The sequence below is a fragment of the Mobula hypostoma genome, chromosome 14 (assembly GCF_963921235.1).
Source record: "Mobula hypostoma chromosome 14, sMobHyp1.1, whole genome shotgun sequence".
Lineage (NCBI taxonomy): Eukaryota > Metazoa > Chordata > Chondrichthyes > Myliobatiformes > Myliobatidae > Mobula > Mobula hypostoma.
The window spans coordinates 70948564-71020652 of NC_086110.1; positions in this window are offsets into that span (position 1 = coordinate 70948564).

The window sequence follows — 72089 nt, forward strand, 5'->3', positions numbered from 1 at the left end:
ATTAAAAGTCCAACACTGACAAGATTTTAATTTTAACTCTGCAGTTTATGCATTTATCATAAAAGATCATCTTTCATTTGCAGGACATTGCAAACCAAACCTCTACCTTTCTTGCCAGTCTTCTTCTTCTTAAGCATGTTATCCCTACTGAGGCATAGGCATTTGGCAGCAGCTCACCAGAGTCCTCTGACTTGGGCCAGCCTTTCAAGTCCAGGCGTAGCCCATTTTTACCGCGTTTACGTGAAGATCCTTCCTTTCCCACTGATGAGGTCTTTGCAGCTTCTGTTGGCATTTCTGTAGCACCGGGTTTTCATAGGATGGCTAGCCCCATGTTTCACCTTCCTGCTTTTGCAGCTGGGCTTGGGACCGTCCACGGCAGATGCTAATGCTTGACTTTAAGGAATTGTGATGAATTTTGCTGCCAGTGATTGATTCTTTCCATTAATCAAGCTGGTGACAATTCTAAACCAAACAAGGGTCTGACACCTCCTTACTTTCCTCCAATCATCTTAAAATTATGCCCCCTTGCATTAGCCCTTTCCGCCCTGGTACTTCTGCTCCTGTGTCTTATGTTTGAAAACCAGACCATGTTGGCCAGTGAATACAAACGGTGATAGGCAGATCAGGTGGGCCAGTGAGTACTAGCTCCTTGTAGACAGTGGTGGAACTCAAACCCTGTTGGTTCATCATTGGCACTGTAAAATGATTGTGCTACTGTAATGATTGTTATGCTACTGCGCCATCCCGATATTGTGCTTCAGTGGGTGAGAGAGTACAGCAGATGGAATGGCATGGATCAATATGAGGTTATCCTCATTTGCTCATTGAACAGAAAGAATATGTCTTAAGTGGTAAATTGGTTTATTACTGTCACATGCGTTGAGTTCAAAGGAACATCAGTGTGATTGTAGACCAGTCAGTGTAACCTACCATACAGTGGAAGCAAGCAATTAGCAGGGCAAATTTATTCAGAATCAGGTTTAATATCATTAACATATGTCGTGATACTTGTTGTTTTGTAGCAGCAGTACAGAACAAGAATGAATAAAAATGCTATAAATTACATAAGAAATACATATATATAATTAAATTAAATAAGTAATGAAAAGGGAGGGAGAAATAAAAAGTAGTGTACATGGATTTATTGTCAGTTCAGCAATTTAGTGGTGGAGGGAAGAGGCTGTTCATAAAAAAACTGAGTATATGTCTTCATGCTTCAGTACATCCTCCTTGATGGTAGGAACGAGAAGATGGCATGTCCTAGGTGATGAGAGTCCTTAATGATGCCGTCTTTTTGAGACATTGCATTTTGAAGATGTCCTCAAAACTGGGAGGGAACTTTCATGGGATCTTTTTCCAATCCTGTGCAGTAGCCCTTCCATATCGGATGGTGATGCAACCAGTTAGAATGCCCTCCACATTACATATGTGGAAATTTGCTATTTTTTGTGACATAAACTCCTCAAACTCCTAATGAAATATAACCGCTGTCATGCCTTTCTTGTAATTCCATCAGTATTTTGGCCACAGGATAGATCTTCAGAGATGTTGATATCAGGAATTTGAAATTGCTCATCCTTTCCACCGCTGATACCTCGACAAGGACTGGTGTGTGTTCCCTCAATTCTGTCTGCCTGGTCCACAGTCGATTCCTTGGTCTTACTGATGATGTGTGCAAGGTTGTTGTTGTGACTCCGCTCTAGCAGCTGATTTATCTCAATCTTGTACGCCCCACATTACCATCTGAAATTCTGTCTACAATAGTTGTATTGTTGACATTTGAGTAGTGCCTAGCCATGAATGTAGAGAGAGTAGAGCAGTGGGCTAAGCACTCATCCTTGAAGAAAGCCAGTGCTGATTGTAAGTGAGGAGAAGACATTATTCCTGATCTGCACTGACTGTGGTCTCCTGATGAGTAAGCTGAGAATCCAAACACAGGGGAAGGTACAGAGGCCCAGGTTTTGCAACTTTTTAATTAGTACTGAGGGTATGATGGTGTTGAATGGTGAGCTGCATTCAATAAACAGAAACCTGACATAGGTATTGTATGTTCACTTTTATTATGTGAGTTTTTAAATAAATATTAGCTTTAGGGAGGGGAGGAGACGATGGTGGCGCGATGCAATGATATCGTATTTGTTAAGTAGGTACCGTGCACAATCCTGATTTGATGGAGACAGAAGTGAGAAGCACGGAGGAACATCTGGAGAAACTTCTGAAATGCTTGCTTCGCTTCCGCTACTACTGTGCAATAGAGAATCTCCGGAGGGGGAAGGCCCCAAATCCTCGGCTTTGCCTATTGCCTGTTGCCAGAGCCGGGGTCAAAGCGCTCGGCAGAGGTGGTGCTCGGTGCTCGGTGTCGGAGGGCTGATCGGAGGCTCGAAGTTTTCGGACGGACTCAAGAGTCGGCTGTGGTCGGGTGCTTCCAGGGTGCTGCATCGGCAAATTTGTGGCGCTGGAGGTTCATGGCAGGGAGAGAGTTTCTCTTCCTTCTACCATCTGCATGAGATGATGGGACTTTCGAGAGACTTTGAGACTATTTTTTACCGTGCCCATGGTCTGTTCTTTATCAAATTACGGTATTGCTTTGCACTGTTGTAACTATATGTTATAATTATGTGGCTTGTCAGTTTTTTTTAGTTTTGGTTTGTCTTGTGTTTCTGTGATATCATTCTGAAGGAACATTGTATCCTTTCTTAATGCTTGCATTACTAAATGACAATAAAAGAGGACTGCGTGTCCTTATAATCTAATAATCTAATCTATTTGTCACATCTACATTGAAGCATCCAGTGAAATGTGTCAGTTAGGATTGGGCTGGGCAGTCTACAAGTGTCTCCACACTTCCTGTGCCAATGTAGCATGTTCACAACTCACTAACCCTTGGGAGGAAACCATTGCACCTTGAGGGATCCCTCATAACCTGAGGTGGATGTTTAAACTCCTTACATGCAGTGTTAGGATTTCAACCCCGTTAGGTAAATCGTGGACCTGTAAAGTGATTTGCTAACTACTATGTTACTGCTGCAACAGTTAGGACATTTTGAACAGCACCTTGTCCAGGTTTCAGCCTCCACCATCTTTTCAAAGTTCAAAGTTGAAATGTATTATCAAAGTACGTATATGTCACCATAAACTACGTTGAGATTAATCTTCTTACAGGCATTCACACTACAGTAGATACAAAGGAACACAATAGAATCAATGAAAAGCTACACACAAAGATGAACAAGCAGCCAATGTGCAAAATAAGATGTGCTGTCCAAATACAAACGAACAAACAAATAAATAAATAAATAAATTACTAAATAAATCAATAATATTGAGAACGTGCGCCCATAGGTTTCAGGTAATGAGTTCCAGACTTTCACCATTGCTTGAATCAAATAGTCTTTTTTTCTGAACTTTCCTTACTGATGAACTTAAATCTATGTCTTCCTTCACAACACCCACTCTATTCCATCAATAATTTGTCTGGTAAGGGAAAGAAATCCATGCTGTTTCACCTGCTCAAGCCTCACACAAATGGACTCAGCTCATATAACAACACTAAACCTCAATGTTCCCAAGAAAATGCACGCTGATGACTATGGTCTTTTTTTCTACAAACTTCCTCACCCTCTTCTTCACCCTTTATCTATCAGATTCCCTGCTGAACAGTGTAGATATTTCAGATCGATATTTCCCACAAGCTGTCTATACTTAAATCATCAACTTACCTCATCAGTACATAGTGCAGATTTTTAATGTTTGTTTGTTTACTTAATTACTAGTTGTTAGCCATGCAATCGTAAGTCTTCATTAAACTTTGACCTTACACAATTCATTCTGCAATTTAATTTCAATAAGAATGCGTATTTTTAGGTAACTATTTTTATTGCATTACACAAGGTGTTGTTTTGACGTGGGCTCAATCAACGGTAGCATAATTAGGATGTTCACATCAGTCAGTGTTTTCTTTAAATTATAATTGGCTTCAGCCTAGGGCATTAATTAAGGAAATCAGGTTGTGGGTGTCACATCTTGCTTTACTCCGTTCTTGCAAAGGGCGTGCACTCAGAATAAATTAATTCAATCTTTGGTTCTGACAAATCGTCTGACAGGATAATAGCAATGGAGTTCTGTTGCTTCCTTCAGGCATGAAGAAGAGATTGAGGTGAGGAGAGGGGGCTACTGCTGAGCAGCTTTTCATCCAGAGCATGTGGAGGGGAAGATGGGTAGCGTACCGGTTAGCATAATCGCTTGACAGAGCCAATGACCACCATTCAGGAGGGTCGATTCCCGCTACTGTCTGTAAGGAGTTTGTATACTCTCCCTGTTACCATCAGGGAAGAGGTACCGAAGCCTGATGGCACACACTCAATGATTCAGGAACAGCTTCTTCCCCTCTGACGTCCGATTTCTGTATGGACATTGAACCCATGAACACTACCTCACTACTTTTATTTCTATTTTTGTACTACTTCTATAATGTAACGCCTTTAATTTATCTATTCCTTATATATCCATATATACATGATAATAAAGAAAATAAAACTGTGAATTACATTAAGTGTGTGTGTGTGTGTACATACATACATACAAACATACACACGCATATACATAGCCCAGGGGTGATTGATAAGTTTGTGGCCTAAGGTATTAACTTCAAACTTTCTGCATAATCACTCAAAGAGTTGAAATGCACATGCATGCAACGAAAGCTGTATAACTCATCTCCTTCTACCTTAGGCCACAAACCCTCACCCCTCGTGTGTGTGTGTGTGTGTGTGTGTGTGTGTGTGTGTGTGTGTGTGTGAGTGTGTGTATAGATGCACACTTAATGCAATTCACAGCTTTTTTCTCTTTATTATCATGTATTGCATTGTATTGCTGCCGCAAAATTAACAGATTTCACAATGTATGTCAGTGTATTAAACCTGATTCTGGCGGGATGGCTTTTGTCCGGCTGCTCCAGCTTCCTCCCACATTCAAAGGACCTGGGGGGTGGGGGGAAGTCAGAGGTAGGTGATTTACACAGACAGTGGTGAGTTCACTGCCAAGGGTATTGGCAGAGGCGAATACATGAGGGACATTTAAGCAACACTTAGACAGACACTAGGATGATATGGAGGGCTATGTAGTAGAGAAAGGTTAGACTAATCTTAGAGTAGGTTAAAAGGACAACATTGTGGGCTGAAGAGCTTGCACTGTTCTGTAACGTACTATGTTCTATATATGGTTAGTAAGTGGTGGGCATGCTATGTTGGAACTGGAAGTGTGGCAGTGCCTGCGGGCTGCCCACAGCACAATACCTGAACTGTTGGCCATTGACACAAAGCGCTGGACCACACTGTATGCTTCGACGTGCATGTCACAAATAAAGCCAATCTAATCGGAGAGGAGCAGCTGGCAGAGCCACTGTTTTACAACCCCAAAGACCTGAGTTCTAACCTGACCTCGGACGGAGTCCATGTGGAAGTTTGTGCTTTCTCCCCTGTGACCGTGTGGGGGTCTTCCTGGTCTCCATTTTCTTCCCACATCCCACACATAGGCAGGGGAATGGGGTTGAGAGTGATAATAAATCGGCCATGATGGAATGACTGAACAGACTCAACAGGGTGGAATGGCCTGATTCTGCTCCTATGTCTTATAGCGTTATGGTCTTAGATGTTAATAAGCTGCTGTAAATTGCTCTTAGTTTCAATTGAAAGAGTAGACTGAAGAAGGATTTAATAGGAATGTGGGGAGTATAAACTGGGATCAGTGCAGGATTGGTTCTTTTAGATCGCCAGGGCCTGGGGGAGTGCAATGCTAGTGGGGATAAGCTCCCATGACCTGTTAAATGCTCTGAATGATGTGCATCTCAAATAGCCTCTGACAACCAAGTCCAGCTCGTGGCCTTCACATGTGGCTCAGTTTCTAACCCTGGTGGAACTATTTCTACTGACAAGAGAAGGGCCAAAGGCAGGTTACTGATACCTTAAAACTGATAGGGCTCATCAGCTGTCGTTGGCAGCTCATCTAGGAGAAGGAAAACTCTGATCTCAAACCTCCACTGCCTTGTGGCTATACCCATTCTTGGGGAAGGCTTTGGGAGTAAACCCCAATGAAAAATCAGGAGCTGGAGTCCCTAAGTCAGTCTTACATTGAGTTCAACACTGACTGGAAACTCCTGCAATGCTGCTGGTAGCAAACTGTATCAGTCTCTTCTGTTCCTTTGGATTCATCAGATGCATGGAGTGGGGAATTTCTGTAGCCGGAGAGTGGTGAATCCGTGGAATTCATTGCCAAAGGTGGCTGTGGAGGCCAGGTCTTTGGCTGTATTTAAGATGCAGGTAGAGAGGTTTTTGATTAGCCAGGGCATGAAAGGTTACAGGAAATAGGCAGGAGAATGGTGTTGAGAGCGAAAACCGATCAGCCATGATTGATGAAATAGCAGAACAGACTGCATGGGCTGAATGGCCTAATTCTGCTTCTATTTCTTCTCAACTTATGGGTAGCTTGCTGCATGGGGAACAGCTTGTTCGCCATAAAGTCTTGCGAATCACAAACAGCTGGTATGCAACATTCCTAGTTGACCTCAACCACCTGAGGGCCTCATAATGCAGGAACTTAAGCCAGAAGCTCCATTTCCTTCCTGTACGATTCCATGAAATAGAGGGAAAAGACTGGCTGGGGAATAATAGGTATCAGAGACAGAGATGCAGGGCTTCTTAGAGATTGCTTTAAAATTGTCACATGTACTAAAGTCCAGTGACGAATTTGTCTTGCACACTATTCATACAGATCAATTCATTACAACAGTGTAGTGAGGCTTCCTCCCATTCTCCAAATATGTGCAGCTAAATTCGTCAGCTGTGGGCACGCTATGTTGGTGCTAGAAGCATGGCAACACGTAGACTGCCATCAACAGAGTGCTCAGGCTGCGTTGAAATGCAAATGAAATATTTCACTGTATGTTTTGAGGTACATGTGATAAATAACACTAATATTTTATCTTTAATCTTTTAGGAGATAAGGTGGTTGACTGGACAAGGTTGTGCAAATGGGGATATCGTTTTTACACAAATGCACAGGCAAAAGAAGGGTTTTTTTAGTTAAATGTTCAAAATTCATTTATTATCAAAATATATATGCAGCTCTGAGTTTTGGCTTCTCCAGATAGCCACAAAACAAACCATGGAAATTGTTCAAAGAAAAATCAGGCAAAAAAAAAAGCTTACGAATTACTCTAAATTTAAGTCGCAAGAACAACATCGCCCACACAGAAAGCAAATCGGGTGAACTGCGAGAACATCAAGCCCCGCAAACCCCCGCAGGAAAAAGTTCATAAATTGCGCCAAATTTAAATCACCAAGCAGCAGCAAGAGCGTCAACTACCACCCCCTCCCCCGCCCACGAAGAAAACAATACGGCTGAACTGCAAGAACATCAAACCCCAACCAACACCCTGCACAAAAAAAACTTACAAAGTGCGCCAAAATTAAATCTCTCAGAAGGTAACAAGGAAGGGCAGATGAATATAGAAGACATAAAAATGAAAGAGTCCAGTCCATAAATCACAGAACTCCGGTAACATCCTCCATGAGATTCTCCATGAGGAGACTACTCAAATGCAGAAGCAGAGTAGCAAAGGAGATAAGCCATCACGCCCAGGCATCTTATCCAGTGACATCGCGCAATAGGCTATCACCCACATCTTATCAGGTAGAGATCCATCACAGGACAGAGGGAAATTGACATTGGCTCTGAATGCTCACAAAGATGTTTCAATTTTCCTAGATGCATAAATATATAATTACTGAACAGTTTTAATGGTGAAATGGAATTGATTATAAGTTCGTGCCCCATCTCTAAGCTTTGCCACAAGACTTGCGCTCATCTCCTGGAATATTTTCAGAGCCAGCAGTGCTCTACATCACTCCATTAATCTCCAAACTGTAAATCGCAGGCTTTAGCTTTTCCAGAGACACATTTAACATAAAGGGAAGACATGCAAGAAGTGAAATAAACAGTTTTGTGGACTATCTGATAGACATCGCCCAAGGAATTGTTTTTCACTGGCGCCACCTTGGCCAGATGTAAGAACTTCACACTGAAAATTGAACATGAAGGCAAGATCCAAAGGTTCAAAGTACATTTATTATCAAAGTATATCTGCAGTGTACAACCCAGATATTTATTTTCCCACATAGGCAGCCACAAAACAAAAACCATTCAAAGTAAACATCAAACACCCAACATGAATTAAAAAAAAGAGAACAAATCATGCAAATTGCAAAAAATGAGTGAAAAAACACAGACTATAAAACAATAAAACTATAGAATCATTGAAACCTTCTAGGAATGTTCAGTCTAGATCAGCTCAGTTCAATTTAGCGCTGTCTTATTGCTTGTCTACAGGCCACAAAGCCAATCCACCACAATCAAAAATCACACAAAATAGCAATAAAAAAAAGAAGCAAACAGAAATAAAAAAAAAACTCAAGTAACATGAACTGAAAAGTCCAATCCACAAACCATATCAATTAAACCTTGCCCAAGATCCAATACTCTGGCACCATCGAGCTATCGGGAAATAGGGACCAGTCAAACACAGGCAGCTAGTGAGAGGGAAGAAGTCCGCATTATGGACTCATCACGTACTACAGCTCAGAAACAGGCCCTTCAGCTGATTTAGTCCATATCAACATATTATTCTGCCTAGCCTCCTCGACCTGTACCTCGACCATAGCCCTCCAAACCCTTTCCTTTCATGTACTTATTCAGACTTCCCTTAAATGATGAAATCTAACCACACCCAGCACTTCTGCTGGCAGTTCATTCCACCTCAAGTTTCTCTTAAACGTTTCACCTTTCACCCTTAACCCATGACCTCTAGTTGGGTTTCAGTCTCACCGAACCTTAGTGGAAAAGCCTGCTTGCATTTATCCTATCTGTACCCTTATAATTTTGTATCCCTCTATCAAATCTCCTCTCATTCTCCAATACTCCAGGAAAGTTTTGGTTATTGGTAGAGACAAGGTAATAGTCAAAAAGAACAAATATGGAGCATACTATCTGATGAGCCAAGACAAAAAAGTCAACTTTAAAGCTTTTGAAATCAATCCAAAGTATGAGCATTAATTATTTTGAGGAGGAGATTGATATATATTTTTTTTCTGTACTGTTTGAAAATTTATACTTGAATTGAATGAAGGTGAAGCATGTTGGGTCCTGTACACCAGAGATTGCTATTAGAGAACCAGAATCCATTTCTCGTGTCATGTCTTATGCTTTGTTCCCTTCTAGCTGTGGGTTATTAAACAGAATGGTATTAAGTACACACTTATTTCAGCAGATCATCCTGTGTCAGATGATGTGACTGAAAGAACAGTGAGACCTGACAAGGAAGTATTGAAGAAACAAGTATAACATGGGTGCTTGAGTTAACAATGAGACATTGATTAGCAATTACTTTTTTGCCAAGCTGTTGAACGAAGCTATGTTCTACCATAGGTTCAGTGCCTGCTGAGTTACTACTGCAGAGAAGACTCAGAACGGAGTTGATGTTAATTTAGGCAGATCTTGGCAGTTGAGAGAGAGGAAGAGAAATTCTTGAGACAGAACTGTAATTATGACTCAGATTATGGAGAAAAGCAATAGAGCCTCTGAATACTTCTGACAGTTGGTAATGGGATGTTGGAACTGGGATTGCACCAGTCAGTATTCAGACATCTTATAGGAAGAAAGATTGAATGGGAAGTGTACTTTTAAGTTACTCAAGTCTCTTCCATTTCTTGTAAAAGTTAAACAAGAGAAAAGTTCAAAGAAAATTTTATTATTGAAGTACTTATATGTCGCCATATACAACCCTGAGTTTCATTTTCCTGTGAACATACTCAGCAAATCTATAACAGGATCGATGAAAGATCAGCTACAGTACCGAAGACAACAAACTGTGCAAATGCAAATGTAAATACATGGGGATAACAAAAGCATGAGGTAACAAGATAATGAGTCCTTACAGTAAAATCATTGTTTGTGTGAACATCTCAACAGGTGGGAAGTGGGTGTAGTTATCCCCTTTGTTCAAGAGTCTGAAGGTTGACGGGTAATAACTGTTCTTGAATTTGTTGGTGCGAGTCCTGAGGCTCTGTACCTTCTACCTGATGGCAGCAGTGAGACAAGAGTATGGACTTGGTAGTGGGGATCGCTGATGATGAATGCTTCTTTCCCGTAGCAGCTGTTCATGTAGATGTGCTCAATTATTGGAAGGTGTACTGGCCTGAATCCATTACTTTTTGTAGGATTTGCCATTCAGAGGCATTGGTGTTATCATATTGATAACAAATGTATTCCAAAATTTATAACACCTTGGAAGAAACATAGAATATAGAGCATTACATCATAGTACAGGCCCTTCTGCCCACAATGTTGTGCCAAGCTTTTAAGCTACTCTGAGATCAATCTAACCTCCCTCCTATATAGCCCTCCATTCTTCTATCATCCATATGCCCATGTAAGGAGTTTCTTAAATGTTCCTTACATACAACAGAAGATTTTCCTCAGAGGCATGAAGTTATGCAAGCAGAAACAGTGCCTTCAGCACAACTTGTCCATGCCAACCAAGATATTTTCCTATGCTACTCCCATTAACCTGCACTGGGCCCATATCACTCCAAACTTTACAGTCTTAAGCTTTCTCATTCCATATACCTGCCCAAGTGCCTGGTAAGATCTGCATATCAGTTTCTCTTACCTGATCCCACTTATGGGATTGTTTCTTCTCACATTAATGAGGCAACGAGAGTCCATGGAGAGAAGATTAGTTACATGATAATTGATTGAAAGCTTCGAACATATTTAAGATCATCATTTTGTGTCTTGCGCTTTCTGTGTTGGTAAAAAATGCACCCATTTACAAAGCCAGGTTGTACTCCTTCCTCTCCCACTATATTCAGATTTTGGCTTCTGCCTCTTTCCTTTTCAGTCCTAATGAAGAGTTTTGGTCTGATGCATCGGCTCTTTATTCCCCTTGATAGATGCTGCTTGACCTGCTGAGTTCCTCCAGCACTTTGTGTGTGTGACACCATTTACAAAGCAACTTTAATGAAAAAAGACACTTCAGAAACATTTCTCGAGGGCTTTATTAAACAAAATATGGCAGCCAACTATGTATAAGTCAAAGATGCATTTTCAAAAGTGAGTGTTTCAAAGAAAAGAAGGTTCAATTTCCTGTAATGTCAGAGATCAGGGCCAAATGCATAGCAATGTTGAAATGACTAATTTTCAGGAGCAGACTAACAAAATCTGTGGAATGTGAAAATCCAAGTTCAAGTTTAAGCCTAGTTGTCATTCGACCATACACATGAATAGAGCCAAAAAAAAAATCCATTTCTTTTTGTGAAGAATCAGGTTTAATATCACTGGTTGTGAAATTTGTTGTTTTGCAATAAGCAGTACAATGCAATACATAATTATACAAAAATATAAATTACAATAAGAAATATATATTAAATTAAATTAAATTAGTGCAAAAAGATGACAAAAAAAACTTTAAAATTGTGAGGTAATGTACATGATTCAGAGTTGTTTCCAAAACATTGTGTGTGTGTCGTCTTCTGTTTCCTGTACCACCTCCTTGATGGTATCAATGAGAAGACTGCATATCCTTGAAGATGGTGGGCCTTAATGATGAACATCATCTTTCTGAGATATCACCCATGCTCAGAAAGCTAGCGCCCATGATAGAGCTGGCTGAGATTTTAACTTTTCTTCCAATCCTGTGCAGTGGTCTCTCGATACCAGACAGTAATGCAATCAGTTAGAAAGCTCTCCATGGTACATCTGTGCAAATTTGCAAGTCTTTGGTGATGTACCAAGTCTCCTCATTTCTTAATGAAATATAGCCACTATCATGCCTTCTTTGTAATTGCCTCAATATGTTGGACTCAGCATAGAACTTCAGAGATGCTTACACCCAGGAACTTGAAACTGCTCACCCTTTCAATGAGGACTGGTGTATCATCCCATGACTTCCACTTTCTGAAGTCCTCTATCAATTCCTTGGTCTTACTGATATTGAGTGCAATGTTGTTGTTACACCACTCAACCAACTGATCTATCTCACTCCTGTACACTTTCTCGCCACCATTGGATATTCTACGAACAATAGTTGTATCATTGACAAATCTGAGGAAGGTACAGAACAGATGTATCCCAAAAAATGAAGAAATACTCAAATGGCAAAATAGTGCAACTGTGGCTGACAAGGGAAGTTAAGGTTAATGGTAAAAACAAAAGAGAGGGCATACAACAAAGCAAAAATTAGCGGGAAGGTAGAGAATTGGGAAACTTTTAAAAACCTATCGAGAGCAACTAAAAGAATCATTAGAAGGGAAAAGATGAAACATGAAAGCAAGATAGCAAACAATATCAAAGTGGATTTTTAAGTATGTAAAAAATAAAAGAGAGATGAGAGTGGATATAGGACTGCTAGAAAATAAGGTCAGAGAAATAATAACAGGGAACAAGGAGATGGCAAGTGAACTAAATGAGTACTTTGCTTCAATCTTCACTGTGGAAGGCACTAGCAATGTGCCAGATTTTGTAGTGATTGAAGGAAGAGAAGTGAATGCAGTTTCTATTACAAGGGAGAAGATGCTCAAAATGCTGAAAGACCTAAGGGTACATAGGTCACCCAGACGAAAAGATCTGCACTCTAGGGTCCTGAAAGAGGTAGCATTAGAGATTGTGGAGGCATTAGCAATGATCTTTCAAAAATTATTAGACTCTGGCATACTGCCTGGAAAATTGCAGATGTCACTCTACTCTTTAAGAAAGGAGAAAGGCAGCAGAAAAGAAATTGTAGACCAGTTAGCCTGATCTTAGTGGTTTGGAAGATATTGGAGTCAATTATTAAGGATGAGGTTATGGAGTACTTGGTGACACAGGACAAGGTAGCAGAAAGTCAGCATGGTTTCCTGAATTTGTGTATTTTGTTACCACATGCAGCTGTGGAGGCCAGCTTGTTGGGTGTATTTAAGACAAAGATTGATAGTTTCTTGATTGGACATGGCATCAAAGATTACAGTGGAAGGCCGGGGAATGGGGTTGAGGAGGGGAGAAAAGGATCAGCCATGATTCGATCGGCCCAATGACCTAATTGTGTTCTGATGTCTTATGGTCTTATGGTTTTATTTGTTGATACAATGTGATCTGTGTCTAGCCATTCAGTCGTAGGTGTCGAGAGAGTAGAGCAGTGGCTTTGCATGCATCCTTGAGGTGCATCAGTTTTGGTTGCTAGCAAGGAGTTTGGTGTGAAAGCAGGTATATGGGGTTGGGTGGGATCCAGAATCAACTATCCCGGAAAAGATGGAGTGGCAGAAATGACTCAATGGGCTGAATGGCCTAATTCTTCTCCTATGTCTTATGGTCTTACAGTTAAAAAATATATATTTCCGATCCACATTGACTGTGGTCTCCAGGTGAAGAAATCAAGGATCCAGTTGCAGAAGGAAGTACAGAGGTCCAGGTTTTGGAGCTTGTTGATTAGAACTTAGGGTGTGACTGTGTTGAATGCTGAGTTGTAATCAATAAATAGCAGCCTGATGTGGATACTGCTATCATCCAGGTGTTCCAAGGCCATGTGAGGAGCCAATAGTATCGCATCCACTCTAGACTTATTGTGGCAATATGCAAGTTACAGCTGGTGCAGTTCTTTGCTCTGGCAGGAGTTGATTCTAGCCATAACAAACATCTCAAAACACTTCATCACATTAGATGAGAATGTCACTGGGCGATAGTTGTTGAGGAAGTTCATCCTGATCTTCTTGGGCACTGGTATGATTGTCGCCCTTTTGAAGCAGGTGGAAATCTTTGACTGCAGCAGTGAGAGATGGAAGATGTCCTTGAACACTCACACCCGTTGGTTGGCACGGGTTTTCAGTGCCCTACGGGGCACACCATCAGGGCCTGATGCCTTGCGAGTATTCATCCTCTTGAAAGATGTTCTGACATCAGCTGTAGAGACAGAGGTCACAGGGTTACCCGGCACTGCAGGTATTTGCACAGTGTGGCTTTATTCTCCTTTTCAAAGTGTCTATTAAAGGCATTGGACTCATCTTGGAATGAAGCATCACGACATTCATGATGTAAGGTTTCATCTTGTAAGAACTAAAGGCCAGCAGACCTGGTCAGAGCTGATGCGCATTCAATTTTGTCTCTAATTTCAAGTAAAATTGTTTCTCACCCTTAAAGTTGACTTCCATATGTTATACCTGCATTCTTGTATAGTTCTGGATCACCAGTCTTGGATGCCGTAGATCTAACCCTCAGCTGACTACAAATCTCCTGGTTTGTCCATAGTTTTTGGTTTGGGTATGTCTTGTATGTTCTCTAAGATACATATCCTGTTGAAGTTGGTGACAGCTATGGCACATTCATTCATATTCAAAGATGAATCTATGAATATTGTTCAGTCCACTGACTCAAAACAGAACTGTGAGCAGCTTCTCCGCCTCTTGACCATTCCTTCTTTGTCCTCAACACTGAGACTGGGGTAGCGGTCTTTAGTCTCTGCCTATACACTGGTACTAGTAGTACAAGCAGGTGATTGAACTTTCCAAAGTATGGGTGTGGAATGGTGCAGTAAGCATTCTTGATGGTGATATATCAGTGGTCAAGTGTGTTGCATACTCTAGTTCCACAGGTGAAATGTTGGTACTACTTGTTCAGAGATTTCTTCAGAAGTCTCTGAGCAACCACCAGAAATTATAAGAAATTGATCACAAATTATGAGGGGCATAGATACTGTAAACAGATTGATTTTTCCAGGGCAAAGAGGTCAAATATTAGAGGACCTGCACTTAAGTTGAGGAGGAGAAAGTCTAAAGATATTTTGCAGATGCTGGAAATCCAGACTGACACATACAAGATTCTGGAGGAACTCGGCAAAGCAGGAAGCTTCTAAACAAGGGAATAAAGCATCAACGTTTCATGGCTGTGAGCATGTAGTCATGAACGTTTCATGGTTGTGAGAGCATGGTCATTGATATTTCATGGTTGCCAGAGCAAGTAGTGGATGTAATCTCGATTTCAACACTTAAGCAAGTTTGCATAGGTAGAGTACATGGATAGGAGGGATAAGGAGAGCTATGGTCACAGAGCAGGTTGATGGGTGTAGACAGTTTAAATACTTCATCAATACAGGCAAAACCAGCAAGTCTTGATGAAGAGTCTTGGTCCAAAACAGTGATTGTTTATTCTTCTCCATAGATACTGCCTGACCTGCTAAGTTCCTCCAACATTTTGTAAAAGTTTAAAGGAGATGTGCAGGGCAAGTTTTTTTTTTAAACAGAGAGAAGTAAAAGCCTGTAATGTGCTGCCAGAGACATTGGCGGAAGCGCATATAGTGATGTTGAAAAGGATTTTAGATATATACATGAAAATGCAGGGAATGGAGGGCTATGAATCATGAGCAGGGAGAAGAGATTTAGTTTAATTTGACATGATGATTGGTACATACATCGTTGGCCGAAGGGGCTGCTCCTGTGCAGTGCTGTTCTACACTTTAAGTCCTATGCTCCGTTTTCTATTAGCTGTATTTCATTTCTAGCATTTTGTCTGTTACATTTTATTCTCTGATAAGGATCAGGTTAGGATGTGTGCAGACATCTCAGTGGAGCTCAGATAGCACATGAGGGAGATGATCATGGAAGAAAATGAGCACGAGGTTGATTATTTTGGGATGTGCTTATTTATTGCAGTTAATAAAAACATGTGATGTGACAATTTACCGTAACCCATTTCAGAGTGAGTGCACCCCTTTAGAATGTATGTATGTGACTGTAGCTAATGATACATATCCAAGAAACTTTGATGAGTATTCACTTGGGAGCAGGAATGTGACTAAATCTAAGCTACGTTGTCATATTTTGATCCTCTCTATAAATATTTTGATGCATGCTACAAGAAATGAGTGAACAGTTTTCTATAAGAAAATTGTGCCATTTATTTGCAGATTTGGAATTTCGGATCTGGAGATATCTTGCGGGTATAATCTGAGGAGAAATAAAGTAAAAGCAAAATAACTTTTATGTAAACACAAGAGGTTCTGCAAGTCAGGCAGCATCTATGGAAATGAGTTGATGTTTCTGGCTGAGACCCTTCATCAGGACTGGAAAAAAAAGATGAGGAATCAGAATAAGAAAGTAGGGGGAAGGGGAGAGAGAAACACAAGGTGAGGGAGAAGTGGGGGGACATAAAGAGCTGGGAAGTTGATTGGTGAAAGAGATACAGGGCTGGAGAAGAGGACATCTGATAGGAGAGGACAGAACGCCATGGAAGAATGAAGAGGGGGAGGAGCACCAGATAGAATAATAGGCAGGTAAGGAGATAAGGTGAGAGAGGTAAATGGGAATAGGGAATGGTGAAGGAAGGGGGGCGCAATACTGGAAGTTCAAGAAATCGCTGTTCATGCCATCAGGTTGGAGGCAACACAAACCGAATATAAGGTGTTGCTCCTCCAACCTGAGTATGGCTTCATCACGACAGTAGAGGAGGCCATGGATGGACATGTTGGAATGGGAATGGGAAGTGGAATTAAAATAGGTGGCCACTGAGAGATTTTGATTTTCCTGGCGACAGAGTGTAGGTACTCAGCGAAACGATCTCCCAATCTGACAATAAACTTGTCTTTTGAAGTTGACTTTGAATTAATGGAGGGAACATTGATAAGGAGTAGGACTGCTCTGAGACAGCATGAATTAGATAGGCCTATATTTTAAGGAAATATGACATGTGATATATAGTAAGTATAAAATTATAAAAGGTAATACAATAGCACATCACTGGATCTAGCCTCCCCTGTATGGATCTTATACACCTCTCTATATGGCTTAGATAGTATGAATGTACTCAGTCTTTTTCTCAGGTTTGAAGAATCTAGAACTAGGGATCTTAGGTTCAGAGTAAGAGGAGGGAGATTTCATAGGAAGCTGAGGGGTAACTCTTTCACCAAGAGTGTGGTCTGTATGTGGAATAAGCTGTCAGAGGAAGTGGTTAAGGCAGTTACATTAACAACATTTAAAAGGGATTTGGTAAAGTACATAGTTTGAAAGGGCATAAGATAGAAGAGCAGAATTAGCCCATTTAGCCTATCAAGTCTGCTCTACCATTTCATTATGACTGATCCACTTCCCTTTCAACTTAATCTCCTGCCTTCTCCCCGTAATCCTTTATGCCATGACTAATCAAGGCATTATCAATCTCTGCTTTAAATATATCCAATGACTTGGCCTCCACTGCCATGTGGTAATAAATTCCAATGATTCACCACTCTCTGATGAAAGAAATTCATCCTCACCTCCATTCTAATTAGACATCCCTCTCTTCTGAAGCTGTGTCCTCTGGCCCTAGACTTCCCCACCATGGAAACATGCTCACCACATTTGCTCTATCAAGGCTTTCCAGCATGTGATAGGTTTCAACGAGATACTTATTATTCTTCTGAATTTCATTGAATACAGACCCAGAACCATCTTTGAATCCTCTCCAATGTCAGCACATATTATATGAGGAGCCGAAAACTTCACAATACTCCAAGCAAGGCATGGGCCGAAGGAAGACAACTAATACTAGCTTGGATGGGAATCTTGGTGAGGTTGAACCAGTTGGGTCAAGGGGTCTGTTCCCCTGTTGTGTAAGCCTGTGAACATTCGAATTAAAAAGATCGTGGCACCTCAGCTTTCTTTGACATTCATTAACATCATAATGGATCTGATAGTAACTTGAATTCTACATTCCTGCGTATCCTGGTTACTTTTCAAATATGTGACTACCTCCGCCTTAAAAATATTTGTGCGCTTTGAATAGAGTTCCAAGATTACTTTGAGAGAGGAAAGAAATCATTTAATCCTTAACTTTTTCAGAAATGATTCATGATTCTGGATTCTCTCACAAATGCAAACATCCTCTCCTCATCTATCCTATCAAAACCTCACTGGTCCTTTATATTTCAATTATGTTGAAAATTCTGGTGAATACAGGCTTAATCTACGCAAATTTTCCTCATATAATCTAATCCATTCCAAGCAACATTATATAATTTTTCTCCAAGAAGTTCCAACCCATTTACCTGTGACTAATGTGTGACTGTGATCTGAGTGAAAGAAGAGACACTGAAGCAGATGATACAAAGCACTTTATTCATCATGACTACTAGACATTCCCCTGGAGGCCCTCTCAGTAGGGTCTCCCAGACTCAAAGTACATCACATTTTTATACCTTTAAGAACAAAGGTAACATGAAGGGACCACAGCAAAGGATTGGTAAAAGTTGTAAACTCAGCCAGCTCCATCATGGGCACTGCATTCGAGGTCATCTTCAAAAGGTGATGCCGCTAAAAGGTGGCATCCATTATTAAGGACCCTCACCACCCAGAACATGCTCTCTACCCATTTCTACCATCAGGGAGTAGGTACAGGGCCTTGAACACACACATTCAATGTTTTAGGAACAGCCTCCTCCCATGAACCATCAGATTTCTGAATGGCCCATAAAGTCATGAACAGCACCTCACTGTTTTTGCTCTCTTTTTGTTCTCTTATATATACGTAGCCCCCTGGTAAGCCTCAGCCTCGCTCAGCTCGCTTTTGTCTAGGGGGAGCAGCCTTCGGTCCTGCCAAACTGGGTAATCAAGTTTGTGTAGTTGCTGTGTGATGGACCCCATCACACCAAATAACAGACAGTACCCCATATGCGATTAAATGATTACATTTTATAGATCTTACTGGAACTACGTAATTAATAGAGATAACATATAAAAGGAAAGTAAAAGGCGCCGAACTTATCAAAGTTCAACCACTTTGTGCAGAACAGTTGGAGCTCAATTAATCAATTAATGGAGTCTTCTTTCCACATTCGATCCCCTTGGACCACCTCGATCCGCCGCCCGGGACCAACCATGGTGGTCGACCAGACGCTCCACACGAGTCTGTCTTCATCTCCTCTCCTCGCCAAAGGCCCTGGGCCTCGGATTCCCGCTCGGGGTCCGTTCTGCCGCCCAGCTTACAGCAACGCGTCTCCTCTCCCTGTCCCCGTCGCGCCTTCTGCGCCAAAGCCTTACAGACACACAAGAAAGAATAACATCTATCCCAATTGTTTTTTTCTCTCTCTTATCAATAATATAACCCAAACAAGCAGAGAGAGAGAGAGAGAGAAAACGCCTTACATCGCAGTTATTATTACAGAAAAGCCATTTTAATTATAACAAGCTGTTTTGTTAGCCTTCGCAGTAACATAAAAGAAGAAACCCCTTACATATATATTTCTTATTGTAATTTAGATGCACTGTACTGCTGCCATGTAACTACAAATTTCATGAATTATGCCGGTGGTATTAAACCTGATTCTGATAGACCCTTCCTTAATTAGGGAAGATCAATATATCTACTAATGCTTTGCTTTATGGTCTGTGTGTGATATATATTTTGTTGTTGTGCTGTGGTCCGGAGGAATATTGTTTTATTTGCTTGTTAACATATACAGTCAGAGGAACATAAGCTTGAACTTACTTTCTCATCTTGCACAGAGAACACAGAACACTACAGCACAGAGCAAAATCTTTGGCTGGGTGTTGTGCTGACCTTTTAACCTACTCTAAGATCATTCTAACCCTTTGCTCCTATATCACCCTGCAATGTTCATTCATGCACGTGCCTACTAAGAGTCTCGAGCGCCTGATTAATGTTGGCTTTTGGTGCTATATAAACTGCAGGTAGGATCAAGGAGGAGATCTCTCTTAGTGAGTAGAATTAATCATTCGATATTTCAGTTCAGGGGGAATATGAGTATGACAAAACAACCACATCCAAACACCACAAAGAGTTTATCATGAAAGGCCTTGATACAAGAATCACCCCTTGTAATAATGATCAGTGAGGCACAGAGAATCTGCATTTACCAACAAGTAACTTCTATTATTTCAACTAAAAATCACGTGGGTTCACACACTTAACAGTGTGTGTAAGATCCATTACAGCAGCGAGCAGAAGGCTGGTAGTCGCACTCACCTTGCACATTCACTTTGATGTTTCAGTCTTCCTTGATGCTTTATTCGGCCAGAAGTGGAGTTGATTTTGTTCTCTAAACTTTTTTGCCTTGATGCTGCGGGCCTCCTGGAATTTTCTTGGAGACAGCAAAGCGCGAGATCACTCGACTGTTTTCCAAACTGTAAATCACAGGCTTGAACAGTTCTAGAAACATAGTTAAGATAAAATGAAGACATAGAAGAAATGAATTAAACAGTTTTGTGGACTATTTGGAAGATATTGACCCAGTTGTTCAGTTGTGCTATCTTGACTGAAATGTAAATAAATCACCTGGACCAGATGGTGTACACCCCAGGGATCTGAAAGGGGTGGTTGAAGAAATTGTGGAGGAATTAGTAGTAATCTTTCAAGAATCACTATAATGGGAAGACTGGAAAATTGCAAATGTCACTCCACTCTTCAAGAAGGGAGAGAAGCAGAAGAAAGTAAGTCATAGGCCAGTTAGTTTGACATTGCTGGTTGGGAAGATGTTGGAGTAAATTGTTAAGGATGTGGTTTTGCGGTACTTGGAAGCACATAATAAAATAGGCCTTGGTCAGCATGATTTCCTCAGATTTGCCTGACAAATCTGTTGGAATTCTTTGAAGAAATAAGAAACAGCATAGACAAAGGAAAATCGGTGGATATTGTGAACTTGAATTTGCAGAAGGCCTTTGACAAGGTGCCACACATGAGGCTGCTTATCGAGCTAAGAGTCCATGGTACTAAAGGAAAGATCCTAACATGGAAAAAGCACTGGCTGATTGACAGAAGGCAAAGAGTAGGAATAAAGGAGCCTTTTCTGGTTCGCTTCCAAGAATTAGTGGTGTTCCAGAGAAGTCTGTGTTGGGACCACTTCTTTTTATATTATGCGTTTGTCAATGACTTGGATGACAGAATTGATGGCTGTGTTGCAAAGTTTGTGGATGATATGAAGATAGGTGGAGGGGCAGGTAGTTTTGAGAAAGTACTGAGGCTACATAAGGACTTAGACAAATCAGGAGAATGGGCAAAGAAGTGGCAGGTGGAATACAGTGTTGGGAAGTGTATGGTCATACAATTGTAGAAGTAAAAGGATAGACTATTTTCTAAATTGAGAGAAAATTTAAAAATCTGAGGTGCAAAGGATACGTTAAAGGTTACTTTGCACATTGAGTCTGTAGTGAGGAAAGCAAATGCAATGTTAGCATTTTTTTCAAAAGGACTAGAATATAAAAGCAAGGATGTAATGTTGAGGCTTTATAAAGAACTTGTGAGGCTTCACTTGGAATATTGTGAGCAGTTTTGGGCCCTTTATCTTTGAAAGGATGTGTTGATAATAGAGATGGTTCAAAAGAGGTTCACGAAAATGATTCCAGGATTGAAAATCTTGTCATATGAAGACCGTTTCATGATTCTGGGCCTGTACTCACTGGATTTTAGAAGAATGAGGGGTGACCTCATTGAAACATATCAATTGATGAAGTGAATGTGGAGAGGATATTTCTAATGTTGTGGGAGTCAAAGACCAGAGGACACAGTCTCAGAATAAAGGGTCATCCTTTTAGAGATGAGGAGGAGTTTCTTAAAGCCAGTGAGTGGTGAATCTGTGGAATTCTTTGCCATAGGCAGCTGTGGAGTTTTTATGTATATTTAAGGCAGAGTTTGATAGATTAGTCAGGACATGAATGGAAAGTCGGAGAAGGCAGGAGATTGGGGCTGAGAGAGAACTGGGTCAGCCATGATGAAATTGTGGAGCAGACTTGATGGACCAAATGGTCTAATTCTGCTCCTCTATCATATGGTCTTATGGTCTTACTTACTTTCACATTCTTTGAGAAGATGAAATCTGAATAGATCTTACTTTTAGCTCACTTTCATTTCTGTAAAAATGCATGCATAGTTCTTTGAGCTATAAAATGAGTTTGTTTATACTCTTGAACACGTCCAATATTTGAAGATTCTGTTGTTCTGAGGTTAATAGTCCATAATTTTTACAGAGATCTCAATCTTATTGAGACTATCCATTGTAGAGAGAAAAATCTTTGGAGACTGTTCCATGAAATAAAGTAGATATATGTAGTAATAAAAGCTCTCTTGTATTAATCATTGCATATTGCATCTTTCCCCGTCCATTATCAATTCAATATATGCATGTGACAGATCTCGGGGCAGCATGATAGCATAGCTGTTAATGAAATGCTCTTAAAGAGCCAGCCATAAGATCAAGGTTCAATTCTCAGTGTTGTCTTTAAGGAATTTGTATGTTCTTCCTCTAACTGCTTAGGTTTCCTCCAGGTTCTCAAGCTTCCTCCCACATTCTAAGACATATAGTTATTGTGAGCATGCTATGTTGATATCAGAACAATCCTCGCTGATTTGATTTGACACAGATTGCACATTTCGCTGTGTGTTTTGATTTTCAACATAAATATTACAAATAAAGTTAATTTTTTTTCTCGTACGTGAAAGTTTTGGATCTCTTAACTGTGCATATACAGTCAGTGGCCACTTTATTAGGTACACTTGTATACCTGTAACACACACAAAATGCTGGAGGAACTCAGCAGGTCAGACAGCATCTATGGAAATTAATAAGCTGTTGACATATCAAGCCAAGATTCTTCTTCAGGACTGAAAAGGAAGAGGGAAGATGCCAAAATAAAAAAAGATGGTGGAAGGGGGAGGATAGCTAGATGGTAATAAGTGAATTTGAACTGTCTTAATGAACTGTCAATTTCATGATCTACTGAATGACTTGGTAGACTTAACCCTCACAACATGCAGGCACGGTACCGCTAGGCTGATGAAAGTATATTGCCATGGCTGGAAGAAAGGGAGGAAGGGAGGACTCCAAGTCAAGCTGAAATGCCAAGAAATGAAACTCACTCTACCCAGCGCATTGTTAGCAATATACGGTCACTGGAGATCAAGACTGAGTACAAAAGGGCAAGTTTGCTGTTTCGGTGCAAAATGAGGAATTGTTGTGCTCTATGCTTCCTGGAGACATGGCTCACTCTAGACATGCAAGATGCATCAATAAGAACTGAAGGCTTCTTGATACATAGGATGGACCATACTGCTGATTCAGACAAGGCAAAAATGTGGTGTGTGTGTTTCATTATAAACTCTTTATGGTGCTCGTGTGTGGTGGCTTTGTCATACTCTTGTTCTCTTGAACTAGAGTTTCTAGCAAGTGCTGACCATTCTATTTGCCAAGAGAATTTTCCTCCATAATCCTGACTGTAGTTCACATACCACCAAAAGTTAATGTTAATCATGCACTCAAGGTATTGAATGCTGCGATCACCAAACAAGAAAGCCTACCCTGACAGATTTCAAGTAATATTCAGGGACTTCCATCAAACATGCTTGAAGCGATCTCTGCCCAGTAATCATCAGCATATAACCTGCAGCACGAGCGGTCCCAACATACTCAACCACTGATATACTACAATAAGAAATACCTAATGTTCCAAATCTTGACTGTATTTTGAATATCCAATCACTTGCATACAGGCAGAGGTTCCAGAAGTAAGGACAACAAAGAGATGACCATGGGAGGCAGAGAAGTGGCTATGGGATTGCTTCAAATTCGTGGACTAGGCCATGACAAGGACTCATTAAAAGGTTCAATGATTCAAAGGTTCATTTAATATCAGAAAATGTATAGAATATACAACCTCAGTGCTGTGTGTCAGACATGGTTATAAGCAGCACTGGGGCCCCACAGGGGACTGTATTGGTTCCCTTTCTGTTACCGTATATCTCGGACTTCAGATATCACACTCAGTAATGTCATCTACAGAAATTCTCTGATGATTCAGCAATAGTTGGGTGTATAAAGGGAGGATGACAGGATGAATACAGGCCCCCAGTGGAGGATTTTGTCAAATGGTGCAAGCTGAATCATCCGCTTCTCAACATCAGTAAGACAAAGGAGAAGGTGATGGACTTTAGGAAGACTAAACCTGCACTGCTCTCTGTTATTACTGAGGGTGAGGATGTAGATGTGGTGAGGACCTACAAGTACCTGGGGGTGCAACTGGATGACAGACTTAATTGGAACACCAACACAGAGGCTGTGTACAAGAAAGGCCAGAGTCGCTTCTACTTCCTGAGGAGACTGAAGTCCTTTGGAGTATACAGGCCTCTCTTTCACATGTTCTGCCAGTCTGTTGTTGATAATACAATCTTCCATACACTGGTGTACTGAGACAATGGCATCAACATGGGTGATGCCAACAAGTTCAATAAACTGATCAGAAAGACTGGCTCTGTTATAGGAGTCAAACTGGACATACTGGAGGGCTGTGGTAGAACAAAGGACCCTCTAGAAAATCCTGGCAATTCTGGACAATGTTTCTCACCCTTTGCCTGCCACCTTAGTTGAACAGGGGAGCACTTTTAGTGATAGATGAAGACAACTGCGCTGCTCCAAAGAGTGCTATATGAGGTCATCTTTACCCTCGGCCATTAGGCTCTATAATGAGTCAACCTATAGCCGGGGAAGTGAATATTGTTTGAAGTAACATTTTTTATTCTTTCGTACTTCTCTTCTAATATTTGTATATCGGTGCACTTGTAATACTACAGTGATACTGTAATTTTCTTTGGGATCAATAAAGTATCACCTATCTACCTAACCTCAAATTTGTACTCTTTACAGACATCCATAAAACAGGAAACCCCGTTGAGGACCTGAATAAATGCACCAAGGTTGTCACAGATTTTATGAAAGCATTTGTAAATAGGTGTGTTCCCACAAAATCATTCAGAGACTTTCCCAACCACAAGATCTGGATGAACCATGAGATCTGCAATCTGCTGCGGGCAAGAACAGTGGTATTCAGTTCTGGCAACCAAATAAGATCCAAGAAGTCCAGGTATGATCTCCAGAAAGCTAATTCAGGTTTGAATTGGTAATTCTGGACCAAACTTGAGTCACTGAAGGAGGTTTGACAGTTGTGGCAGGGAATAAAGGCTATTACCTCTTGCAAAGTGACACCAAGCAACATAGGTATCAAAAGGGCTTCTCTCCCAGATGAGCTCAATGCCTTCTATGCTCGCATTGACAATCAAAACATGGAGGAATCTTTACTAACTCCCTCAGCCCCCAGTGACCCTGTCATTTCAGTCTCTGAGGCTGACGTGAGAGTTTCCTTCATGAGGGTGAACCAACAGAAAGCATGCAGCCCAGATGGGGTACCTAGCCGAGTACTAAAGATCTGCTCTGATCAACGGCTGGTCTGTTCACCGACATATCTTTAACCTCTTGCGTCGGCAGACTGAGGTCCCCACCTGCTTCATGCAGTCTTCAGTTATACCAGTGCCTAAGAGTACGGTAAACTGCCTCAGTGGCTATCTTCCAGTCGCACTTCCATTCACAGTGATGAAGTGTTTTGAGAGGCTGGTGATGAAACGTATCAACTCCAGCCTGAAAAGTGATGTGGATCTGCTCCAATATGCATACTGGCACAACAAGTCTGCAGCTGATACCAGCTTATTAGCTCTTCACTCAACCCTGGAAGAACTGGGCAGCAAATATGCATAGTTCAGGATGCTCTTTGGCATTCAATACCATGTTCCTCTCAAAACTAATCAGTAAGCTTCAAGACCTTGGCCTCAATCTCTCCTTGGGCATCTGAGTCCTCTATTTCAGGGGTCCCCAACCTTTGCACCGCGGACCGGTTTAATATTCTCACGGACTGGCTGACCGGGGGGGGGGGGGGGGTAGGGTTGCCAACTTTCTCACTGTGTTTACCCTGAGAAAGACTATCATGACCATGAAGCCTTGCGCGGGCACCTGTGTGCGCACGCACGCATACATTAGGTGCGTATGCATGGCGTGTACGTGCCGATTTGTTTTCTACAAGTCGATTTTGACGATTCTGCTCAGTGAAACTACACTGTACATACATTATTTCTACTTTGTATAGGCTGTGTATTTATCATATCATTCCCGCTTTTACTATATGTTAATGTTACTTTAGGTTTTATGTGTTAGTTGGTATGACTTGGTAGGTTATTTTTTGGGTCTGGGAACGCTCAAAAATTTTTCCCATATAAATTAATGGTAATTTCTTCTTCGATTTACGCCATTTCAGCATGAAAGGTTTCATAGCAACGTTCTACCTTAGCGGGGGAAATACGGGACAAGGGCGGTCCCGTATGGGACAAACCAATTTAGCCCAATATACGGGATGTCCCGGCTAATACGGGATAGTTGGCAACTGGAGAGGGGCTGTTAATCACGACCGGAATATAGGTGATGTCAACTATAAGTCACTTATAAGTGGCTAATGCACTCAATTTCATTTCTAAAAGGGTTTATCTAACGAATTTAATATTAAACACACAACACTATTTTCCTCGCATGAATATAGTGATAAGTCAATTATAAGTCAGTTATAACTCAATAACATCATAACATTTTAAGTAATGTTTTGATTTTAAACGCACAGTTCATATTTTCTTCGTATGAACATGTGAAATCATTGCAACACACCAATATCGCTGAATCAGTGGGAGCCCTGGGCTCGTTTCCCTGCAACAAGATGGTCCCTTTGAGAGGTGATGGGAGAAAGCAATACTCGAAGGGGGTTCCTTATGTCCAGTCTATTCCGCAATTTAGTTTTCGTTGCATTCATTGCAGAAAGCCCTGCTTTGCAGAGATATGTTGGAAATGGAAGCAACGTTTTCAGTGCTTTCGTGGCTATCTCAGGATATTTAGCCTTGACTTTGATCCAGAATGCCGGCAGAGGTGTTATGTCAAACATACTTTTCAGCCTGTCGTCATTTGCAAGCTTAAGGAGTTGATCTTCCTCCCGCGCTGACATGGATGACACGTGCGTAATGACCTCGTGTGCATACAAGTTCAACAGTGGGCGTGACAGGGAATGAGAAAAGGTGCAGCTAAATCATATCATTTCATATCGCCAAATCATATTGTTTCCTCGTGGCCCAGTAGCACATCCTTTGCGGCCCGGTACCGGTCCACGGCCCAGTGGTTGGGGACCACTGCTCTACTTCCTCCCTTGCAGGCCACAATCAGTTTGGATTGGCAACAACATCCCCTCCCCAATCTCCATCAGCATAGGCGCACCATAAGGCCATGTACTTAGCCCTCTCCTTTCTGATCATGACTGTGAGGCTCAGCGTGGCTCCAATGCCATATTCAAGTTTGCTGAATCACTGTCCTAGGACAAATCAAAGGCGGTGATGAATCAGCATATAGGAGGGAGATTGGGAGATTGGTGCTACAACAAGCCTCAATGGATGAGTAGTGGAGAGTATATTGACTGGTTACATCAAGGCCTGGTATGAAAACACCAATGCCCTTGAATGGAAAATCCTACAAAAAGTTGTGGATACTGCCCAGCCCATTATGGGTAAAGCCCTCCCTGCCATTGAGCACATCTACACGGAGTGCTGTCATTGGAAAGCAGCATTCATCATCAGAGACCTCCACCACCCATGTCATGCTATCTTCTTGCTGCTGCCATTAGAAAGGAGTTGTAGGAACCTCAGGACCAACACCACCATGTTAACTTGGCTCTGCACTGAACTGAGGGTATAGCCTGTTCTGACTGCAGGGACGCCTGGCTTTATGTCTGTAGACTCACTTTAGGTCACAATACTATTTGTTTACTTTTATTTTTAGCACATTTTGTTTTCTCTCTCTCTCTCTCTCTGTTAATGGTCTTCTTTTGACAGTCTTTTTTTAATGGGTTCTTTTGGATATCTTAGTTTTGTGGCTACCTTTAAAGAGATGAATCTCAAGGCTGTATAATGTATATATACTTTTGATGTTCTGTGTTCTATGTACTGTGCTGCCCAATTATTCTAGTACCAAGACACCTGAAGATGCTCTGTCAGCCACATTGTATTTGCCCTAATCTTCATTAATTCTGACAGTCCTTAGACAAAGCACACACCCAGGAGCCTTTTGAGCTGTGGTGCTCCTCTTCTTGACTAGAATTTGATCTGTATTCTCACCATGGCTGCATTTATTGAACTTATTCAGAGCCATCTGCTCCCACACTCAGTAATGCCACAGGTGTCTTATTTGCTGTTCTGGTTTCTGTCTCTGGCTCCTGGCAGAAAAGTCAATTTCCTTGGTTCGATGTGAAAAAACAATGCCAAATCAGAATCAGGTCATATCACTGACAAATGTCATGAAATTTGTTTCTTTGTGGCAACAGTACAGTGCACTATATAAAAAAGAACTATAAGTTATAATAAGCTATATTAAGACTAAATTGTGCAAAAAGAGAGCTCTAGTGAGGCAGATTTCATGGCTATTTGGGTGTTTTGCCCATTCAGAAAACTGATGGTGGAGGGAAAGGAGCTGTTCCTCAGGCATTGAATGTGTGTGTTCAGGCTCCTCTACCTCCTCCCTGATGGTAATAATGAGAAGGGGCATGCGCCAGACAGTGCGAATCCTTAATGACGGATGCCATCTTCTTGAGGCGTCACCATTTGAAGATGCCCTTGATGGTGGGGCAAGTGCCCATGAAAGAGCTGGCTGATTTTACAACCTTCTGCAGCTTTTTTCTGATCCTGAGCATTGGTGTTTCCATATCAAACAGTGATACAATCAGTACTCTCCACTCTACATCTATGGAAATTTGTTTGAGTCGTTGATGACATATCAAATCTTCTGGCATGACTTCATAATTGTATCAATATATTTATATACAATAATATCACCATAATAAGATAGTATTATATCTGCTGATCAATAACTACTGGACAAACCTAATTCTTCAGGAGGCACCTGTGGGCAGAGAGGCATAATCGGTGTGTCAGGTCACGACCTTGTATTGGGACAGAGAGTGCAGAGGGAAAGTAGCTGATATAATGTGGTGAGAGGGAAAAATAAGACAAGAGCTGGCAGGTGATAGGTGGAACCAGATGAAGAGGAGCAGGAAGAGTCAGATTGGGAGAGGGTAATGTAGAGGTACAGACAAAGACTGGAAGGTGATACAGTATTATGCAAAAGTCTTAGGCACATACGTATACTGGGTTATGTGGAGTGAATTGTAAATCTGGAGTGAGCAAAGAATGTCGAGAATGGTGAAGTGGCAGAGAAGGAGTGCCAGTGGCAAGGGGTGGCACGGGTGCAGAAACACAGCCCTGAGATCCCAGGCAAGGTCATTTGCTTCCAAACAATTGGTTTATTGATCACTACATAATGTGTCCCTAATGCTTCCCGCGCTCTCCCCTTTTCCCACCCATGATTTCTCTCTGTCTGCCCACTTCCCAATCCCAGTCCACAACAGAGACCCATATCAGAATTAGGTTTATCATCGCTCACACATCATGAAGTTGTTTACTTTGCACAGTCTGTAAGTCAACAAAAGGCCACAGATTCTGGGTGGAGAAAAAGTGATAAGAGGAACCAGTTTTGAGAAAAGTTGGCAAATGGAGCCAACGGGAGGAGATAGGTGTCTCAGCAGTTTAAATGTCTGGATGGTGGGCAGATGGAACCATGCATGGGCGTGGAAAGAAAATGGATAATGGGGGGAGCACTGGTGGTTGGTAGGATTGGAAAGGAGGAAGGGAAGTGAGAGAACCTGTGGAACAAGAGATGAAAACGACAAAGGTGCAGGTTACCGAGATCTGGAAAATATATCATTCATGCCATGACAGGATATTACATACTAGAATGACAGTACCTCATATTCTACCTGGGTTTTGCTACAATCCAATGGTCCACATTTACCCTCAGCCCAGCACTGGAGGTGGTTGAGAGCAGAGAGATCAGTGTAGGAATTGAAATGACAAAGAACCGGGTGATTAAGGTATCCACATTTCAAAGTTCAAAGTAAATTAATTATCAAAGTACATATGTATACAATATGTCACTGTGTATTTCCCAGAGATTCATTTTCTTGCAGACCTTTGCAGTAAAACAAAGAAGTACAACAAAATCAATGAGAAACTACACACATATAAATGCTGACAATCAACCAATGTGCAAAAGACGTGTAAATACAAAAATAAAACAAATAAACATAAATAAATAGATAGTTAGATACATAATTAATTAATCAATCAATAGTTGGATAGATAGATAAATAAATGGGCGAATAAATTAATAGTTACACCTGAGATCATGAGTTGTAGCATCATCGAAAATGAGTCTACAGGTTGTGGAGTCAGTTCAGTGTTGAGGTGAGTGATGTTCAGGAATAAGATAGTTGAGGGTAATAACTATTCCTGAACCTGAAGATGTGACATCTAAGGGTCCTGCACCACCTTCCCAACACAGAGAGAGCATGGAGTTAAGTACAGACAAAGTGCAGGACTTTCGCAAGTTGGTCTCTTGCTTGACTTAATGTCCGCTTTCTCTTCTTGCTTTCCACACAGTCACTTTTCATCCTCGGCACTACTTTGTAACGTGTGTGCATGCTCTTTGTTCTAAGTAAGGGCAGCATGGAGGAACATGGGAGCACCTGAAGGGAAAGGGGGGAGATCATGCATCATGTTTTTGCAACAACTTTGCACAAACGCAGTGCCTGTGCATTTTATATTCAAATGCATTTCAACACGATGCAGAAATAACTGGTATCATAGATCAGGATAAACTCTTTGCAATTTTTACAAGGAGCAGTGATTAAAAACCTAACATGTTAAAGGCTCTCTGGAAAGCTGCCATGTAATTTAGTTGACATCTGTGCAAGGGAAGCCCAAGAGGTGGTACAGGAAAGCTGCAGTGATGGGAAGTGAAGTGTAAAATTGATGGCTAGTGTGGTGAGTGACGTTCAGCCGAAGAGAAATGGACAGTCAGAGACAGATCGACTTTGTGTTATTCAGACATGCTCGAAATGAAAAATAGAAATGCAAACCTCTCCCATAATGTGTTGATAGCACAGCTCGAGTACTTAATGGACTCAAGGTCAATGTATTCTCTTCTTTCTGAGGTTGATAGTCAGTTTGCTGGGAGTACAATTTTAATGATTTACTGATAATTAGTTTAATGTGAGTGAAGAAAAAAGCGCTCTGATTCTGCACTTTCTTAACCTCTCTGTCTCTTGACCTTCAGACCCTCAGTACAGTTAACCAATCTTCGGATGATTTGCACCTCCAGGTGTCAGTTTTCATCAGGTAACATTCCACTGAAGCACTCTGGGGTGTAAAGCAATGCCAAACCCGCTTTCATGAGGCCAGCTGGGGTTGTCTGCTCAAATGTCAGATTTCTGAACAGCCTTTGGAAATTGCACTCAGATGCCTGCTTGTCTCTCTCTTATAAACCCAGCTTATTTTTTGGTTTCCAACCCCCACTTTGTAATGGATTCCAGTTCTCTTTTTCTCTGACATTTCCAGATTTTGCTTTCTCCAAACTTTTAGTCATGTACTCCCTGATACTTCAAATAATTACTATTGGAGAAAACATCTATCCATCTAGCCCATGCAAACCAATAATATCATCAACACCTCTATCAAATCTCCTCTCACCCATCTGAGGAGAACAGCTCACCTGATCCTCCAGCATCATTTTGTTAATGGCAACAACTTCATCTACCTTGATTTCCAAATTTGGTACCAAAGAGAATTTTAAATTAAAAGCAGATTAACAAGTCCCAACACTTCTTTAAGGCATGGTAACACATACAAAAAGCTGGAGGAGCTCAGCAGGTAAGGCAGTACCTATGGAAAGGAATAAAAGGTACTGTTGAAGAGTCTTGGCCCGAAACATTGTGTCTGTATTCCTTTTTACTGATGCTGCCTGACCTGATGAGTTCCTGCAAAATTCTGTATGTTTTACTCTTGATTTCCAGCATCTGTAGTATTTCTTGTGTTTAAGATATGGTGCTGAGTGGGACTGGATCTTTAACCAGTATGTCCCTGTTGGATGATGAGTAAGAGCGCCTTGGACAATAATTGTGACACAATCAAGATGATCTGAACATTGCATCATATGGGAGGTTATTGACATGGGAGGCATCTCGCTGGGGTTGCAATTGCAAACAGCAACAAGATTCAGATTCAGGTTTATTTATTTATCACATGTCCAGTACATTGTTTGCGTGAAGAAATAACACAACCTAATGACGTGCTGAGGGCAGCCCACAAGAGTGGATGTGTCGGTATTGACCCCAGGATTTCCTATCATGGCGCTTTGACTTCTCACCCTCAACCTCCAGACTCGCATGGATGTCCAACCCTGGAACTAGCCAACCGGAGGGTGGGGTACGGGAGAGTCGATGGACCTCCTGTTACCTGCCTGCATGGACCTTCAACCCCAATTCAAGCAACAGAAACTGAAGTCCTGACCCAGACCACTCATGGCAGCCCATACACCCACAACACCCAATCAGGGGTATTTAGAAACAATGCTAAATGATTAATATATGAATAGAGGTGTATAAAATCACCGGGGAATAGGGTAAATGCATACACTATCTATCATCTCTGTTTTTCCCTCAGGGAAAGGGAATCAAAAAATCAGAGAGAAAAGGTTGAAGGTGAGAGAGGAAAGATTTAAAAGGGACAGGAGGGCAACTTCTTCTTGCAGAGGGAGGTGTCTATTTGGAACGAACTGCCAGAGGAAGTAGTTGAGGTATATATAACAGGAGTGCAATCACTCCAGTCAAGTACAAAGTACTCCTAAGGAGTTGTCTATTGATGGGTCCTCAGGTGGCTGTAGAGGCTGATTCGTGATCCACATATTCTGGGCAAGAGTAAGTAGTGGCTGTGGTTAGTGGTTGGGTCTTTTGTTTGTTTAATCTCTCCTTTCACAGTATCACTTGTTCTCTGTGTCATAGCAAAGGTTACTCTCATGTAGTGCATCTCCCTCTTGTACAGATTTCCTCCAGGTGTGCCTTTTGAGTGCAATGTCTTCTCAGTTTTGAGATGCAACATTGAATTTCTTCAGGCTGATTTAGATGTTATCTTTGAAACATTTCATTTGTCCAACAGGAGCTTGCTCACCTTCCTTCAACTGGGAGTAAAGGATCCGTTTGGGGAGATACGAGATAGGCATCTGAATGACATGACCTCTCCATCGAAGTTGGCGTTGCTTTATTGTGGTAGGTACAATTACAACACTTTAAAATAATTTTTATAGGTGCACGGATAGGAAACTTTTAGAAGGATATAGGACAAATGTGAATAAATAGAATTAGCTTAAATGGGTTTAACCCCCTGGTTAAGGTTTTTACTGATACGCTGTAGGTGCTTAATTTTAGGAGTTCTTTAAGAGCAATTTGCTCTGTGTTCAGCATGTTTGGGTTTGAGTTAAAGATAAGGGGTGGTGATGTTCATGCTTAGAAATGTAGTGTGACGGAATTGGGAGAAGGTTCCAGTGAACGCTGGGTGGAGAGGTTTTTGGAACAGACGCTGGTGTGGGTCAAGGTTGCTTTGGCGGTTGCTGGGAGACGGCATGAGGAAAGATGGCTGAGGATGCCATCCCTGTTGCACAAGGTGCTTTGTGCAGATGAAGGGCTTCAAGGAGGAACAGCCAATACTTCCATGGGGGATCCCATTTCTTCGAGATGGATTTCGAGCGACATTTGGAAGGTGGTGCGTGCCTTCACGCAGACCATGGGTCTAGCCGTGAGTTAAAGTCAACTTCAAGATGGGCTCCAATTTGTGTACACATTTGGACTGGCTTAAATGTAATGGGCCCCTTTTATTTTTTATTTTCTTTTCCTACTAACTATTCGATAAAGCTGAAATTTGTAAATACACTTTCTTTATAATTATATGCAGTGTATGATCTGTTATTTCTTGCTGATGGGTAATTGCAAGTGAGCAATACTTACACAGTATTCACTCAGATTGCGGGACGGGTGGTCGAAAATCCCGGTTCGCCCAGTCTGGAGCAACCCATGTCATATCCACTTTAGATGTACAGAATTTGAGAAAGGCCGTTTTCTATACACTGAGTCCATTGGCTTGTTACTGAGAGGCCAACCATCCGCGTCTCCACAGACACCTGATATCTTTATGGTCATGGATGAGATGGGCTGAAAGGCCTGCTTCTGTACTGTATAACGCTACTCAGAATCAGGCCTTAAGACCATAAGACTATAAAACCAAAATATTGGAGCAGAATAAGGCCATTTGGCCCATCCAGTCTACTCCACCATTTCATTATGGCTGATCCATTTCCTTTTCTGCTCCAATTTCCTGTTTTCTCCCCAAATCTCTTCATGCTCTGACCTTTCAAGAATCTATCAACCTTTTCCTTTAATATACTCAATAACTTACCCTCCACAGCTGCCTGTGGCAACAAATTCCACAGATTCACCATTCTCCAACTAAAAAAACCCACCTCATCTCTGTTCGCAATGGACATCTCTCTATTCTGAGTCTGTGTCCTCCGGTCTCAGACTCGCCCATCATAAGAAACATCCTCTCCATATTCAGTCCATCAAGGCCTTTCAGCATTCAATAAGTTTCAACGAGGTCATCCCTCATTCTTTTGAATTCCAGTGAGTAGAAACTCAGAGCCATCAAATGCTTGTCATATGATAAGCCCTTCAATTCTGGAATCATTTTTGTGAGCCTCCTTTGAACCCTCTCTAATTTCTGAAAAGAGGGAACCAAAACTGCTCACAATATGCCATGAGGCCTCACCTGTGCTTTATAAAGCCTCAACATTACATTATTGCTTTTATATTCTAGACTTCTCGAAATGAATGCTAGTATCGCATTTTCCTTCTTCACCACAGACTCAACCTACAAACTAACCTTTAGCAAATCCTGCATGAGGACTCCCAAGTCCCTTTGCACTTCAGATTTTTGAATTTTCTCACTATTTTAAAAATAGTTTATGCTTTTATTTCTTCTCCTGAAGTGCATGATCATACACTTCCTAGCACTGTATTCTATTTGCCACTTCTTTGCCCATTTTCCTAATCTATATAACCTTCCTCAACACTACCTGCCCCTTCACCTACCATCTGCAAACTTGGCCACAAGGCCATCAATCCTGTCGTCCAAATCACTGACATATAACAAGAAGCGATCCCAACATGGACCTCTGTAGAACACCGCCTGTCATCAGCATCCAACCCCATTAGAAGATTAATTGGTCATTGTAAATTGTCCCATGATTAGGCTAGGGTTGAATTGGGCTTTCCTGGGGTGACATAGCTCGAAGGGCCTGAGGAATCTATTCCACACTTCATCTCAAAATAAATAAGTAATGAATAGTGGCAAGCTCTCTGCACAATGGAATGCAACGTACTGAAATAGCCATAATGCACTTGAGCCCAGCCTTTTTGATTAATGAGATTTGACTTAATGGAATATTTTCCCAGACTCCAAACCATCAGGGAGAAATGGTTTAAATTCAGATCTTTTTCTCTACCTTGTTGACCACATCCCCAAAGCAATTTAAAACTGGTTACCATAACGTTGGCATTGATCTTAGTATAAGCAACGTGTGTTGTCAAGACCAGAGAAACTGACATTTGTCAAAACCTGAATTCAGTCAAACTGACAGCATATCTCATCAGTGCTACGCCACCATTTCATTTAACAGCCTCTTTGTTCATGAAAAAAAATAGTTGTTAGTCACGTATCTGTAAGATTCTTGTGTGACAGCACTGACATATAAAGAGAAATTGGAATAATTACGATTATATCCATTGGAGTTTAGAAGAATAAGGGAGGAACATAGTTCTTTCTTTCTCTCAACTTGCACTAATGTCATTATGTAATTCTTTTCCTGTATCTTATGAAACCCTGCTGGTTTCCTTGGCAGTGTAAGTCTCGGGAAGACACACTCCAGTCCCATGAGATTGAGACAGCTCTCCCACCCCAGCCCTCCCTGCCTACAAATGCCTCCTAAAGAATTGTGTTTGTCTAGTAGTTATTGATCAGCAGATGTAATACTATCTTATTAAAGAAAAAAAACAAAAAGGCCCATTATAATTTAACAGTTAAATGTTCACAAGTTGGAGCTCATTTATGCCAAATATCATACACATTCACTGATCCTCATTAGACCCTGGCACCTTGTTCCACTGAATCACGGCCCCCCCACCGGGTCGAATCCTGCCATCGGTTCTCTCCAGGGTCTTCTCTCTTCATCTCCCGCCGAACAAAACAAAAATCCCAAGATCAACCTTAGTACCCCTCACTAAACCTCCCCACCTCCCCCTCCCGGTGTTCTCACAAACGTTCACCATCTTAATTGGATGACACAGATTCCTCAGCATCCCTTATCTTCAACAATAACCCATACAGGCTGAAAGCAGAACCAACTGCTCTTATAGAACTGTTAAAAAGAAATACTTACAGCATAGCAGTAAAACTGTGAATCATGGTTTTATATGTAGATATAATTCATGTTAATTTAAGTTTATGTTAACTTAAGACACAAATTTTTACAGATGTACCATGGAGAACATTCTATTTGGTTGGATGACTGCCTGGTGTGAAGGGTCAGTGCACAGGATGGAAGAAAGCTGCAGAAAGTTGTAAACTCAGCCAGCTTCGTCATGGGCACCCGCCTTCCCAGCTTCCAGGATATCAACAAAAAGGCAGCATCCATCATTAAGGACCCCCATCACCCCAGGACATATTCTCTTCTCATTGATACTATCAGGGAGGAGCTTCAGGAGCCTGAAGACATACACTCAATGTTTCAGGAACAGCTTTTTCCCTTCTACCATCAGATTTCTTATAAGTACTTCATATTGCAATTTATACTTTTTCTTATTCTATATTGCAATATACCACTGCCACAAAAAAAACAAATTTCATGACATATGAAGTTGACTTGAAACCTAATTCTGATTCTGAACTTACATTTGTAATGCACTCGGCTGCTGCTGAAAACAGCTAATTTTCCTGGAATATATTCCCTAAGTATGACTATAAACTTGAACTTGAAGTGAAATGTCCTCGCAACTTATAAAATTAATGAATCGCATAGTATAGAAGTAGAATTATTTATACTCAAAGCCTTTAACACTGGTGTTAGATTGATCTTGGGGTAGGTTAAAAGATCAGCGCAACATCGTAAGCCAAGTAGTCTTTAATGTCCTCTGTTATATGTTGGAAAAGAGAGGCAGGGAAGATGTTCCCAAGATAGGAAAGTCTATAACAAGTGATAACCACCAAAGGATAATGCTTAGGCTATTTAGAAGTGTCATGCAGAGAAATCTCTGCACCCTAATGTGGCATACTGTGCAGCTTGGAGAGCCTTTGCCTCACAGCATTAGATACAGCTGCAGTCCCAACTTTGCCTGCTGCCTGCTATTGTTTGCATGTTCTCTCTGGGACCAACTGGGTTTCCTCCAGGCGCTCCAGTTTCCTCCCACTCCCAATAAGCTAATTGGCCTCTGTAAGTTGCTGTAATGTGGTATCTGGGGGCAGATGATGAGAATGAGGGGAGAACAAATTATGGGATATTATGCAGGATTAGTGTAAGTGGGTGACATGAACTCAAAGGGCTGAAGGGCCTGTTTCCATTCCAGATAGTGTTAAACCACAGAGTTCTTTACCACAGCAAGCAGTGCTGGTCAAATCAGAATCGGACGTAATATCACCAGCATATGTCAAGAAATGTGATATTTGTGGCAGCAGTACAATGCAATTCATAATGACATAGAAAACAACTGTGAATTACAGTAAGTACATATATTAAATAGTTAAATAAGTAGTGCAAAAATAGAAATAAAAGAGCAGTGAGGTAGTGCTCATGGATTCAATGACCGTTCAGAAATCGGGTGGCAGAGGGGAAGAATCAGTTCATGAATCATTGAGTGTGTGGTTCAGGTTTCTGTACCAACTTCCTGATGGCAGCAAGGAAAACAAGTGATGAGTTGGATAATGGGGGTCCTTAGCAATGGATGCCACCTTTTTGAGGCTCCACAGTTGCAGAGTCAAAGAATTTCACAGATTCGCCACTCTCTCACTAAAGAAATTCCTCCTCATCTCCATTCTAAAAGGATGCCACCCTCTGCTGCCCTCACTCTCCTCCCCATCCTTGACCGTGATTGTTCTTGGGAAATTTTTCTACAAAAGAGGTTTGCTTTTGCCTTCTTCTGGACAGTGTCTTTAAAAGATGGGTCACTCCAGCCATTCTCAATACTCTTCAGAAATTGTCTGCCTGGTGTCTATGGTCTCAGAACACAGACTTGTGATGTGCACCAGCTGCTATATGACCATCCACCAACTGCTCCCATGATTTCATGTGAACCTGATCAGGGTTGGGTGGGGGACAGGGGAGGTCTCAGCAGATGTTACAGCTTGCCTAAGGTCACCTGCAGGCTAGTGGAAGAAAGGAGCACACTACATCTCCTTTGGCAGGGATGTATCTCCACCCCGACTAATTCTGCTCTTATGTCTTATGTTCTTATGGTCTCATGCTGCCTGTAAAAGACCTGTGTATATTGTCTGCTGTATGCACCCTGCAGTTACACTTGAAATGCCCTTCATGGGCATTAAAGCACATTAAATATCCTAAGGTTGCAAAATATGCCATAGAAATGCAGAAGGTGTCGCCAAATTGTATAGTTCATCCTAAATTTATGATAAATTTAGAACAATTCAGGTGCTTTAAGAATTAAATTAGTGCATAAGCATTAATGGTAAGGTACTTAGTTTTATATCATCTGTTTCCAGATAATAAATGCATAAACATTTTACACATTTTCCAGGAACATCCTCACTATAAGATTTTGATGAACAGCTTAATTTCTGAAATATATTTTATAATCTTGTGCTGAGAGTGATCACAAAAGTAATTTGCTTTTATATTATGCATTTAACACAGCAAAATGTCCCGACAAGCTCCAGAATATTATTAACAAGAACTGAGTCTCTGAAGGTGAAATTAGAATGGAAATTAATCGAAGAGGCGAAAACCAGAAAGTCCTGGAAATACACAGAAAATCCAGCATTATCTCAGTCTCCCCTTTAGGTACTGAATGTTCAATTTAGCAAGATTACCTTATTAAACAACATCACTGGAGAAGATCCTTAGAGTCGAAGAGTCATATTGGACAGTTATAGGCCCATCAGCCCATCATGTCAATGCTCAATCCTCAAGCACATATCAATACTAATCCTATTTATCAGCATTTGATCAGTAGCACTCTATGCTTCGGCAATTCTTATGCTCAGCAGACAGGCTAATGCATTCTGACACAATAAGATGAACCCCTGATCTCACATTCTACATTGTTATCACCTTAATGTACTGTGTAATGATGTGATCTGTATGAACAGCATGCAAGACACGTTTTTCACTGCATCTTGGTACAGTTGATAATAATAAACCAGTTCCAATTCCAATTCCATTCTGATCAGTACTGTGCAAACTCACTTTACCAACAACTTATCATTTTTTTACCTTTGTGTCTTTCTCTGCAGATGCAGAAAAATCTGTTGAATATTTCCTGTTTTACTTCAGACTTCCAGGGTCTGCAGTATTTTGATTGCACCTCAATCAAAGAGGTAGTTTCTAGGAAGGTTCTTGAAGTGAAAAAAATATATTGGATAGGTAACGGAGAGACTGGAGGCAAAGCCACCATAGATAGAACAATGCAGATAGAACAAGGCTCTGTGCCCCGATAACATATTCATAGTCATACTTTATTGATCCGGGGGAAATTGGTTTTCGTTACAGTTGCACCATAAATAATTAAATAATAATAAAACCATAAATAATTAAATAGTAATATGTAAATCATGCCAGGAAATAAGTCCAGGACCAGCCTATTAGCTCAGGGTGTCTGACCCTCCAAGGGAGGAATTGTAAAGTTTGACGGCCACAGGCAGGAATGACTTCCTATGACACTCTGTGTTGCATCTCGGTGGAATGAGTCTCTGGCTGAATGTACTCCTGCGCCCAACCAGTACATTATGTAGTGGATGGGAGACATTGCCCAAGATGGCATGCAACTTAGACAGCATCCTCTTTTCAGACACCACTGTGAGAGAGTCCAGTTCCATCCCCGCAACATCACTGGCCTTACGAATGAGTTTGTTGATTCTGTTGGTGTCTGCTACCCTCAGCCTGCTGCCCCAGCACACAACAGCAAACATGATCTCACTGGCCGCCACAGACTCGTAGAACATCCTCAGCATCGTCCGACAGATGTTAAAGGACCTCAGCCTCCTCAGGAAATAGAGACGGCTAATTGTGCTGGAGACCCGTTACCCAAAACTGGCCTTTCCTTTGTTTAAAACTACCACACTGGCAACAAGTATACATAATTATGAGGGGTATAGATAGTGTTTGGGTAGCACTATATATATATGACTTTAAGAATTAAGGTTCATTTATTATCAAATTATAAATTATACAACCTTGAGATTTGCTTGCTCACAAGTAGCCACCAAGCAAGAACCCAACTAAACTTGAAAGAACCCAACTAAAAAAAAAGAAAATAAAAAAAGACCAAAACTCATTGTGCAAGAGAATGAGAAGAAAATTAAAAATCATGCAAACAATCGAAATGAACAACAACAACATTCCGAACCAAAACTGAGTCATCAGATCTAAACCTTGCAGCAGGCCCAAAGCCTCACTGATCAGTTCATCATATTAGCGGGCATGGAGCACAGCAGAAAGGGCAGTCTTCACAGCCACTGCTCCATGAAGATGTCCTCTGTGGAGAACAAGCGAAATCCCCTCTGCCACCCGGTCTTTTCAGTCCATCTGGGCCGGTCCATAGATTGACTCAACAGCAGAACAAGTGAAAGGCTCCAGCACCCTGGAAAGAGAAACATAGAAACATAGAAAACCTACAGCACAATACTGGCCCTTTGGCCCACAAAGCTGTGCTGAACATGTCCTTACCTGAGAAATTACCTAGCATTACCCATTGCCCTCTATTTTTCTGAGCTCCGTATACCTGTCCAAGAGTCTCTTAAAAGACCCTATCATATCTGCCTCCACCACTGCTGCTAGCAGCCCATTCCACACACTCACGACTCTCTGTGTAAAAAACTTACCCCTGATATCGCCTCTCTACCTACTTCCAAGCACCTTAAAACTGTGCCCTCTTGTGCTAGCCATTACAGCCCTGGGAAAAAGCCTCTGATTATCCACATAATCAATGCCTCTCATCACCTTAATAGACCTCTATCAGGTCACCTCTCATACTCCATCACTCAAAGGAGAAAAGATCGAGTTCACTCAACCTATTCTCATAAGGCATGCTCCCCAATCCAGGCGACATCCTTGTAAATCTCATTTGCACCCTTTCTATGGTTTCCACATTCTTCCTATAATGAGGTGACTAGAAATGAGCACAGTACTCCAAGTGAGGTCTGACCAGGGTCCTATATAGTTGCAACATTGCCTCTCAGCTCCTAAACTCAATCCCACGATTGATGAACGCCAATGCAGCGTATGTTTTCTTAACCACAGAGTCAACCTGCGCAGCAGCCTTGAATGCCCTATGGACTCGGACCCCGAGATCCCTCTGATCCTGCACACTGCCAAGAGTCTTACCATTAATACTATATTCTGTCATCATATTTGACCTACCATAATGACCCACCTCACAAAGGGTTCTGGCCCGAAATGTTGACTGACCGTTTCCATGGATACTGCCCAAACTGTTGAGTTCCTCCAGCGTGTTGTGAGTGTCATCTCACACTGAGAGGTCTATGCACGGCCTCCTCTACCGTCAAGATGAAGCCACACTCAGGTTGGAGGAACAACACCTTATGTTCTGTCTGGGTAGCCTCCAACCTGATGGCATGAATATTGACTTCTCTAACTTCCGCTAATGCCCCTTCTCCCCTTCACACCCCATCCCTTATTTATTAATTTTACATATTTTTTATTTCCCCCCTCCCTTTTTTTTCTTTCTCTCTTTTTTCTTCCTCTGTCCCTCTCACTATAACTTCTTGCCTGCTCTCCACCCTTCGGGCTCCCCTCCCCCCTTCTCTTTCTCCCCAGGCTTCCCATCCCATGATCCTTTCCCTTCTCCAGCTCTTAGATCCACCCCTCCCCTCCTGACTTCTCCTATCATTTTGGATCTTCCCCTCCCACTTTCAAGTCTCTTACTTTCTCTTCTTTCAGTTAGTTCTGACGAAGGGTCCCAGCCCGAAACATTAACTGTACCTCTTCCTAGAGATGCTGCCTGACCTGCTGCGTTCACCATCATTTTTTGAGTGTGTTGCTTGAATTTCCAGCATCTGCAGATTTCCTCGTGTCTGCAACCTCATACTTATCTGGGTTGAACTCCACCTGCCACTTCTCAGCCCATTTTTGCATCCTATCAATGTCCCGCTGTAACCTCTGACAGCCTTCCACATGATCCACAACACCTCCAACCTTTGTATTATCAGCAAATTTACTAACCCATCCCTCCACTTCTTTATCCAGGTCATTTATAAAAATCGCGAAGAGTAGGGTCCCTGAACAGATCCCTGAAGCCCACCAATGGCGACCGACCTTCATGCAGAATATGACCCATCTACAACTACTCTTTGCTTTCTGTGGGCGAGCCAGTTCTGGATCCACAAAGCAATATCCCCTTGGATCCCATGACTCCTTACTTTCTCAATAAGCCTTGCATGGGATACCTTGTCAAATGCCTTGCTGAAACACATATACACTACATCTACTGTTCTGCCATCATCAATGCGTTTAGTCATATCCTCAAAAAATTCAATCAGGCGATCAGAGGAGTGAAGACCATGGAGAGCGAGTGAAATCACCTTTCACCTCCGATCTAGGCCAGGCTTAAATGGTCTAAACTGTGAATTGTACCTTACACTAGGAACTGGGCACTGAGAAGGATTCGGGACCCAGACCACGCTGCCCAACGACTCGTTCTGAGCCCAGGTTCCATCGCCCAGCCCAAAGCTGCTCTCAAGCTCTTCAGATCAGTTTGGATCCCAGACCTCCAAGTGCAACGATTCTCCAACACAACATCTCGGCTCATCTCCAAACTCGCCTCACCATCACTCGTTCCCTTCACTGTTTGCATCAATGAATTAACACAATTTACCTCAGTGAAGCTGTTTTTAGTGACGCTTTTAGTCGGATTTCTTAGCTTTTTGACTACCAGAGCTGTCACGCACATTTGGTAGTGACATCTTATCCAAAAATTACATTAATTTTTATGTCTATGCACTATACTGTTGCACAAAACAATAAGTTTCCCAACACATCAGTGATATTAAACCTGATTCTGAGTCATGGAAATATATAGCTCAGAATCTCTTAGATAGGCACATGATGGCATGAAAAATAGGTTATGGGCTGTGTAGGAGGGAAGATTTAGATTGATCGTGGCGTTGATATAAATAGGATGGCACAATTTTGTTGGTCAAAGGGCCTGTACTGTGCTGTACAGTTTTATGATGTATATTTTAGAAACTGGCTCTTTGGCTCAAAAATCTAATCCTACATTAATCCCACATTATTTATTCTTTCCTCTCCCCATATTCTACCACTCACCCACACACAGTAGGGACAAATTTAAAGTGACCAATTAACTTACTGACCTGCACGTTTTCATGATGTGGGAGAAAAAAGAAATGAGGAAAATCAATGAGGAAATCCTCATTGCCACAAGGAGAACGTGCAAAGTCTTTATCTCATGTTCTTGATATTTATTGCTTATTTATTTATTATTATAATTATTGCTTCTTTCTTTTTGCATTTGCACAGTTTGCTGTTTTTTTTCGCATTGGTTGTCTGTCTTCTATAGATGTGTAGTGGAGAGTATATTGACTGGCGGCATCAGAGCCTGGTATGGTAACACCAATGGAAAATCGGACAAAAGGTAATGTATTCAGCCCAGTCCATCCTAGGTAAAGCCCTTCCAACCACTGAGCACATCTACATTAAATGTTGTTGCAGGAAAGCAGCATCCATCATCAGAGTCCCACACCACCCAGGACATGCTTTCTTTTCACTGCTGCCATTAGGAAGAAGGTACAAGAGCCCCAGGACTCACACCACCAAGGTCAAGAACAGTTACTATCCCTCAACCATCAGGTTCTTGAATAAAAGACGATAAGTACAACCACTTGCCCCATAATTACAATGCAACTATATAACTTTAAAGACTCTTTATTTCATTATCTTATGTTCTCGTTATTTATTGCTATTTATTTATATTTGCATTTCCACAGTTTGTTGACTTCTGCACTCTGGTTAATCTTTCATTGATCCTGTTATAGTTGCTATTCTATAGATTTACTTAGAATGCCCACAGGAAAAAGAATCTTAGGGTTGTATATGGTGACATATATGTACTTTGCTCATAAATTTATTTTGAACTTTAACCTTTGAAACTCCACTTTGGTTGCATCAAAGTCCGGATCCTTGGGTTCCTGGCACTGTGAGACAGAGGATCCATTGCTGTTCTCTGCCTCCTTTCATTTATGCCCAAATGTCTGCACAAAAGAAAATGTAAAGACTGTTTTCTTTCACAATAAATCAAAATAAATCAAAACTGCCCCACTTTAAATAATTTACTTTGATAGGCAACCGGCAAATGAAATTGAAATAGAGACAATTTCATCAAATGCAAAACAAGATATAAACCTGATTAGATCAGACCTCAGACTGGTTTTGCATTCACCTCATTATTCAGAATCCAATTGCTTCACTTACAAATGGAAGCAGAGTGATTTCCCTCTAATGAACAATGCTTGCGGGCAAAAGCGTTTGTCTTGTGTTGGTATATCCATGCGAATGCTGGGAAACATCTTGCAGAATTAGCCACCTCGCTGCCTTTCTGAAGAAATACTGCCACAAATTAAAGAGAGGGTACACCACAGTAGGGAGGCATTTGGCTATCAGGATTTTGAAAGGGCTGACCTGCTCAAGATTCAAGATTGTTTAATTTCACTTCTGGTAAATAAGTATAAAGGAGAACAAAGTAACTGTTAATATATAAGCTAGCTTATATACATAGATTGATTAAATGTCCAGAAAGTGAGGTAAAGTACAGGAGTATCTGCAAATAAGGGAACTGACAGGGAGTGGTGGTGTGTGTTCCAGTGGGGTGGGGTCATGAGTGGAGGTGTTGATCATCATTACCGTTTGAGGAAAGTAACTGCTTTTGAGTCTGGTGTCCCTGACGTGGATGCTCCGTAGTCTCTTCCCTGATGGGAACTGGACAAACAGTCCAGGAACAAGGTGGGTGGGATCTTTCCTGCTATTGCTAGCCTTTTTCCGTACCTTGCTGCATGTATTTTCTTTATGTAGACTGGTGCTGGTAATGCGTTGAGCAGTTTTCACTACCCCTCGTAGAGCCTTCCTGTCCACCAATCCACCACGGTGCAGTTTCTGTAACATGCCTGTGATGTGGCCTGTTAGGTGCTCTTTACTGTGCATTTGGAGAAGGTCATGAGTATGGATGGGCTTAGTCCAACTCTCATCAGACTCCTCAGAAAGTAAAGCTGTTGGTGAGCTTTCTTAATTGTGTAAAATGTGTTCTGGGACCATGGGAGCTTGTGCAAGATGTGTACTCTCAGAAGTTTGAAACTGCTAAATACCTCTCCCTGTTTCTTCCACCTACAACTGCTGAGTACAGATACAAAGCCAAAGAAATGCAGTTAGCATCTAACCAGAAATGCAAAGAATAGTGTTATTTACAAAATAACTGTGAATAAAAAGTAAGTGCTACAGCACACAAATATAAACGTACTGAGACAGTACAATATGGGGCAATACTGCTTAGCGCTGTGATGTGAGGTTCAGCAGGGTCACAGCCTCAGGGAAGAAACTCTTCCTGAGCCTGCTGGTGCAGGAGCGGAGGCTCCTGTAGCGCCTACTGGATGGGAGGAGAGTAAAAAGTCCATGGTTAGGGTGAGATGCATCCTTGATAATGCTTTTCGCCCTGCTCAGGCAGTGTTTATGGTAGATATTCTCAATAGTGGGCAATTGGGTGCTGATAATCCGCTGGGCAGTTTTCCCCACACGCTGGAGTGCTTTGCGGTCTGATATGGGACGATAGCCATTCCACACTGAGATGCAGTTGGTGAGTATGCTCTCAATGGTACAGCGGTAAAAGTCCATCAGTATCCTGGGACAGAGGTGAGATTTCTTGATGTTCCGCAGGAAATAAAGGCGCTGTTGCACCTTTTTGATCAGGATGGAGGAGTTCAGGGACCAGGTGAGATCCTCAGAAATGTGGACACCAAGGAATCTGAAGCTTGATACACGTTCCACTACAGCTCTGCTGATGTAGATGGGGATGTGAGTGTGGCTCCTAGCATGCCTGAAGTCCTCAATGATCTCCTTGGTCTTCTGGGTATTAAGGGCCAGGCTGTTGTCGGCACACCACACGGCCAGGTGCTGGACTTCATTCTTGTAGGCCATCTCGTCATCCCCTCTGATCAGGCCAACCACTGCAGTGTCGTCTGCGAACTTGATCATGTTAGAACCATGTATAGGAATGCAGTCATAGGTTAAAAGGGAGTACAGAAGAGGGCTCAGCACACAGCCTTGAGGCACGCTGGTGTTCAGGGTGAGAGTGGAGGAGGAGAGGTTGTCTAACTTAACTGATTGGGGTCTGTTAGTCAGAAAGTCTAAGGTCCAATTGCAGAGGGATACGCTGATACCAAGCTGGTGAAGTTTGGCGATCAGCTTGGAGGGGATCACAGTATTGAATGCCGAACTAAAGTTTGCTTCTCTTTCTGATAAAGGATCATGAAGGGCACAGACAGGCTGAAAGCACATTGTACTTTTCTCAGAAAAGGTGTGCTAAAAACAAGAAAGCCTATGTGAAAGCTTTGATGTGAAAGGGACATCAGAGCAGCTTCTTCACACACAGGGTGATGTTTGTTTGGAATAATCTGCCAGAAATAGTGGCTCAGGTGAGCAGATCAGCAACATTTAAAAGCCAGTTAGGTAAGTACATGGACCAGAGGCACAGAGGGTTCTGGGCCAAATGTGGGCAAATGGGACTAGCTCGCTGGGCGTCTGAGTTGACATGGCTGAGATGGGCCAAAGGGCGTTTTTCCATGCTGTATGACTGCAAGCATTTATTATATAGTTATAGAGTCAATGAGGTGCAGAGCAGGCCCTCGGCCCATCACTCCATGGTGACTTCTCATTCTATTTACTAATTGGTGAGTCAGGTGCTTGTCTAGTTGCTTTTTAAATCTTGTGAGAGTGTCTGTCTCCATCACCTTTTTAGGCAGTGTGTCCCAAATTCCAACTACTCTCTTGAAAACAAAATCATCCAAGCCTCCTAAATCTCCTCAAGCCACGTACCTCTCACCTTAAATCTATGCCATTTAGTGTTGGAAGTACTTACCATGGAAATGATCAAATTTCCTTTTGAGGTTTTTGCACCCCTTCTCACTATGACACCATTTCCCCTTTTCCATTCCCTCCCCACTTACTTCTGTGATATTCTTCACACTCTCCACCATCTATCTACGGTGGTGTAGTGATTAGCGTGACACTATTACAACTCAGAGTGTTGAAATTTGGAGTTCAGTCCCAATGTCCTCTGTAAGATGTTCACACACCCTCCCTGTGGAATGCGTGGGTTTCCTCCGGGTCCTCTGGTTTCCCCAAACAGTCCAAAGACAGTCCTGCTGGTTAGTAGGCTATTTGGTCATAGTGAATTGTCCTGTGATTACTCTAGGGCTAAATCGGGGGTTGCGGGGCTGCTGGTGGTGCAGCTCAAAGTGCTGTTATAAGTAAAAATATTAACTTTTCTCTTCTCCTGTTTCAAACATTTCATTTTCACCACGGATGTCCAGTTTCTCAATGTCTCCATCACACACCAGAGCAGATATTTTATTTCTTCCTTAAAGTGAGGTCTCACCAGGCTACCTTCACCACTGCCTCTTGACTATGTTTGGACTCATATCCGTCCATTCCTTTGATCCCACTTACATGTGGTGCTAGTCCATGTTATATCTTCCCTTTGGCAGATACATAAAGCACGTACTTATTCAGTCCTGAGTAGCTCTCCCTACTCAGCTCTCTGTGTGAAAAATTTGCCTTCACCTCTTCTTTGAACTTACTCCCTCTCACTTTAAATGCACGTCCTCTGGTACAAGACATTCCAACACTGGGAAACCAATACCAGATATTTACTTTGTCTATGGCTTTTATAATCTTATAACCCTCTGCAGGATCTCCCCTCAGCTTCTCTCTTGTAAAGAAATTTCACTCTCCGAGTTCCTCCTGCTCCAAGATACCTGTTCTGAGGTCTGATAAAGTCCATCACAATATTTAAACACAAAGGATTCTGCAGATGCTGGAAATCCATCCTATTTACAAATTGGTGACTCATATACTTTTCTTAGTGATTCTTAAATGTTAGGACAGTATCCATCTCTTGGATACATCAATGACCAACTGGGCACCACGGAAGTGTCGTGGTTAATGTGGCACTATTACTGCTTGGAGTGTCAGAGTTTAGAGTTCAATTCCAGGGCCATTTGTAAGGAGTCTCTATATGTCCTCCCCATGGAACGTACAGGTTTTCCCCAGCTGCTCCAGTTCCCTCCCACCAGTTAGTAGGTTAATTGGACTTTGCAAATTATCCAGTGAATTACAATTATCAGGCGTGGCTCAAAGGGCCAGAAGGTCCTACGCTGCACTGTATGGCTAACTAAATAATTGGTTCAAGGTGACAGTAACTCAAATCACCACACATTACAACAGTGGTGTGCAGAAGAGCGTTTCTGAATGCACAAGACGTTGAAACTTGAAGTTGTTAGTCTCCAGCAGCAAAAACCACGAACATACACTCAGTGTCCACTTGATTTGGTCATTATGTGCCATGTCATCTGATGTGAGTGACCATGGTCTTTGACCATGATTGTTCTTGGCAAATTTTTCTACCGAAGCAGTTTGCCATTGCCTACTTCTGGGCAGTGTCTTTACAAGACAGGTGACCCCAGCCATTATCAACACTCTTCAGAGATTGTTGGCCTGGCATCAGTGGTTGTATAACCAAGACATGTGATGTGCACCAGCTGCTCATACGACCATCCACCACCTGCTCCCATGTCTTCAGGTGACCCTGCTCGGGGGCGGGGGGGGGGGTCTAAACCGGTGCTACACCTTGCCCAAGGGTGACCTGCAGGTTAGCACAGGGAAGGAAAACCTTATACCTCCTTTAGTTTGGAAGTATCTCATCCCACCACCCAGACTTTATTGGGTAAATAAATATAATAAATAAGATCTCCAGAACCTCTTGAGGCAGCGTGTGTCAGGTTCCATCTACCCTCTTGAAAAACAAATCCTCAAAATCTCTTAAATCTCCTCAAATGTCATACCACTCATCTTAAACGTGCACCCTTTAGTCTTAATAGACTCAGCATGGAAACGTATCAAAATTCCTTCATCCCTTCTCATCTTAATGTTATTTCCCAATTCTTAATCCCTTCCCACCTACTTCTTAGACGTAACATTAATCTGGCACTCATTAATTCTAATCCAACATTTTTCAACACTATTCTCCCACTTTCCCATCAACTTCCTCCAGTTTCTGTCAGTCACCTACATATGGGGGCCTATTTACAATGGCCAATTAACCCACAGACCCACACAGCTTTAGGACGTAGGAGGAAATTGGAGCACCTGGAGAATTTGGTATGGCACCAGCAACTCATGCAAATTACTAAAGATGTACAGCAGAGAGGACTCTTACTGTGGTTTCATCATAGCTTAGTATGGAGGCTCCATTGCAAAGGATTGTAAGAGGCTGCGGAGGGTTTGAGCATGCATGCTCAGCTCCTCATGGGCACAAGCCTTCCTGCCCTCGAGGACATCGTCAAAAGACAGTGCCTCAAGAAAGCAGCATCCATTATTAAAGACCCTCACGATCCGGGACATGCTGTCTTCACATTGCTACCATCAAAGAGAAGGTTCTGGAGTCTGAAGACCTAGACTCAATGTTTTAAGAATGGATTCTTCCACTCTGCCATCAGATTTCTGAACTACATGGTTTATTTAATTCTAGAATTTATAGTCTTATGTCTTGCACTGTACTGCTGCTTCAAACAACGGATTTAACTACATAAATAAACCTGATTCTGATTCAGACATGATCATAGGAAGAAGGTGCAGACTCTATGTAGATGGCACCCAAGTTCAGGATTGAACGAGGATGGTGGTGAGTTGAGGCAGCGACTGTTCTGGTTGTGCTGCAGTTCTCCCCAGTGTCTCTGGCTGTCAGAGAAGTTTGAAAATTGGGAAGTGAGCCACAGAGGGGCACGGCCGGTGGAGCCGCTGTCAAACTGCGCCGGAGGCCCAGGTTCGCTCCTGACCTTGGGTGCAGCCAGTGTGGAATTTTCACATTCCTCCTGTGACCATATGGATTTCCTCTGGGTGCTCCAGTTTCCACCCACCCCAAACAAGTGTGGAATTCACTGGCTAGGTTAATTGGCCTCCACCCACCCCCCCATCGCCGCATTTTAATCTTTGCACGTAGGAGAGGGATAGAATCTGGGTGGAGTTGAGGAGGATGTGGGGAGACGAGCAAAAATGTAGAATTAATGTAGGGTTGGCATAAACTGGTGGTTGAAAGCCGTCATCGACATAATGGACAATAGACCATAAGACCATAAGGCAAAGAGCAGAAGCCGGCCTTTCAGCCCATCGAGTCTGCTCCACCATTTTATCATGAGCTGATCCATTCTCCCATTTAGTCCCACTCCCCCGCCTTCTCACCATAACCTTTGATGCCCTGGCTACTCAGATACCTATCAATCTCTGCCTTAAATATACCCAATGACTTGGCCTTCACTGCTGCCTGTGGCAACAAATTCCATAGATTCACCACCCTCTGACTAAAAAAATTTCTTCGCATTTCTGTTCTGAATGGGCGCCCTTCAATCCTTAAGTCATGCCCTCTCGTACTGGACTCCCCCATCATGGGAAACAACTTTGCCACATCCACTCTCTCGATGCCTTTCAACATTCAAAATGTTTCTATGAGGTCTCCCCTCATTCTTCTAAACTCCAAGGAATACAGTCCAAGAGCGGACAAACGTTCCTCATATGTTAACCCTCTCATTCCCGGAATCATTCTAGTGAATCTTCTCTGTACCCTCTCCAACGTCAGCACATCCTTTCTTAAATAGGCCTGCTCTCATCTTGGATTCCATCTCACTCTTTGTTAGAAGGCTTTGAAAACAACAAATGTTCTTGGGCCATCAAGGTATAACTGGCTATGACCGCAGGAACTGCACACTTGCCCTTGTTCCCACTTCGAGCCTGCTCAACCACTCCGAGTTTCCTCAGTTTTTCCCACTTGGAACCTGCTCGACCACTTCGTGTTGTCCTGGGTGTGTGGGGTCAGAATGTCAGCTGTGGGATTGTAAGTGGGGTGGTGGAAACAGGAGAAGCAACATTTTGGGGCTGGGCTTTGTGCCCAGTACTATCGGCCCACTGCGAAGCATAGTTTTACAAATCAAAAATTACAAGGAAGTGATCTGATGAAGGAACTCAACCTGATGTTTGGACTGTTTATTCCTCTCCATAGATGCTGCCTGATCTGCTGAGTTCCTCCATCATTTTGTGTGTCTTCCTCTAGATTTCCAGCATCTTCAGAATCTCCCGTGTTTATGGGAAAATATGCATTCTTCTTGTTCTGGTATCATAGACTCAGTATCCATTTATTAGGTACAACTGTACACCAGTTTGTTAATGCAAATATCTAATCAGCCAATCATGTGGCATCAACTCAGTCTATAAAAGCATGTAGACATGATGAAGAGGATCAGACCAAACACCAGGATGGGGAATAAGTGTGATCTAAGTGATTTTGACTGTAGAATGATTGTTAGTGCCAGACAGGGTGGTTTGACTGTCTCCGAAACTGCTGATCTCCAGGGATTTTTACATCTAACAGTTTCAAGAGTTTCAAAGGTTCAAGGATTCAAAGTACCTTAATTATCAAAGAATGTATAAACTGTACAACCTTGAGATTTGTTTGCTCACAGGTAGCCACAAAGCAAGAAATCTGAAAGAAACCAATTAAAGAAAAGAAAGAATAAGTATAAAAATAAAAAAGCAACACTTGATGCGCAAGAGGAAGAAAAATCACCGTGCAAACAACTGAAGCGAACAACAACATTCTGAATCAAAACTGAGTCCTCAGATCTGAACCCTGGAGCAAGCTTAAAGCCTCACTTATCAGTTCAGTATATTAGCAGGCATGGAGCACAGCAGCCACAGCAGTCCTCATAGCCTCAGTACCATGGAGAGAGGAGTGGCCATCACGGAGGTTGAGCAAAATCAACTCTAGTCTCTCACCTGGGCCGGCATTCTAGAGAATGGTGCAGAAAAAACAAAACAAAAACTCATCCATTGAGTGGCTCTTCAGCTGGCAAAAGCATCTTGTTTTTGGGAGAGGTCAGAGGAGAATAAAACCATAAGACCATGAGACATAGGAGCAGAATTAGGCTATCCAGTCTATTGAGTCTGCTCTGCCATTCAATCATGGCCGATCCTTTTTTTAAAATCTCCTCCGCAACCCCAGTTCTCGGCCACCTCCCTGTGACATTTGATGCCATGTCCAATCAAGAACCTATCAATCTCTGCCTTAAGTATACCCAACAACCTGGCCTCCACAGCTGCATCTGGCCACAAATTTCCCAAATTCACCACCCTTTGGTGAAAGAAATGTTTCCACATCGCTGTTTTGAAAGGGCACCCCTCTATCCTGAGGCTGTGCCCTCTTGTCCTATCCCCACCATGGGAAACATCCTTTCCACATCTACTCTGTCTAGGCCATTCAACATTCGAAAGATTTCAATGAAATCCCCCCCTTCCTTCTAAATTCCAGTAAGTACAGACCCAGAACCATCAAATGTTCCTCATATGATAACCCCTTAATTCCTGGGATCAACCTTGTGAACCTCCTCTGGACCCTCTCCAATGACAGCACTTCTTTTCTAAGATGAGGGGCCCAAAACTGTTCACAATATTCAAGGTGAGGCCTCATCAGTGCCTTATAAAGCCTCAGCATCACATCCTTGCTGTTGTATTCTAGACCTCTTGAAATGAATGCTAACATGGCATTTGCCTTCCTCACCACCAAATCAACCTGCAAGTTAACCTTCAGGGTGTTCTGCACAAGGACTCCCAAGTCATTCTGCATCTCAGATTCCTAGATTTTCTCCTCGCTTAGAAAATAGTCAGCACATTTATTTCTACTACCAAAGTGCATGACCATACATTTTCCAACATTGTATTTCATTTGCCACGTTCTTGCCCTTTCTCCTAATCTGTCTAAGTCCTTCTGCATCCTACCTGTTTCCTCAACACTATCTGCCTCTCCGCCAATCTTTGTATCATCTGCAAACTTGGCAACAAAGCCATCTATACCATCACCTAAATTATTTATATACAACATAAAACGAAGTGGTCCCAACACCGATTCCTGCAAAGAGTGGCCAAGACTTGTTCAAGCTGACAGTTAGGTGACAGTAAATCAAATAGCCATGTGTTACAACAATGGTATGCAGAAGGGAGCATGTCTGTTGATGGGGTATAGCAGTCGAAGATCATGAACACATACTGAGTGGTAAATTGATTAGGTACAGAAGATATCTAATAAAGTGGCCACTGAGTGTCTATTCCTATGGTGGAACGTGATGTCCCCGACCAAAAAAAAAGATCTTTTATGTGAAGAACACATAAGCAAAAGAATAAATAGAACTTATTCACAAATCAAATATTCTTGGATTCATACCTCAGCAGATATAGGAAGTCAGTCCAACAATATTTAGATTGTGCCTCTGTCCAAGGTTTGTTATAAGCCACTTGCCTGTTTTACTCGTTCATCACCACCCCGTCACCTTTTTATTCTGACTTCAAACCCCCTTCCTTTCCAGTCCTGATATATGGTGTTGGGATAAAATGTTGACTGTTTATTCCTCTGCATAGATGCTGCCCAACCTACTGAATTTCTCTAGCATTTTGTGTGTGCTTTCCTAAATTTGTACTTTTCCCACAACTTTCTTCAAAGAACTAATGTGGGAAATCGGTAATTTTAATACATGTAATATCACAAATATCACACCACAGATTGTTGTTATGGTCAGGATGCATGAATAATTTTATTCTCTCACTGGGATGTCAAAAGTGTGCAATAATTGCAATGCCTTCAACACTGTCTAAATCACCGATGATTAAAGACAATGTTTTTTTAACGTTTGTGCTTGAATTAATTGATTGCAATAAAATCAATTTATCTTTTGATGATCACTGATTTGTGTAATAAGTAGAATATAAAAGCAAACTATGATTAACAAATGAGAGCTGCAAATAATTTAATTGCAGCATTCATTGACTGTTTAATTTATATAATCTTTAAAAAAATGAATCAAACCGATCTATTTAAAACAAATACTTGTTCCATTTGAAATATTGCAGCAAGACCAAATTAATAATCAAGCTTTTAGAACGTTAAGTGACAAGGCTGCTACAAATTGTTACAAGGGATTTACACAGCTCAAGAAGATTTGAGGAAACTGGAGCCCAGTAGAAATCCATGTGATCACAGGGAGAACATGCAAACTCCACATAGACAGCATCTGAGGTCAGGTCTCTGGCGCTGTGAGAGAGCAGCTCCACCAGCTGTGCCACTGTGTTGCTTGATAATGTAGGAAGTTCAAGGGCCAGATTAGTGAACAGAGGTCCTGAGGTCAAGTCTGGTTCAACTGATAGCAGTTATGGAGATCGGGGAGCATGCGCAAACTTTGCCAATGGCTTTTTTGTGCAAATGGCAGCCTGATCCAGTTCAGTAATGATGTATTGTTGGAAATAATTCAAAAAAACATGTAGCTCGGGTGGTTCAGTAGTTCTCAGAAGCTTGGCAATTTATTTGGGTGCATTTCCCATTCTGCCTGGCAATAGACCTTGCCATTGGATAGGCCACCAATCAATCATCCAATGGCATGGTCTATCACCAGACAGAATGGGAAATGTATGCAAATGAACTGCCAAGACCAGAGAACAGCTAACCCAGCCAATGATATATAGTGTTTCACAATTTCATTTCTTCACGGAAAGTCGATTAAAAGTGGACATCAAAGTAAAGATGTCAACAGGTAAAGTTTTGCAAAATAGATGTTAAATTTAGCCGAAGCCTAATTTTATTAGACAAACTGACCAGTCTCAGTGGCATATAAAACTTGTTCATCCCACCCACAAAACTGAATTATCTGCCAGCTTTTTACAATGGTGGGAGTGAGGGGCAGTGCATTTGCTGGTGCAAGTAGGGGAAAAGGGAGTGTGGGTTAATGCTTTTGTTGCTGCTTGTGCGTGGGAGGGGGAGGGTGGGCTTTCCGGTTCTGATGTTTCTGTCATTCTTTGGGTATTTTTTCTGTTTCGTGGATTTCTTCGAAGGGTAGGAATTTCAAGTTGTACTGTACACATTTTCTGATATTTAATTGAACCATTGAACTTCATTCACTTGAGACAACCAAAGGTTGAAGATTATATCACAACTTCATTTTTCTCTTCAACGTGTTAAGTAAATCTTCAATTCAACCCCAGCAGAAATAGATGTTACATTGTCAGTAATCTGGTGAATATCGTGCAGGATCTTACAATCTAAACATACTTTCCACTTGCCCTTCTGTTACAAAGTCAAAATACATATATGTCATCATCTCTACTTAAAGTCTATTTCTCTTTCTGCCAGTTACAAGAAAATAAAGAAATGCAATAGAATTTATGAAAAACTATACATAAACAAAGACTGACAAACAAACAATGTGCAAAAGAAGCATAGAAACATAGAAAACCTACAACATAGTACAGGCCCTTTGGCCCACAAAGCTGTGCCAAACATGTCTTTACCTTAGAAATTACCTAGGGCTACCCATAGCCCTCTATTTTTCTAAACTCCAGGTAACGACAAAAAAAGAAGACAAATTGTGCAAATAAAAAATAAATAATACCGAGTACATGAATTGTAGCGTCCTTGAAACTTACTCTGTAGGTTGTAGAATCAGTCGGAATTGAGGTAAATGAAGTTATCCACACCAGTTCAGAATCCTAATTGTTGTGGGGTAGTAACAGTTCCTGAACCTGGTGGTTTGGGACCTAAGACTCCTGTACCTCCTTCCCTGTGGCACGGAGAGAAGAGGACATGCCCTTGATGTTGTGGATCCTTGTGACAGATGCTGCTTTCTTGGCGCAACACTCCTTGTAAATTTTTCCACTGAGGCTGGGTGAACTAGAGATCATACAATATGAGTGAAAGGTAAAATAAGGGGAACCTAAGAAGAAACTTCTTCACTCAGAGGATGGTGCAAAGGTGGAACGAGGAGTAGTGGAAGTGGGGGATGTTGGTTGAATTGCAACATTTAAGAGAAGTTTGGGTAAGCACATGGATAGGAGGGGTATGTAGGGCTATGATCCAGGTGCGTCAATGGACTAGGCAGTATAATGGGTCGGCACAGACTAGATGGGCCAAAGGGCCATATCTTATACTCTAGTGCTCTAAGCCTCTATGGCTGTATGCTATTTGCTTAACAGTAGGGAAGGCTTGGCTTGTGATGGACTGGGCTGTAACCATTACTTCCTGTTAGTTTTCCGTTTTCCATTTCTGGGCCTTGGTGTTTCCATGCCAGACTGTGATACAACCATTCAGAATACTCTCCACTGTGCATCTAAAGAAGTTTGTCAAAGTTTTAGATGACATGCCGAATCTAGGCAAACTTCTAAGAAAGTTGAGATGTTGTTGTGCATTCATTGTGATGAGACTTGCATGCTGACCTCAGGGCAGATACTCTGATTTGAAGCTAAGGTTACTGACCCTCTCTCTACCTCCAATCCTGTAATGAAGACTGGTTTGTGGACCTTTGAATTCTTCCTCCTTCCTCCTGTAGTCAATAATCAACACTTCGGTTTTGTTGATGCTGTGAGAGGTTGTTGTTGTCGCACATTCAATCAGATTTTCAATCTTCCTCCCATATGCTAATTCATCACCCTCTTTGACTTGGCCAGTGACAGTAGAATTGTCATCAAATTTGAGTATGGAATTGCAGGAGACCCTTTCTAACTAGCCATGAGTCAGATAAATCAGAATCCTTTGAACCAAGATGAAACTAGACCATGAATTTTAAAATGCTGAACTCCATGAAGAAAACTGCCTGCCAATAAATCGTAAGAAAACAGCCTAATTTATATTTAAAGGGCATTCTCATCAGTTAATACAGACAAAAACCAACTGCCTGCTCAATTGTAAAGTATTGTACGTGCCTTGAATTTTCAAAGTTAGTTTAAGGATCGGAAGTAATTAATACTAGATGAGCTCTTGGAAATACATTCATTAATATTTATGTGCGAGTGTTTTTAAAATATTTTAATGTCACTAGGGATTTCCAGGTTCATGATCAAAATTTAGTTTAATGAGCTTCCTAGATTTTAAATCGTGAGCATTTAGCTTTTTACAGATGGCTGCTTGGCTGAAAATTGATTTGTTGTACTATTGTTTCCATGTCATTTATCATTAATTTCCTTCTTTGAAAGAGGAACAAGAATTAAGATTATATTTTTCAGATATTGCCTGCAGCTGTGCCAGAAGATAATTTAAGGTTTGTTTTGTTTTTCACTCTTCAACCCTAGTTTGCCTATTTTATTTATTTAGAGATACAGCATGGTAACAGGTCCTTCCTGCCCAATGAACATGTGCCGCCCAATTACACCCATGTGGCCAAAGTAGCTAACTAACCCATATGTCTTTGGAAACCAGTGCACTTGGAGGAAACCTTTGTAGTCACAAGTAGAACAAACAAACTCCTTGCAGGTAGCAGCAAAAATTGGACGCTCATTGATGATTGTGACTCCCTAGTAGGATTAGGCTAAGTGCTATACTACCGAGCCACATTGTCAAAAACCTCCAGGTGTCACAACCGCAGACTCTATTGCAGGGTCTGCACACTCATAGAGCTGAGCTGAGTGACCAATTCAGCCATCGCGCTCATGAGAATGCACATTCCAGCTAACTACTGTTTCACTATGGTGGTATCTAATTCCCTTCTTTTTATTTCAGTCTTGTCGAGACTTGACCAAAATGACAGCAACATTTTCATTCTTGGCTTACCCTTGTCCTTGTAGAAAAGAGAACTACTGTTTCGACAGACACTATAAAGGAGCAGTATTCATTTACTATTTAGTTATTGCTTCCAGCGACAATGCTGGCATTTAACTTTCAATCTGAGAGTTTAGTTAATGGCCCTGTTGGCCTCACGCTTACTATTTTTCATTTCCTTTAAATTCTGCAACAGTTCTTATTAAAGTCAGTGAACTGTCAACCGACTTCAGTCTCTCTCTACACACTTGGGCCATATATGAACGTTAGGACTGATATGTACAATGAAATTTACGTTTTTGGACTCCATTCCTTTTGTGATACCATTGGGACTTCACCAAGTGGATGAATCAATGGTAAGATCAGAGACCATAAGCCAGAGGAGCAGAATTACACCATTCAGTCCATCTAGTCTGCTCAGCCATTCTATCATGCAGAAACATAGAAACATAGAAAATAGGTGCAGGAGTAGGCCATTCGGCCCTTCGAGCCTGCACCGCCATTCAGTATGATCGTGGCTGATCATCCAACTCAGAACCCTGTACCTGCTTTCTCTCCATACCCCCTGATCCCTTTAGCCACAAGGACCATATCTAACTCCCTCTTAAATATAGCCAATGAACTGGCCTCAACTGTTTCCTGTGGCACAGAATTCCACAGGTTCACCACTCTCTGTGTGATTAAGTTTTTCCTCATCTCGGTCCTAAAAGGCTTCCCCTTTATCCTTAAACTGTGACCCCTCGTTCTGGACTTCTCCAACATCGGGTACAATCTTCCTGCATCTAGCCCGTCCAATCCCTTTAGAATTTTATACTTTTCAATAAGATCCCCCCTCAATCTTCTAAATTCCAGCGAGTATAAGCCTAGTCAATCTAGTCTTTCTTCATATGAAAGTCCTGCCACCCCAGGAATCAATCTGGTGAACCTTCTTTGTACTCCCTCTATGGCAAGAGTGTCTTTCCTAAAATTAGGGGACCAAAACTGCACACAATACTCCAGGTGTGGTCTCACCAAGGCCTTGTACAACTGCAGTAGAACCTCCCTGCTCCTGTACTCGAATCCTCTTGCTATAAATGCCAGTATACCATTCACCTTCTTCACCGCCTGCTGTACCTGCATGCCCACTTTCAATGACTGGTGTACAATGACATCCAGGTCTCGCTGAACCTCCCCTTTTCCTAATCGGCCACCATTCAGATAGTAATCTGTTTTCCTATTCTTGCCACCAAAGTGGATAACTTCACATTTATCCACATTAAATTGCATCTGCCATGAATTTACCCACTCACCTAATCTATCCAAGTCACCCTGCATCCTCTTAACATCCTCCTCACAGCTAACACTGCCGCCCAGCTTCGTGTCATCCGCAAACTTGGAGATGCTACATTTAATTCCCTCATCTAAATCAGTAATATATATTGTAGACAACTGGGGTCCCAGCACTGAGCCTTGCGGTGCCCCACTAGTCACTGCCTGCCATTCTGAAAAGGTCCCGTTTATTCCCACTCTTTGCTTCCTGTCTGCCAACCAATTCTCTATCCACATCAATACCTTACCCCCAGCACCATGTGCTTTAAGTTTGCACACTAATCTCCTGTGTGGGACCTTGTCAAAAGCCTTTTGAAAATCCAAATATACCACATCCACTGGTTCTCCCCTATCCACTCTACTAGTTACATCCACAAAAAATCCTATGAGATTTGTCAGACATGATTTTCCTTTCACAAATCCATGCTGACTTTGTCCGATGATTTCACCACTTTCCAAATGTGCTGTTATCACATCTTTGATAACTGACACTAGCACTTTCCCCACCACCGACATTAGGCTAACCAGTCTATAATTCCCTGGTTTCTCTCTCCCTTCTTTTTTAAAAAGCGGGGTTACGTTAGCCATCCTCCAATCCTCAGGAACTAGTCCAGAATCTAAGGAGTTTTGAAAAATTATCACTAATGCATCCACTATTTCTTGGACTACTTCCTTAAGCACTCTGGGATGCAGACCATCTGGCCCTGGGGATTTATCTGCCTTCAATCCCTTCAATTTACCTAACACCACTTCCCTACTAACATGAATTTCCCTCAGTTCCTACATCTCACTAGACCCTCGGTCCCCTGCTATTTCCGGAAGATTATTTATGTCCTCCTTAGTGAAGACAGAACCAAAGTAATTATTCAATTGGTCTGCCATGTCCTTGTTCCCCATGATCAATTCACCTGTTTCTGTCTGTAAGGGACCTACATTTGTCTTAACCAATCTTTTTCTTTTCACATATCTATAAATGTTTTTACAGTCAGTTTTCATGTTCCCTGCCAGCTTTCTCTCATAATCTTATTTTCCCTTTCCTAATTAAGCCCCTTGTCCTCCTCTGTTGGACTCTGAATTTCTCCTAGTCCTGGGGTGTGCCGCTTTTACTGGCTAATTTGTATGTTTCTTCTTTGGAATTGATACTATCCCTAACTTCCCTTGTCAGCCACAGTTACACTATCTTCCCTGGTTTATTCTTTTGCCAAACTGGGATGAACAATTGTTGTAGTTCATCCATGCGATCTTTAAATGCTTGCCACTACATATCCACCATCAACCCTTTAAGTATCATTTGCCAGTCTATCTTAGCTAATTCACGTCTCATACCTTCAGAGTTACCCTTCTTTAAGTTCAGAACCTTTGTTTCTGAATTAACTATGTCACTCTCCATCTTAATGAAGAATTCCACCATATTATGGTCACTCTTACCCAAAGGGCCTCTCACGACAAGATTGCTAATTAACCCTTCCTCATTGCTCAGTACCCAGTCTAGAATGGCCTACTCTCTAGTTGGTTCCTCTACATGTTGGTGCAGAAAACCAACCTGCATACATTCCAAGAAATCCTCTTCCTCAGCACATTTACCAATTTGGTTCACCTAATCTATATGTAGGTCATGGCTGTTTATTATCCCTCTCAACAGCATTCTCCTGCTTTCTCCCCATAACCTTTTAACATCCTGACAAATAAAGAACCTATCAACTTCTGCCCTAAATTTATCCAATGACTTGGCTTACACAGCTATCTGTGGCAATGAATTCCACAGATTCACCACCCTCTGGCTCAAGAAATTCTTCCTGATGTTCCTGATCCAGAATTAATTTGTGATCTTCTCAGGAAAAACTGTTGATGATCCGTTGAATTAAGTGTACTAATTCTTGTCCATGCTTTACCTTAAAAAAAAACACAATTTGCTGGAGAACTCAATGGGTTGGGCAGCATCTAAGGAGAGAAATGGCTAGTTGATGTTCTGATTCAAGATCTTCCAGCTGGGCTAGCACTCTATCATTACTACCATCAGGAAAGAGGTACAGGAACCTGAAGACCCACACTCAGTGATTCAGCAACAGCTTCTTCCTGTTCACTATCAGATTTCTGAATGTTCCATGTACCCAAGTCCAGGTAGTGGGGTGGAGATACGACTCTACCAAAGGAGGTGTAATGTGCTGTTTCCCTCCGCTAGCCTGCAAGTCACCCTTGTGCAAGGTGTAGCATCTGCTTAGCCCCCCGATCAGAATCATGTGAAGCCATGGGAGCAGGTGGCGGATAGTTGTATGAGCAGCTGGTGCAGATCACAAGTCCTGGTTATGCGACAACTGATGCCAGGTAGACAATCTCTGAAAAGTATTTGTCATGTCTGGGGTCACCCGTTTTGGAAAGACGCTGCCAGAAGAAGGCAATGGGAAACCACTTCTGTAGAAAAATTTACCAAGAACAATTATGGTCATGGAAATTATAGTCATTATCGTCAATGCCATATGACACGGCACATAATGAATGAGTGAACCCAAGTTCACTAACTTATTCCTTTTATTAATCATCTTTTTGCAGTTTTATTTATTTTTGTAGTTTTATAGACTTCAATATCTTTGCTTTGTACTGCCACAAAACAACAAATTTCATGTCATATGTCAATGATAACACAATATTGTTCAAATGTCTGAGGTACATGTATACAGCTAGGGTCCTTAAGACTTTTGCACAGAACTGCATTTGTCAATGTGAAGTGGACAGTCAACTTGTAAATCTGGCGGGAGTGAAGGATATTGGGAATGGTGAGATTTGAGCGCCACTGGAGGCATGTAGGACAGGTGGCAGAGGAGGATTACCAGGGATGGCGGGTTACGGGTGCAGACACACCCAGCCCTGGGACCTAGGCAAGGTTATTTGATTACAAACAATTGGTTTATTGATCATTACAGAATGTCTCTGTTGTGCTTCCTGCACCCCCCCTCCCCCTTTTCCCAGCAATGATTCCCCTCTCCATGCCCCCTTCCCACTCCCAGTCCACAATAGAGACCCATATCAGAATCAGGTTTATCATCACTCACGAATGTCATGAAATTTATTCTTTTTTGTGGCAGCAGTACAGTGCAATACATAAAATTACTACAGTACTGTGCAAAAGTCTTAGGCGCCCTAGCTATATACATGTACCTAAAACTTTTGCACAGTACTGTAAATGTAATTCTGATTACTCAAAACATCAATGCTTGTACAATTAGCATCACTGATCTGCTGAGTTTCTCCAGCATTTTGAGTGTGTTGTTCTGGATTTCTAGCATCTGTAGAATCTCTTGTGAATAAAATGTAATTCTGATTCTGACTCAAGGAGATTGATTTCTGGCCATTGATTTTAACATGTTTTGATTGTCTTATTGCCATAAGACATAGAGGAGACCATTTGACCTATACCAGTATTCACAGTAGTCCCATCAATCCCATACTATTAATTTCCCTGTCACCTATTTTCCCTCACATACCCATCAACTCTCCTCTACAGCAGAAATAATTTACAGTAGCCAATTGAAATGCCAGAAATAAAAGTAGAAAATTTTGGAAACATTCAGCAAGTTAAGCCAGCATCCGATGAGACTTCTTTGGTGTGGATCTGCCAGGAGCGTCAAATGACCATATTCCTTCACAGATGCAGCCTGACAGACTGAGTTCCTCCAACAGTTTGTTCAAGTTCAAGTTCAAGTGTCCTGTCATCCAACCATACACATGTATACAGATAAACGAAACATCGTTCCTCTGGGGCCAAGGTGTAAAACTCAGTGCATATGAGAATCAGAATCTGGTTTAATGTCACTGGCATATGAGGTGAAATTTGTTGTCTTTGCAGCAGCAGTACTATATAATACCGAATGATGGAGAAAATAAATTGTGAATTACAGTAAGTACATATACCAAATGCAGGTTGACCATTGATTTTCCGGATACTGATGGTTCAGCACCTCTTTTAATTCGGATGAAATTTTGAGACCAAGTATCGCCTACTTTTCATGAAATGTCTGTTAGATGAGGTGAATGCTGGCAATTCTGTACAGACATTTATTGAAGAATTTAGCATGAAGATGTTCTTTGGTTCATTGCTTGAGGGGGAGGAGAAGGTAGAAGCTTCAACACTAAACTTGTGGCCTGCCTTGATGTTTGATAATGTGCCTGAATAAAAGTTTGATGATGATTTTACAGGATTTTGTGTACCAAAGGAGAAAGCAGTCATTTATGATTTGCTTGCACTAATGCAAAAATTGTTAGAGGACCTGTTTTCAAAGATATAGCAAGTACTCTTAATGAAGAAAATTTACGTGAGTGGATGATTGTCAACAATGACACACCTGTAGTGCATTACCTTACAGACTTGGAAATTGGAGGCAGTGTTCTGAATGCTGATAAAAACACTGCAAGTGATGGAGATGGCAGCAGTGATGAAATGGATGAAACTGGAAGATTTATCATTGACAAATTAATTGAGTTGTTGGGTGATTTAATCAGAGGGTTAGAGAAACGTACCTTCATGACAGAACAAGAGCTAATGAATTTGTATTTGATACAAGAGAATTTACACAGGGAGAGATCAGAACACATGAAACAACTTCACCTGGATGAAATGTTTAAAAAGTTAACCGAGAAGGAACATTCTTTGTAAACACAGTAATTAATATATTTACGTTTAATTTTTGTTTAATTAATAATCCTTATTAAGCTTCTACAGTCCATGTTTTCCATTACTATTGCATGACCTCTTTTAATCTGGCAAAAATGTTAATCAGGTAAGGCTCAGGAACCGAGTGTGCCAGAAACTTGGCAGTCAACCTATAGTTAAATTAAAGAAGTACTGTAATGCAAAAATAGAAATTTTAAAAAGTAGTGAGTTAGTGCACGTGGGTTCAATGTCCATTCAGAAATTGGATGGCGGAGGGGAAGAAGCTGTTCCTGAATCATTGAGTGTGTGCTTTCAGGCTTCTGTTCTCCCTTCCTGATGGTAGCAGTGAGAAGAGGACATGACCTGGGTAGTAGGGGTCCTTAATGATGGATGGTGCCTTTTTCAGGCATCATTCCTTGAAGGTGTCCTGGATATTGCCCATGATGGAGCTGACTGAGTTTACAACTCTGCAGCTTGCTACCATCCTGTGCAGTTACCACCCCTCCCCATACCAGATGGTGATGAAGCCAATTAGAATGCTATCCACATTACATCTGTAGAAATTTTCAGTTTTTCAGAGGCATAGTAAATCTCAAACTCCTAATGAAGTATCGTCATTGTTGTGCCTTCTTTGTAGCTGCATCGATATGTAGGGTCCATGTTAGATTCTCAGGGATATTGATATCCAGGAATTTGAAATCGCTCACTCTTTCCAGTTCTGATCCCTCTATGAGGATGGGTGTGTATTCCCTTGTCTTACCCTTTCTGAAGTCCACAAGCAGTTCTTTGGTCATAGTGGCATTGTGTGCAAACTTGTAGCTAGAATGCCACACAACTTGCTGGTATATCTCACTCCTGTACGCCTTCTCATCACTGTCTGAAATTCTGCCAACAATAGTTGCATCGTCAGCAAATTTTTAGATGGCATTTGAGTTATGCCTAGCCACACAGCCTTGTGTGTAGAAAGAGTAGAGTAGTGGGCTGAGCACTCATGCCTGAGGTGCGCCAGTGTTGACTGATTGCTAGGAGGAGATGTTATCACCAATGCGCACAGATTATGGTCTAACAGGTAGGAAGTCAAGGATCCATTTGCAGAGGGAGGTACAGAGGCCCAGGTTCTGGAGCTTTTCTATCAGAACTGTAAGAATAATTATGCTAAAGGCTGAGCTGTAGTCAATAAACAACAACCTGACATAGGTATTTGTATTGTCCAGATGATCTAAGGCCGTATGAAGAGCCAATAACATAGAACACAGAACATGAATAGTACAGCACATTACAGGCCCTTTGGCCCACAATGTTGTGCTGACCCTCAAACCCTGCCTCCCATATAACCCCCCACCTTAAATTCCTCCATAAGATTGCATCTGCTGCAGATGTATTGTGGTGATAGGCAAATTGCAGTGGATCCAGGTTCTTGCTGAGACTGGATTTAATTCTGGCCATGACCAACCTCTCAAAGCACTTCATCACCGTAGATGTAAGTACTACTGGACAATAGTCACACACAGCACATACAGTTACAATCACAAAATAATATTAGTACAAGTCCCTGAGAGGCAAGGCCTGAAGACTAACAGTTTGACAGAACGTGGAAAGTGGATGTTTATGTAAGACGGTATAATATTACTGGCACTATTATAATAAAACCAGCTATCGTGAAAATATGTGAAACAGCAGCAATAAATGACAAGACATGACCAGTGCAGGATAAGAGTGTGGCTGTGAGTTGGGGTGTGGGAGGAGCATGGCAGGGCATTTAGACATGGTGTACATGTGTGCCAGATGGCAGACAGGGTGGGAAGAAATCTAACAGTCAGAGGAAGAAGCTGTTACCAGCCTGACAAATCTGGTTCTTACGCTGTGGTGCCTTCTAGCTGATGGCAGGAGATCAAAGAAATTGTGGGAAGCATAGGAGGGGACCAAAGTTCAGAAATTCAAAATAAATTTATTATCAAAGGGCATATATGTCACCATATTCAACCATGAGATTCATTTTCTTGCAGGCATACCCAGTAAATCCAAGAAACATTATAGAACCAGTGTAAGACCGTAACCAGCAAGATTGACAAAATACTAATGTGTAAAATACAACAAACTGTGCAAATACAAAAGAAACAAAATATAAATAATAAATAAATAAACAAACAAACAAACAAACAATAAATGTCGAGAACATGAGATGAAGAAACCTTACGATCAGTGAACAGTTCAGTGATGGGATGAGTGAAGTTGAGTGAATTTATCTCCACTGGTTCAAAAAGCCAGTTTGAAGGGGTAATAACTGTTCCTGAACCAGGTGGTGTGGGTGCTGAGGCTCCTGCACCTTCTTCCTGGTGGCAGCAGTGAGAAGCGAGCACAGCCTGGATGGTGGGGTCCAATAAGAGGAATGCTGCTTTCCTGTGACAGATGCAAATATGCTCAGTGGTATACAGGGCTTCACCTGTGATTTTCCATACAAAGCTTTGGTGCTCCCATGCCAGGCTGTGCTGCAGCTAGTCAATATTCTCTCCACCATACATCTGTTGAAGTTTGTCAAAGTTGTAGATGTTGTGCCGAATCTCGCAAAGGAAGTAGAGACACTGCTCTGCTTATCATAATTGCGCTTCAGTGCTGCACTCAGGACAGATCCTCTGAAATGTTAGTATCAAGAAGTCTAAAGTGGCTGACCCTCTCTTCATTCTCTACCTCTGATCCCTAGATGATGGCTGGCTCATGGACACCCCTCCCCCAGTTTTCCTCTCGAAAAGTCTATAATCAGCTCCTTGATCTGGCTGACATGGTGAGAGGTTGTTATTCTGGCACCACTCAGAGAAATTTTCAATCTCCCTCCTATTTGCTGATTCATCATCACCGTTGATTCAGCCAAAGACAGTAGTGTCATCAGCAACTTTGAATGTGGCACTGGGTTTATGCTCAGCCTCATAGTTACAAGTGTAAAGTGCGTAGAGTAGGGGGCTAAGCACATCCTTGTGATGCACCTGTGCTGATGGTGATTGTGGAGGAAATTTAGTTGCCAATCCGAACTGACAGTGATCTCAGGGAGCTGTCGGAGGTTTTGATAGTTTCTCTGTGTTGTTAGCTATGTTACACGCACAACACGCTGGAGGAACTAAGCAGGTCAGGCAGCATCCATGGAAATGAACAGTCAACGTTTCGGGCTGAGACCCTTTGTCAGGACTGAAGAGGGAAGGGGCAGAGGCCCTATAAAGAAGGTGGGGGGAGGCTGGGAAGGAGAAGGCTGGTAGGTTCCAGGTGAAAAACCAGTAAGGGGAAAGATAAAGGGGTGGGGGGGGGGGAGGCAGGGAGGTGATAGGCAGGAAAGGTGAAGAAGGAATAGAGGAAAACACAATGGGTAGTAGAAGGAGGCGGAACCATGAGGGAGGTGATAGGCAGCTGGAGGAGGGGGCAGAGCTACGTTAGCTATGTTGCTTGATAGTGTTTTGTCTTTGATAACATTGAAGACATTGCATATGCAACAATTCTGATATACAGCATGTCCTGAATGGAGGAGAGGGTGAGGGAGAGGGAGAGGGTGAGGGAGCGGAGGGGAGGAGAAGACAGAGAGGGAGGGAGAGAGGGAGGGAGCGGGAGAGTCCATCCAATGATGCTTTTAGCAGAACTCACTATCCAATGCGAGTTCCTGTAGGACACTTACAGTCACCTGTGTCTCCTTGTTACCCATAATACAGACATCCAACACATTTTGTCATGTGATGTTTATCAAATGCAACATGAAAATAATCTAAATCACATTATAAACAATTATATTAATGAAAACCTCATATTTGGGATCAGAATCAATAAGTAAGAGGATGCATTGTGTATGAAATGTTAATTCATATCAAACAATGAGTAAGTTCAAAGCCTCCAATTATTTTCATGAATAGCATAAATTAAGTGTTTAAAAGCATTGCTTAAATTGCCTACTTTTTAACCATGGCTGCCCTCATTATCTTTCCAAATTTTCTTTGTTAACTGTAGAGCCAAGTACCATTTATATGAGATCATTATGTGATGTTGATTTCATGACTCACTGTTAATAAGCACACATCTGTATTTGTTCTCCCTGACTCCCTCTTCATCTTCAGTTGGTTTAAGATTTATTTTAGTGAAGATTTGTATCATGCTCCTGGTAGAAAATCCACTCATTTATTTATCATACACTCAGTGGCCACTTTATCAGGTACTCCTGAATGTTTGAGGTCTTCTGCTGCTGTAGCCGAAGGTTTTACGTGTTGTGCATTCAGAGATGCTCCCCTGCGCACCACTGTATATTTGAGTTACACTCACCTTTCTATCAGCTTCAACTCATCTCATCATTCTCCTCTGACTTCTCACAGTAATAAGGCATTTTGGCACACAGAACTACTGGATATTTTTCTTCTCTCTCATCGCTCTTTGTAAAGTCTATAGACTGTTGTGCATGAAAATCCCAGGAGATCAGCAGTTTCTGAGGTACTCGAACCACCCTGTCTGGCACCAGCAATCATTCCATGGTCAAAATCACTTAAATCACTTTTTTTCCCCATTTTGATGTTTGGTCTGAGCAACAACTGATCTTTTTGACCATGCCTGCATGCTTTTATGCTGCAACGTGATTGGCCGATTAGAAATTTGCATTAATGAGAGGGTGTGCAGGTGAACTTATTAACATAACCACTGAATATATGTGCACTGAAACATATAGTGAAATGCATTGTTGCGTTAACTACCAACACAATCTAAGGATCTAAGGATGTGTTGGGGGCAGCTCACAAAGGTCGCCTTACTTTGGTGTCAGTAGAGCATGGTCACAATGATTAGTAGAAGAACAGCAACACAACAAGATGTGCCATTGTACAAAGCTCCTTCAGTTAATGTTTTCCAGATTGCTCACAAAAATATCTTTTTTACTTCCGTTACATCTATTTTTCGCTTTAAAAGTGCTCCTGGGACTGTCAGAGTTAGAGCCTACCAGTTACAGTTTGGAGATCGTTTGAGTGATCCAGTGCTTTGCTGTCTCCGAGAAGATTCCAGGAAGTGAGCACGTACTCGGAAGGCCTCGATGCAAAGAAACTTGGAGGTGGATTGCCAGCCGATGTTTGACTCCATTTAGCCGATTAAAGTGCCGAGGCATACTGAGGCATCAAGGTGACTGTGGAAGCGAGCGAGAATTTCAGCACCAACTGTATGCCTTTTGATTGCCACCGGGGAAGGATTCTGTGAGCAGCCCATCATAGTGTGGCTCAACGTGGCAAGCGTGTAGCTCTCTCTGCCTCGGATGGTGTCCCTCTCTTCTCTTTCGATGAGTGTTGGTGATACCATCTGTTGGTATTGTGATTCTGCATTTATGGACCGTGACTTTTTCAGACATGGTTTTTATGTTCTCTGTCTTTTTCATCACCCGTTTCTTTTCCGTTTTGTTGTGCGAGGGGAGTGTGTTTGGTGGTTGAACTTTCTTGTGCGGGGCAGGATAGATTTTTTTGGGGGTCGATGTTCCTGTTCCATTCTGTTTGGGGGAGGGGGTTTTTGGGGATTAGATAATTGGGATGCCGTTCATTTTTGTATAGGAGGGTGGGTCTGATGTTTCTTTCTGAATGACTGTCATATTCTTCCTTGTTTTCGTGGTTATCTGGAGAGTAAAGATATCATGCATATGGATGCATGCTTTGATAATAAATAAACCTTTAAAAAATAAATAAATGAACTTTGAACCTTTCTTCTCTCCCATCCACCCACCCACCCATTCATGCACACAGACAGTTCTCCAACCCTAAGACAGGCCATACCTTCAGCCTCAAGATCAGACCTTGAAGTTCCTAGTGGTTCAGGCTGTGACATAGATCTCCAGAAGGATCATTGACGGGTTTGTGGTGGAAAGGATGTACAGCTTCAAGTTCCTGGGTGTCAACAGCTCAAAGGACCTAAATCATTGATGCACCAACCAGGATAACGCAGCAAGCTTAAGGAGGATTTGGCATATCATCGAAGACTGACATCGAGCTGCAGATGTGCAGACAGAAAGTATCTTGACAGATTGCATCACCACATGGTATGGAAACTCCAGTGCACAGGAACACAAGTAAATAAAGCTTAGAATGCAAAAGATAGAACAGCACACTACAAGCCCTTCAGCCCACAATGTTGGGCCAACTTTTTAACCTACTCTGAGATCATTCTTACCTCTCCTACATAGTCCCGCAATTTTCTATCATCAATGTGTGGATCTAAGATTTTCTGAATGCCCCTAATGTATCTACTTCTACCATCTACCTGAGATGAGACAACACTTCACTTGTAAGTCTGTTGGGGTCATCTATTGCATCCGGTGCTCCCAATGCTCCTCTACATCGGTGAAACCCAACGCAGATTGGGGGACCGCTTCGTCGAGCACCTCCACTCCGTCCGCCACAACAGACAGGATCTCCCGGTAGCCACCCACTTCAACTCCGCTTCCCATTCCCATTCAGGTATGTCCATACATGGCCTCCTCTGCTGACATGATGAGGCTAAACTCAGGTTGGAGGATCAACACCTCATATACCATCTAGGTAGTCTCCAGCCCCTTGGTATGAACATAGAATTCTCCAACTTCCGGTAATTCCCGCCCCCTCCCTTCCTCTATCCCTATTTCACTCTACCCCCTCCCCTAGCCCCCTCATGGTTCCACCTCCTTCTTCTACTACCCATTGTTTTCAAGGGCTATGCTTTTCAATGCTTCCCCTCCCCACCCCTTTGTCTTTCAAATTACTGGTCTTTCAACTGAAGCTACAAGCATTCGTCAAATCCTTCCCCATCTTTCATTCTTCAGTCCTGACGAAGGTTTCCGGCCCGAAATGTCAACTCATCATTTCTAACTGATACTGCCCGACCTGCTGAGTTCATCCAGCATACTGAAAGTGTCACCTAGCAGGGTGTTCCATGTACCCACTGCTCTCTGTAAAACACTTACCTTTGACATAAGATGCTACTACAACCTATGGATTCCCTTTCCAGCACTCTTCATCTCATGATCTCAATATTTATTGTTTAATTATTTACTGTTATTATTTTTTCTTTTTGTATTTGCACAGTTTGTGGTCTTCTGTACACTGATTGAATACCTAGGTTGGTGTGGTCTTTCATTGATGTTGTTATGGTTATTGAAGTTTTTGACACATTCCAAAAACATGAGGGTTAGGGTTAGTTAGCTTGGACATGCTATGTTGCTTCAGGAATCACGGCCAGCACATCCTCGGACTGTATTGATTGCTGACCCAAAATTACACATTTTGCTGTGTGTCTTTGTCACTGTATATGTGACAAATAAAAAGCTAATCTTTCTTTAACCTCTCTATGTGCAAGTTATTCCCTGTGTCATTTTGTGCTGGGAATGTGTGTGCAGCAAATGTATTTACATGACATAATGCAGGTTTCTGTTGTCTACCTTAAAGCAGTTATTTTTATGCACAGACATGAATCCGTGTTGGATTTAATGTTGTAAATTTTTTTGGACAGGAGATTCATGTGAGGTGGCTGCTTCTCAACAATGTAACATCATCACACAGTCTAATTGACAACTTCTGACTAACAACACAAACACAATGCATAAAGACTTGCAAACACGAGGAAATCCGCAGATGCTGGAATTTCACGCAACACACACAAAAAAAAGCTGGTGAACGCAGCAGGACAGGCAACATCTATAGGAGGAGGTACAAGTTGACGTTTCGTGTCGAGACCCTTCGTCAGGACTAACTGAGAGGAGAGTTAGTAAGAGATTTGAAAGTTGGAGGGGGAGGGGGAGATCCGAAATGATAGGAGAAGACAGGAGGGGGACGGATGGAGCCAAGAGCTGGAAAGTTGATTGGCAAAAGGGATACCAGGCTGGAGAAAGGAGAGGATCATGGGATGGGAGGCCTAGGGAGAAAGAAAGGGGGAGGGGGGAAGCCCAGAGGATGGGCGAGGAGTATAGTGAGAGGGTTAGAGGGAGAAATAAGGAGAGAGAGAAAAGAAATAAAATAAATTAATAATAATAAATAAATAAATAGATAGATAGATAGATAGATAACGGATGGGGTACAAAGGGGAGGTGGGGCATTAATGGAAGTTAGAGAAGTCAATATTCATGCCATCAGGTTGGAGCCTACACAGATGGAATATAAGGT